Here is a 72089-nt window from a genome sequence, read left to right as displayed (position 1 = left end):
CGAGTGATCGTGAGACGGTAATATCATATAAGTCTTCAAACCTAGAGATATGATTTGTTACTTATGAGTTGGTTATGCATTGATTGTACGTTAACGCATTGGTAACTCGATGTTATAAAACGTGCTTTTGTGTATAATTCAATGAGTGGTAGAACAAACATATGAGTCGAAGTTTATCTGTTCCTTCTTGGATTAGAAGCTGATATCTGGGCCCCTCGATGATTTTGTTTTGACCTATGTACCGGGCCCGGTCAGAACTAAGTTGATGTGTTCAATTAAGTTCTTTGTCAAACAAATCGGAAATCGGGAAACAAACTGCTGGACAATAAGTAAGACATTGTTCCATGTATTTGTCCGGCTGATATCTAGAACAGAGGATTATATGATCATTTATCTTAAATGGCGTATCATCATCTTCTCAGTTCCGAGAGACCTTGAAAGAGCTACGATTGCCGATCGGTTCCTGAAGTATTGCAGTTATAGTTATTAGACTTATCCAAGTGGGAGACTGTTGGATAAGGTGTATAAGTCCATAACTATTTCTGGTATGTACTTGACCCGACCCGGCATGGTCCATTTGGGTTGCATGGCACCATGCAATTGGATAAACTAAAATGAGAGAAATAACACTTATGGTTTATTAATATATTATAAGTTCTAATATATTAATAATATTATTTAATTAGTTTGATCAATAATTAATTTAGAATTAATTAAGTGATCAAAAGATAACTAATTAAATATATGGGTAGATTATGTAAATCTTCCATATCTTATATAGTGGGCTAAGAGGCTCCATGGATTATCAAGTTGGGTTCCACCCATAGGATGCTTCATGGAGGCTCCATGGGAGTTACAAACCCATGGGTCATGGAAATGAAGAGTCATGCCACATTAGGGTTTACATGGTGTAACCCTAGATGTGACACACTATATAAGCAACATGTTCTCCACCAAAATCGGCGACACTAAGAAACAAGAGGGCTAGAGCCGATTTTGCAAGTGTAAGATTCTCTCAAAGTTTACTCCTTTGCATTTGGTGTTGTGTGAAGCATTTGAGGCATCACACTTGGGGTGCTAGGCTCACAAGGTTTCAAGGATCATAATCAACAACAAGGTAAGTTATTCTATCTTTCATTCAAGTTAAAAATGTTCCCCATGTATGCTAGATAGGAATATAACCTTGGAATTCAACTTTCCATGATTATTAGACAAACATAGATCCAAGGTTATTAGGGTTGCATGTACACTTAGGAAGTGTTAGAATACTCAAAAACCCATCATCTTTATCATAAGAATGACATTTCGCCATTCTTTGTGAAGTCCCATGATAAATGTTTGATTGAACTCCATAGTAGACCTTGTAACTCCATATCTGCTACATTTGAATATGAGTTCATTCAGACGGTCATAGTAGAGCTCAATGGATTCTCCTTCTTTCTGCTTAAACTCTCCCAACTCTAACAAACATTGTTTGAATGAGCTAATCTTTGTTTTCTCACTTCCTTGATACTTCTCCTTCAGTGTATCCTGAATCTCCTTTGAAGTTTTACAATTGCGCACATAATTGTATACAACTGTAGGAAGAGCACCACAGAGTTCACGCATACATTTTTTTTCATTTTTCTTTAATTTCTCAGCTTCTTCTGTAACATCTGGATTATTAGCAGCAGTTCCAACACTTTGTACAGCAATAAGAGGACGAACATCACTAATGATGCATTTCCAGAGATCCTCATCTATTCCATTCAAATAGTCCTCCATACGATACCCATTGATCGTAGAACTCAGAAATCAACATAGGAATTTTGGTTGAAGAACCAAGAAGATGAGAGTATGAAGTCATGGTGTTCATGTTAAAGTTCGCCATTGTTGTACGGAAAAAATTTGTGAAAAGCTTCAGAAATTGAAATTTGATTGACAAAACTTCCAGAAAACTGACACACGATACTCGATTTAACAAACCATAAGCAGAATCGAATCAAAACAGATGATTTGTAATGATTTTCAGAATCAAAAGAGCGGAATATTTTGAATCTAGAACGAAACTCAAAACCTTTTGAGAACTTAAGAAAATCAGATCAAAACCGAATGAATCCTGCTCTGATACCATATATAGTTACGATTAAATCGAGTAAGTAATACGAGATCAGAATCAAGAAATAATTAAGAACATAAGATCTAAATATAATCTGGTTGGCTCGATTATGCTTTCTGGAAATACAGAGAAATATCATAGAGTACAAGTCGAATGCAAAAGCTACCCTCTAACTCTAGTATTCATCCCATATATATAGGGATAAAGAAATGCCCTTATAATAAACAAACATACAAAATGCCCTTATAATAAACAAACATACAAACACACATCGATACTAAGAATGACCTAGACAAACTTCGACATCTCACAACATCTTTTGTCCTCAACAGTAACAGGTGGGATAGTTCCGAAGGGATCTGACACGGACGGGGTTGGAATGAGTGGGTTAACATGACTAACCAAGGCAAGAGGACCTCCTGACAGTTCTCTTAACATTTGTGCAACGTTTGATTCGTGGCCTTGTAGTTCGTGAAAGAGTTGGTAAAGCTTCAGCTTCTTCAGAGATCCACTACTCTGCAGACACGATTTGACATTCCCCCCACCTTTTCCGAGGCTATTGATGAACTTCATGTAATACTATCACACCCCCAAACCGAGATGGCGAAAACATTCGGGGGCGGAGGACGTCATGTACAGTATCATAACAATGCATAATAGTAAAACAAGCAACAACATCCATTGCATTAATAGAATAGTTAATACATGTGTGTTCTGAGTATAGTTGTATGACACCAAAAATGTATATAATAAAATAAAAGACGAGTCTTGAACATGCTCCGTCTTCTCAAAAAGTTGGTCCAGTGTACCTGTCTACTGGTTCCCTAAGAATACAAGTTATTTTGAAAGAGAGTATCAACATTTAAGTTGGTGAGCTCATAAGTTTTTAATGTCAAAGGTTTGTATTTATTTTATGAAAATGTTTGTGTTTGTTTAGTAAAATGTTTGTATACTTCCCAGAAAATCCTATACTTTCTTCTAAAAATGAAATGTAGTCTTTTACCCAAGACCCGACTGTTTTGTATGTTTGTTCTCTTGTAAAAATATATGTTTGTACTTGAATTAGTATAAAATGCAAGTTTTCCATATTTATATGATAAGCTACTGATGCATTAACTACCTTGTAACCAAAATGGTTAATTTAGGTTAAATGTGATTAGGTTATAACCATGCTTGATTGACTAGTATAAAACAAGAAGTTCTTCAAGCGTCGAAAATGGAATGACATTGTCACCCGTAGACCTGCAGGTCCCACTGTAGCTAGAAGCAAGGTGTGGGATGGTCAATCCCGTATAGATCTATACACAAACTCACGCTCTCCCTCCAGAAGACTCTGGTTACAAAACGTGACATAACAAGTATATTGCTATATCATGAAATAGTATCTCACATTTTAGTTATCTTGTTCTTGTTATATTATGTATGTTCCTTCTTATTCTTGTAATAGTATATATGTATTGACTCATATATGTTTCTTTGATCTAGAAATAGTATGTAGGTATTGACTCATGTATGTTTCTCTGATCTAGAAATAGTGTGTAGTGATCCTCTAAACTATACCTATTATAGTTTACTAGTACGTTTGTTTGAACTGTTACTGATTTGTAGAAAATAATCAATTGTTCAACATAAGCAACTGAGTTAAGTATGTTCCCAAAAAAATGGGGGTTTAAATATTCATGTATATATTTAGCAAGTATAACTGTGATTTAGCCGACAGTCGGACTAGTGATCCTACCCTAAGCCCACAAACAAACAAGGAACAAGAGTCAAGGTATTTAGCAATAGTCCTAAGTCCGTTAAAGCATACTTATACATAAATAGATACATGAATATGATTTTTATAAAAACAGAAATCTAAGAATAGTTTTAAAATTGTTTTAACAAGTGTTTGAGTATAAGAAATCCTTTTGTTTGACGTTTTCACATGTAAGTGTTTAACACAATTATATTGTGTTCTACTTGTATTCTCCCCCTAAAAAGCATTTAAAAGTATTTAAAACTGTAATTTGTAGGGGTATGAACTCACCTAAAGTGAGTGATTCGTTTGGATGTTCGATTTAGGAAGACAAGTTTCACGGGTGAAGTTCCGAAGCACAAACGAGCCCTATTTAGCATATTAAGACATATATATGTATACATTTAGTGGTCATAATAATAAATATAGCAAGGAAACGGATTGAGTTGCAAGCTTAACTTACAAAAGAGGGTGCTAGAGTCGAAAAGGGAAAGCTGGAAGGAGTTCACGGCCCAAAGATCTTGATGATCTTGGGTTAACGGCTTGATGTTCTTGAAAAATGGTGAGGATGCAAGGGTTCATGGCCCAAGAACACTCGATGTTCTTGATTTTACGGCCCAAAGATCTTGAAGATTTAAGAACACTAGAGGATCCTTAGCAATATATTTAAGAAGATTCAAAGAAAAAGGATGATAGCTGAGAGGAAAGTATTTTCATTTGAAGATCCTTGGGAGAAAAGTTGGAGTTCATGGATAGAAGTGTAGAAGTGAGTCAAAAATCAGTCAACGCTACTATATATAGGGGGAGTTCACGGTCCGAAGGCATGTTCACGGCCCGAAGGCATGTTCACGGCCCGAAGGCTGTTCACGGCCCGAAGGCTTGTTTGCGGTCCTCGGTTCCAAATGACTTTCCTCCATAAATCCTATCACTCATATATACAAGTTTCATTCACTTTTAGCTCCTTAATCTAACTATATTAAGATAATAAAAGAAATACGTTTGACCGTTGATTGATATGTTTGACTTTAGTTAACCAAGTTTGACTTTTACAAGATAGAAATTGCGGGTTGTCACAAATACTCTAGAGGAGTTTTGGTTATTCCGTGTGCAGTCATGTTGTTTACAACAATCCGATACCTATTTGAAGTCGAGGCTACAGATTCACCTGGAGTAGTGGTGAAGGTATCAAAGTCATTGACAACCAAAGTCAGACATTTGTCTTTCGTATTTTCGGACCCTTCAAATGGATCCTGAAGAGTGTCCTAAATATCCTTTGCAGATTTGCACAACTTAATGTGCTCAAAGAGAGATGGAGGAACGTGAACACCATCTTGGAAAATGCAACTTGATTTGCATGCAGTTTCTCGATGTCTATAGCAATAAGAGGTGTTGGGTGATGTTCTTCTTGGCCCATGCGAGTTGCAGCGGCATCTCTCACCGTTTGTCTGACTGGAACATGTGGACCTTCATTCACAGATCTCCATATTTCTTCACCTTTTTCCTTACCAAGTAAAAATCTTTCCATTCTAACTTTCCAGTGATCATCATACTCTTCAACAACTAGCAATGGGCCTGAGAAGGGCAACCCATGCTATTTGTTGAGATGAATTAGGAGCGGCCATTGAAGTTAAGATATTAGAGCAGAAGCGGTATATAGAAGAACTTTTATCCTAAACACATAAATAATTGATATACCAAGGTAATCTCAGATCAACTATAGTATGTTCTTATGGATTCAAAGGGAAACCAGTCAAGCTCCGATACCAATTGTGAGAACAAGAATCAATGCGCAAGGACATGGTTTGAAACCTCAAACCTTGAGTTAATCTTTAAGATCAATGGTTGCTCTTAATATGCAGTTCCAGTCGAATCTGGTAAACCAGTTAAGACTTAAAGATAAATAATCAACAAAGTATTCAAGTAATAAATGAAGTAAAGTTCAGTATAATCAATGAAATTATAATTTAAGAATAAGAAGAATGTTATGAAAGAACTTTGACTCGAAAGAAAGTTGAAAATGATGTGAAGGGAGTCATTGCTATTCTTCGATATCAACTCATGAAACGTTCACTCCTTAAATAGTGAATGAGGAACCTAGTACAAACCGAAATACATTCAGAGGACTGGATAATTGTCAGTGTTTGATAAACTGACATCTAAAAGATACACACGTTTAAGTCCAATGAACTGCTACATTATGAAAAAGGCAAAATGTATTAAATGCGTGTATGGACACTAACTTTGGATCACCATTATCTCGGATTCATCATGAGCTTCAGGAACACCTTCTCTTCTCGAACACTAGCTGACTTTGGATATTGATTGGTTCAGATTGCTAGAGGTTCACTTTTCATGTATTAACAGGAACCGGAACTGGGCTCCAAGATCCTACAAATCGAAGCCCTATTCCAAACCATACCATCACAGGGTTAATGCCCTCGAAGATGAAAGAGAGGAAGAGGAGCCTCCTAAGATCATTGACTATTGTTTTTATGTGGATGTTTCGGGTTTAATCCATGCTATGCAGGATCTCGGAGACAAAGCAATGTGGCCAAAGAAGTATAACAAGTCAACCAGTTGGAAAGACAAGTCCAAATGGTGTGCTTACCACGAAGATTTTGGTCACATGATGGAGGATTGCATGGCCCTAAGAAAGGAGATCAGCTACCTCCTTAGCAAAGGGTATCTTACAGAGATCCTCAAAAGAAAGAAAGAAAAGTCCAAAAAGAACAACCGGGATGGTCACAAGATCCCGGAGAAACCAGGATCTCCACCCCCAAACACCAAGATAATTAACGTTATCTCAGGCGGATCTAACATTTGTGGTACTTCTTATTCTCAGTCTAAAAGACACGCCAAGGTCTCTAAAACAGAAAAGGAGGATAGACCACAGAAGAATACCTCGGTTAGCAATGAAAAGGAAATCACGTTTGACGAAACGGACAGGGAAGAGATCTAGGATCCTCATCATTACAGACTCGTGATAAAACTGTACATTGCCAACTACTTCGTCAAAAGGATCCTTATTGACGGAGGATCCTTGTTCATCATCATACTCTTAGACGCAATGAAGAGGATGAACATCCCGGAATCAGAGATAATCAAAAGATCGTCGGTCCTCATAGGATTTAGCGGAGAAACGAAACACACCATCGGGGAGATAAAGCTACCAATATACATAGAGGGGGTAAACTCTATGCAAAATTTTTGTGTTATTGACACCTTATCTTCTTATAATGTGATATTAGGTAGACCGTGGATCCACGAGATGAAAGTGGTTCCATCAACATATCATTACTGTGTAAAGATGCTTACTCCATGGGGAACAGTGAAGATCATGGGAGATCAACAACAGTCAAAGGAATGTTATAAAACCTCTATGAAGCCTACAACAAAACCCCAACAAGCATGGAAATTAAGGCATGGGGCACGACATGTTCTAAAAACGAAGGAGTAAAACGTGAAGGAAGTGCCCCTGAGCAGCGAGGATTTTGAAGCCAAAGTCCTCATAGGATCCTCAATACTCGAGCAAATTGAGCAAGACCTGTTAAACTTCCTTCGAACCAAAAGCAAGACGGTTGCATGGAAGCACGAAGATATGAAAGGTATAGACAAGAGTATTATCACTCATAAACTTAATATTGATCCTTCTTTCAGACCGATACATCAAGAGAGAATGAAGATTGCACCCAAAAGGAATCAGATCATCCAAGAAGAAGTGGAAAAGCTCCTCAAGACAGGGATGATCAAGGAAGTAAAGTGCCCGAGATGGCTAGCTAATGTAGTTGTCGTACAGAAGAAGAACAGAAAGTGGCGAGTATGTGTAGACTACACAGATATTAACAATGTTTGTCCTAAGGATCCTTTTCCTCTGCCACACATTTACTCCTTGATAGATGCAACGGTTGGCCACGACCTCTTAACCTTCATGGATGCTTCGGCAGGATTCCAACAAATCCAGATGGAACCATCCGATCAAGAAGATACAGCCTGTATAACACCAACAGGTATATATTGTTACACTGTAATGCCTTTTGTTCTTAAAAATGCAAGTGCAACATATCAAAGACTGGTGAACCGGATGTTTAAAGACAAGCTGGGGGACACCATAGAGGTCTACTTTGACGACATGGTGGTGAAGTCCATGAAAGCTAAAGATCATCTCAGGAATCTCAAAGAAGCCTTCGACATTGTAGACGAATACAACATGAAGTTGAATCCGTCTAAATGCCACTTTGGGATGAAGTCGGGCAAGATCCTTGGGTATATGGTAACCAAGAAAGGAATAGAAGCAAGCCCAGAGCATATCAAAGAAATCATAGAGCTGGAATCTCCATCTTCAACAAAACACATCCAAACGCTAACCGGAAGAGTAGCAACACTCAACAGGTTCATTTCAAGATACTCAGAAAGGTGTAAGCCCTTCTATGATATCTTGAAGAAGAATAAGAAGTTTGAATCGACCGAAGAACACGAAGAAGCTTTTCAGGAACTCAAAAGATACTTAAGTTCTGCGCCACTGCTGGTGAAGCCTATAGATGGAGAACCACTTCTCATCTACCTATCGGTATCCTCAAGTGCGGTAAGTGTTGTCCTAGCCAAGGATCTTAACGGAGACCAACATCCTATCTACTATGTAAGTAAAAGTCTTCTGGATCTTGAGACCAGGTATTCTCATCTCGAAAATTAATTCTTGCATTAGTAACTGCTTCTACTAAGTTATGACATTATTTCGATACACATACTATACATGGGAAAAGTAATTATCTTATTAAGAATGTGATGAGAAAACAAGAGATGTCAGTAAGGATGGCAAAATGGTCAATGAAGTTAAGCACTATTGACATCAAATATGAGCCAAGATCTGCCATAAAGTCACAAGCATTAGAAGACTTTGTGGATGACTTTAGTGATGATCTACAAAACGAAGTAGACATTGAAGCTAAACAACTCCTAGAAGAGAAACACTTAGGAAAATGGACACTATTCACGGATGGAGCTTCAAACCAAAAAGGAATCGGGTTAGGGATCACACTAAAACCGCCACAGAGGGACATCCTACCCCAGGATGTTGTTGGATTAGGTTTCTAAGCCCATAACTACAGTTGGTATGTACTTGACCCGAGAGTAGCATGGTCCATTTGGATTGCATATCACCACGACAATTTGATAGGATGGACTTTTCAGAAGAGGTTATTTATGATTTATTAATATATTATAAGTTCTAATATATTAATATGAAATCATATTATTTAATCAGTATTGATCAAGAATTAATTTGGAACTAATTTTGTGATCAAAAGAGACTAATTAAATGTATGGGGATTGATTTGGTAAATCAATGATTCTTATAGTGTGGGCCAATTGTTATTTAGGATGGGCTAAACCATTATGGTAGTCCATAGATAGTCCATGGAGTTTTAACCCATGGATCCTAAGTAATATGAAAGGTCATGGGCATTAGGGTTTACATGGATGTAACCCTAATCTTGCCACACTATATAAGAAGCCCTTGGCATCCAAAATCGGACACTAGTGATCCTTGGAGTTCCATAAGCCGATTTTAGGTGCAAGAATATTCTCTCAAAAAGTCATCCTTTGTCCAAAGGTGTGTTGTGATTCCATTTGACGTGCAACACTTGGGGCACTAAGTTCTTAAAGGACAAACTCAAGAAGTTCTACAAGATACAACTAAGAGGTAATTCTATAACTCTCTTTTATGTTGATTATGTCATTTGTATGCTAGTTGTAAGCTTAATGCTTTGGAAACAATATTGCATGTATAATTAGAGAAAACATAGATCCAAATCATTTAGGGTTGTATGTGCACCATAGGATGTTGTAGTATACTAAAACCCATCAGTGGTATCAGAGCCTAGGGTTGTTATCTATTATACTTGATGTTTTATTGGTTTTCAAAGTGAAAAATCAAATTTTCTGCCTTCTGCCCAGTGAACTCGCCGAGTCCACTGGGTGACTCGCCGAGTTTGTACTCCAGTGGGCAGATTTTCGACTTTTGGCCAGAAATTGGATTATGATCATTACCCCAAACTGTTTTTTGAACCATGAAATGTGTTTTTTCATATAGTAATGATCATGCTTGTCCAATTAAAAGATGATTGTCATAGTTTCAAGATTTGTATTAGTTTATATGATAGACTAATTTCTTGTAAATAGTTGATGTGAATTATCTTGACTTATGAGTTTAATCTAGATCATAGAAAAATTATTTGATTATTGTGTGAATTGAAATATTTGATCTAAATGGCTTTTATGAATTCCATAACTTGTCCTCAAGTTATGGAAAATGAAAAGTTTTTCATAAATGTTTTTTTATGAACTCCATAACTTGTCCTCAAGTTATGGAATTTCAAGAGTCTCATTTTAAAAGTCATCTTAAATGGTTTTAAAAGTCTTCCATAACTTGTCCTCAAGTTATGGAACTTGAAAAGTTTTTCATAAAAATCATCTTAAACTCATAAGTTATGGAAACCAAGAGTTTTGACAAGTTTCAAAACTTTCCCTCAAGTTTTGGAATTTGTAAAGTCTCACTTTTGAATACTTTAGTTCCAAACCCTAGAGTTTTAAAAGTTAAAATTCTACCCTTGTACTTTATATTATTATAAGTTTAATAATTATATATATGTATAAGACAAGTCAGTCTTACCGTTAGTAGGCCTCATTCACGAAGTCGGTCTATAAGGGGGGTATAAGGTTACTGCCTATAAAATGGCAGTTTAATGGGTGTCTACTCTCACCCACCGCTTCCTTGACTGGTGGAGGGTCGTTAGCCGAACGGGTTTGACAGGACAATAATTGTCATTAAAAGTATAATGAAAATTTCTAAAGTATCTAAACTTTTATTAAATTCCTAATCTTAGTTACTTTAGGAAAATGTGAATATGGTGCTAACCCATGAAATTGTACTTTGCACCTTGTTAAGTCGTTAGTGGAGTGTGTGTGGTTAACCGACACACTAATCTGGGACTGACAGTGTGTGGCAAAGGGTAGCTCGATTTTAATCATGGATCAATGGAGCGTGTGTGATTAACCATCACATTGATTAGATGATTTGTAACATTAAGTGTACCAAGCTAATTTGCATGGTTATTCACACCTTGTTTGTGATCCTCAGCATCCCAGTCACAAACTTGAAGGGCACAATCGAGATTTAAACATGCCATTGAAAAGTTCAATGAATCTCAAAGGATCTAGGAATTTCAATCCATTTAAAACCTAATGGTCAATTTCGTTTTTCATGGTGGAAATTGGTAAATCGTCATTTACCTACCTTCAAATATTTTGCAATTGGATTATTGCATCCCTCTTCCGATTTGTAGAATACTGTGTTGGGTCCTAGCCTTAATATTTTGTTTTGGGTGTTATATTAAGGACTTAAATCAACTAAACTTGAATTTCTCCCTTGTAGATGTCTAGTTCAGACAACTATGGTCTTCCCAAATCTTTAGGAACAAGCCTTCCACATGAAGATGATATTCCACAATATCATGCTTCACTTCCTCCACCTCCTCCAATTATTCTCCCTGACCCACAAGTTCGAAGACTTGAAAAGTTCAAGATCACTCAAGCCCTATTGGATAGAAAACACCAATATGGAAGGTCCGTGTGTGCACATGTCTTGGATATGAAGTCACACATTGATAGGCTGAGAATGTTGGGTGTCGTGTTCCCAAGGAAGTTGGCTATTGACAGGGTTCTTCAGTCGCTTCCCAAGTCATATAGTGAGTTTGTTAAAGACTACTATGTGACAGATCACGACATGACCCTTATTGATCTTACCTATTTGCTAATTGTTGCTGAATCAGCAATGATTTGGCGCAATGGTCAAGAAAATTTGACTGGAAGATCTACCTCTCAAGCTGACATGGGAAATGGCATGGATATCCCAGGAATGATTCCTTCTCCTAAAGGAAAGGAACTGGCCATGGTCAAAAGTTTTTATCATAAGGGAAAGGCCAAATCTGAGATTGTTCCATATGCCACTCCCAATGAACCTGGTTGTTTCTATTGCCAAGGAAAGGGACATTGGAAGTAAAGCTGCCCTGACTACCTGAGAACTTTAGTCTGAATGTATGGTTCTGCTTCAGGTAAGTCCACTATCTAACTCTATTAAGTTCCTAATTGTTGATTCATAATACATGATGTGACAAGTTTGTATTTTGATGTTTTGTAGGATCAAGCAAAAGGAAGGAAGCTTAAAAGTAAGATCATGTTGAATCTGATCGCGAAGAGATGGATTTCGATCGCATGGTTCAAAGATCGGATTGTTGAGCTGCTGCGTAGGAGTTATGATAGATTGTTTAGAAATTTATAATAACATAATTTTCATTTGTGATTACATTGTAAGGAAAAGTTTTTTTCGCACTTTCTAAATAAATAAAATTTTGTTTTTTCTTATTTTATTTTATATCTCCTTGCAATGGCATTTGTGAAAATTGATGTTTCTATTATTAGCAATATGGATTTGATTCTTTCGTTTGTGGTAGAGTCAAAATTTACCAAATAATGAAAGATTCTCTTCACCCAAGTTTCAGTTGGATAGAAACTTGGAATCATGCAACTTGTATTGTGTGATGAATGAGAACTTCATCTTTGGGAAATTAAGACTAATTCCTTGTTCACATGTATATGTGAGTCAAGTGAAGGACTAGGAGATCGGGTACACTTGATTGTGCGCTAGTAAGGTCCACCACAAAGAACGATAAGACTATTCGTTATGATTTACTAAAGTTTAGTAAATATGGTTATGCTTACAAGTTTAAGTATAATTCTGAACATTGGAAAATTTTCAATGTATGGTTGAACGAATAAGAAGAATTAAATTTAGCAGAAAGATAAAAGTTTCTCCAATCTGAAAGGATGGGAGAGTACTTGAGTATCGTGTTTTATGATCATCTTAATGATTATGAAAACAATGTCAAAATTGATCATCTAAGGATATCTTAGTGCATTTGTATGGCTAAGAAGAGGAATCGTGAATTGTTGAAATGGTTAAATCTAGAAGATAAGTCATACTTCGTTCCAAAAACAACTCTTAGAGTCATACTTCAAGTTTGTGCCTTGAGTGACACTAAATTATGAAGGTTTATAACACTCATCAAATGTAGAGTAACATGTTTCTTACTCTTGTACATTTGAAATTGGTAAGTTGTGATGTTTTGGATAAAACAAAGACCAACTAAGGCCAATTTTGTGAAGTGTCTTTCTTGATGAGAATCCGCACTAACTCTTGAATATTTGTTTGTCAAGATTGTATCTTAACAAAGATAATCTAATATGTCAAGAGGTCAGTGGGAGTCTTAAGGATCTTGACAAGTTTCAAGAACTAATCAAGAATAAAACCTATTGTTTATCGCTAGCAGACGACTTGAGTTTTGTAACCTATCGTGTTGACATACTCTTGTTTCTGTGCCCATTCCAGTTAAAGTTGACTATGCATGTGAGTTCTATGAGTTCTCAGTTGTTTGCATACCAACTTAGGAAGCAATGGTAGGCCCTTGTGCTGCCAGGTGGCAAGAAATTAAGAATGAACAAGTTCAGTCCATATGAGTTTGGATTTGTCACTAACCTTGTCTTGTGATTATGGTTTTGACAAATTCACATGGATAGGAACACATATACCATAAAATCTAAGTGTCATAAGGTTTCTCTCCAATTCATGAAAATGATTGTGAGGAAACGCTTTCACTAAGTAGATTTTAAAGAGATAGCAATTGTGACATTTGCATTCTCAAATTCGATTATGATTACGGCATCCCTCTTCATAGTTCGAATTGTGAGAAATGGCAAAAGGTATAAACATTTCAGACTTATGGCTGTAAGTTCTAAAATTGTTTAGACACACATGTGAGCTATCTAAGGAAAGGTGTATGAGTTTGAGAAGCCTAGATAAAGTCTTATCGAAGCATCTCGTATCAGAAATCTGAACTTTGGTAAGAAAGTCAATAACTATTGATTTTTAGAAGTCCAACTGGTTTTTGGGTACATGTCAAAGCTAGTGGGAGCATAAGTATTATGCTGATAAGAATGTAATTATTATGCTAGTGGGAGCACAATTATTACGCTAAGTGCTGCGAGTTAGCAATCTTAATCATAGAAAACAAAAGGTTTCAATTTGCAAAGATGTAGGGTTTGAAAAGTTGTTTTTCTATAATTAAGGGAGAGGAATTCATGCTTTATTTCAAATCTAAAAGCTTTGATTGAGATTTTTAATCAAATTTAGTCAAGGATATATATGAATGTTGTGTTGGAATGGTTCAACATAAGGAAATTCTATATATATGGAAATGTTAATTGCGTTCTTAAATTCGATTATGATTACGGCATCCCTCTTCATAGTTCGAATTGTAAGAACATGGCAAATAGAAATTTTATAGCAAAAGACCGATCAAGTATCATGTCTTTATGCAAGACATTATGAATCATGTCCCATATGCTTCGGGTATAGGATCGATTGCATATGCTATAATATTTATGTGTTCTGAAATTTCCAAATGCCTAGGGCATTAAGAGGGAAAAAAGACGAGAACTGGATATGACTAAAATGGTTAAGCAATTGTCGAGGATAATCTGAGGTTTACCAAAGATTGGTTGCTCATGGACAGTTGGAAGTATAGTGTAAATTTTGGAAGGACCATATTGACATATTCTGAAAAGAGGCAACTCTTGTTCAGAAGTGATAGTCAAAATAGGAATATGGAAATGTTTCCATAAGTGGAAGTCATTCCTTAAATCTGTGTAAGATTAGAAAACTTAATGCAAGAAGGATGTTCAAAGGAATGTACTTTGAATGTGAGACTGTTGAGAGAAAAACTTGAGACACACTTGAACAAACGTTAGAACAAGTATAGTTGCGGAATAGTTTATCTCAAAGGATCTAAAAGCTCAACAATAATAATAAGTTAATGAGTTAGATAATTAGAGATTTAGTTGCGGAAATGTAAGGAAATATAAATGGCAGCATGTGTTATATCAAGTATACACATAAGTTGATTCTTAACAAGGAATGCATTCAGACCAAGTTAGTAAGTGAGATCAAACTTAGTGATTAAGTCACGAATGACTTGCTCCGAAGAGAGATAATATTCAGTTATATTCAAGTCAACTTTGAGAGTGAGAAGGAGAGAGTAATAGCACAAGATATGAGATTCAAGATGCGTAATCATATAGATGTAAGAGATGTGTTTTTTATAAGAAAGATTGAGCTCTATATATAGAGACTCAAAGATTACATTGGATTAAATATCTATGTGTAGCCATGCAAGGCATACTGGACAATAGAGAGTATTCTAACAAAAGTAGATAAAGAGTTAAACTAAGTAAACTAGAAAGTAAACTGCGGTTGATGATGGCTTCGGATGAGGTTGCTGAAAAGAGTTGACTGCTGATCTTTGATGACTGCGGTAGACCAAGTTCAAGAGGGTCACTTTTATGATTCAACAGAGACTTAGTTTCATGGAATTGATCTCTATTGGAATACTTTGTAATGCATGTTGCCAAGTCTCTGTGACTTTTGTGCATAGTCATTACAAGAGGATCATTGCATATAAGTTTAGAATCTAACAGATTTCAGTAAATGGCAAGAATTTTGTATTCTTTCATTTTCGATAAGGATTTGGAGTTGTGAAATGAGTGTCATTGACACGCTTTCAATTGATTTATTTCACAAAGGAAGGACCATAGGCAAACATAGTGTGCATGCTTGGAGCATGGGATAACTATTGTTTTAATTCAAGTATTAAGTTGATTATTCGAAACATTATACAATGAATAATGAGTAATCAATATGGCGATTAGATAAAAGGTGTTTTATTTACACTCAAAAGTTGTGGGGCCATATAGGATTAGTATTATTCTTGTGTTTCACTTTGTATGTTTTGACTTCCCGAATAACTAGGTTATTCAAACCATCCACATTCGATCATACTTTGGAAGTAGGTATTGAGGCAAGACTGTCATGAATGGGTATGTAGGATTGTCTAAGGTGTTAGACATAGCACAAGTTTGCTGCAGTATTCATGAGTACTCCTGTAATAAGATTTGAGTATTGGATTCAACCCACGCTCATTTGAATCACTTCATGGATTTTATCACGAGTGATAATGAGACGATAATATCTTATATTCTTGAAACCAAGACATGTGAGTTGTAGTTTACAAGTCGGTTGCACATTGACATATGTAAACACACCAGTAACTTGGTGTTATAAAACATATTGATGTGTGTGATTTGATGAGTAAGTACAAGCAAGCATTTGAGTCGAATTTTATCCATTCCTTTTACCCAATGTGGGATAAAATCGATATCTGTGGGCCCCTCGCTGATTTAGTGATGACAACCCTAAGTACTTGGCCAAGCCTGGACTGATTTCATTTGTTCAATTAGTCGGTCGTGTTAAATCGGAAAATCGGGAAACAACAGATGGACAGAGAGAATGATTATAATCCATGTCTAATTCCATATGACATCTATAATAGAGGAATATATCATCCCTTATCTAATGGACGCGTCATTGACTAGGTCAGAGTTCGACAACGGCTATTAAGAGCTACGATTGCTAGTCGGGATTTTGGAGTCGTACTTGAAATAATAGTTATTAGACTTATACAAGTGGGAGACTGTTGGATTAGGTGTCTAAGCCCATAACTATAATTGGTATGTACTTGACCCGAGAGTAGCATGGTCCATTTGGGTTGCATATCACCACGACAATTTGATAGGATGGACTTTTGAGAAGAGGTTATTTATGATTTATTAATATATTATAAGTTCTAATATATTAATATGAAATCATATTATTTAATTAGTATTGATCAAGAATTAATTTGGAATTAATTTTGTGATCAAAAGAGACTAATTAAATATATGGCGATTGATTTGGTAAATCAATGATTCTTATAGTGTGGGCCAATTGTTATTTAGGATGGGCTAAACCAATATGATAGTCCATGGATAGTCCATGGAGGTTTAACCCATGGATCCTAACTAATATGAAAGGCCATGGGCATTAGAGTTTACATGGATGTAACCCTAATCTTGCCACACTATATAAGAAGCCCTTATCATCCAAAATCGGACACTAGTGATCCTTGGAGTTCCATGAGCCGATTTTAGGTGCAAAAATATTCTCTCAAAAAGTCATCCTTTGTCCAAAGGTGTGTGTGATTCCATTTGAGGTGCAACACTTGGGGCACTAAGTTCTTAAAGGCCAAACTCAAGAAGTTCTACAAGCTACAACAAAGAGGTAATTATATAACTCTCTTTTATGTTGATTATGTCATTTGTATGCTAGTTGTAGGCTTAATGCTTTGGAAACAATATTGCATGTATAATTAGAGAAAACATAGATCCAAAGCATTTAGGGTTGTATGTGCACCATAGGATGTTGTAGTATACTAAAACCCATCAGAAGTTAGTTGCGAATTCAACGCAACCAACAACGAAGCGGAATAGGAAGCACTCATCATGGGACTACAATTGGCTAAGGATCTTCAAATCAAGGACCTTCAGGTATTTGTTGATTCTTTATTATTAACTAATAAATTCAATGGATCTTATGTAATGAAAGGTGAAATATTAGCATTATACCTCGAGATCCTCAAAAAATTAGCCTCTGGTTTTGAAAACTTTAGCCTAACCCAAGTTCCCAGAGAAGAAAATCCAGAAGCAGACGGATTAGCCAACTTAGGATCCTCCCTAAGTATCCCACCAAAAATGAAGATACATATAACCCACATAATAACTCTAGCTATAGAAGCCCTTTCCGACAAACCCAATGATCCTGAACAACCAATAAGTGTAGCAGCCATCGGATATCCTAACCCTCAAATCCATCCTCAAAGGGATCCCGACGAACAGGATCCTCGAAGAAGTCCAAGATCATGGATCCAACCCATTATGGAGTATCTCCAAAATGGCATGATTCAAACAGAAGAAAAAAGCGAAAGAGCATTTAGGACAAGAGTCTCAAGATTCGTAATAATCCAAGGTAAACTCTATAAAAAGTCTATGGCAGGTCCATACCTTAGATGCTTGGAAGATCCTGAAGTTGTAGAAATCTTGAAGGACATACATGAAGGAGACTGTGGCAATCACACTGGGGGCAGATCCTTATGCTCCAAGGTATTGAGAATAGGATACTATTGGCCAACCATGAAGAGAGATTATTTTCTACATGCTCAAAAGTGTGATGCTTGCCAAATACATAGCAACATCCTACATCAATCGGCGGAACCTCTACATCCTATTATCTCTCCATGGCCATTCATGAAATGGGGAATGGATATAGTAGGAAAATTATCAATCGCTCCAGGAGGAAAAGTCTCCATGTTGGTGATGACTGATTACTTCTCAAAGTGGATCAAAGCTGAAGTCGTCATTCAGGTTAGAGACAAAGAGGTAGTCTCATTTATTAGACGTAATATATTGACCAACTTTGGGATCCCTGCTGAAATCATATGCGAAAATGGATCCCAATTCATAAGCAAGAGAGGACAAGAGACTTTTGCACGAGTTGGGGAATCAAAATGATAATGTCCAATTATGTTCATCTCCAAGCTAATGGTCAAGCAGAATCTAACAACAAGATCATAGTAAACAACTTGAAGAAAAGGCTAGATGAAAAGAAAGGAAGATGGAAAGAAGAGCTTCCTTTAGTCCTATGGGTAGATAGGACTACTTTCAAAGTAGCCACAAGTCAGACCCCCTACTACTTGGTGTTTGGAATAGAAGCAGTGATCCCTACCGAAGTAGTAATCCCAACTGCAAGATATCTGTTCCAAAATCAAGAAAACAATGACTGGATCCTAGCCCAAGATCTTGACACTGTTGATGAACTCAGAGATCTTGCCAAGATACGCATTGTTGATCATCAACAAAGGATCACTAAGGCTTACAAGAAGAACATAAAAGTCAGAAGATTCCAAATAGGAGACTTGGTATTAAGCAAAACATTCCAAAACACCAAGGATCCTAGTGCAGGCAAATTAGCTCCTAAGTGGGAAGGACCATATCTCATAGATGTTGACGCAGGAAAATGAGCATATTGGCTAGCAACACTCGAATGAGACATTTTGCCAAGATCCTGGAATGTTATACATCTCAAAGAATACTATATGTAAGTAAGATCAACTGACCTTTAACAAGACCAAGGTGCACACGTTCTTTACCTTAAACTTTTCATCGCTACTTATTTTCTCCTCGAATACATTACTAACTTAAGCATCAGAGGGGCGTTAGCTAGACTAACGCCCACCCCCAGCTAACATTTGCTATGCAGAACAACGTAAAGATCCTAACAGCTAAGGATCTCCATAAGCAATGATCCTAAAACATAAGGATCCTCAAGGTTGAAAATCTCATGAAACATAAGGATCTTAACACACGAAGATCTCAGCATCTTAACACTTGGACAATTCCATTATATCAACGGTATGATCTTTAAACTATCATATACACAAGCTAGAGATTGATCATCTCTCCTACGCTTAAGGGTACTTAATCCCCTCTAAGGTTTAAAGAGCTAATTACCTCTTTCACACGAACTAAGGTTTATACACCTCGCTTGAACGCACGATATCTAACTATGGGATACGAGTAAGGGAGCATTTCACGATGAAATGGCTTGGAAACCCTCTTATCTTTGAACATAAGTTAAGATCCTTAAGGTTTATAACATTTTCATGTTATCTAAAATTGGGATCTTACCCCAGAAATTACATAAGGTTTATAACATTTTCATGTTATCTAAAATTGGGATCTTACCCCACAATTTACATAAGGTTTATAACATCTTCATGTTATCACACGTTGGGATCTTACCCCAGAAAATACACACGAATCATAACATTTTTCATGTTATCATAAGTAGGGATCTTTCCCATGAAATATGTCACAAGTTGGGCTCCTCCCCAGTATATAACATTAACATGTTATCGATTGAACTTATGGTGTTACCCAAGAATTTTGTCAAGGTTCATAACCTAAACAGGTTTTCCTAATAAGGGAATTCCCCCGTATGATCTTATGATTAAGGATCCTCATCATTAAGGATCCTCATCATTAAGGATCCTCATCAGTAAGAATCTTATCATCAGAAGTCAACAGCGATCCTAAGTTCTTTCCTAAGTTGAGATTTATCCTCAGTAAATTCTAAGATTCAAGAACTTATGAAGCTTAAGGAAAAACTCGAAGACAATCAGGTTCCATCTTTCCTTGTTCTTAACTTTGAAATTTTTAAGTAAAATTAATGATCTTAAACTTTTCAGGATCCTAAGCCATTTGTTGATTTATAAACTTTCATCACTTCAAAGTCATTTACTATTTTAAATTGATATCTTTAAAGAACTTTTAAAGCACTTAGATTTACCAAAATTAGTTCTTAACAAATTCTTTTATACTTGTTTTATTATAAAAAAATTATTTGAAACTCTTAAGGATTACAAGTCAGTTATCAAACTTTTAAAGAAACTTTTAACATTTTAAATTGCTGAACAAAGTCAGTTCTTATTATTTTAAGTTATTACTTTTAGTTGTTTAACTAATTCAATCCTTATCAAATCATTTTATCTATTATTTGCCAAAAGAACTTTATCTTGAAAATTATTCACTGTTTTTAGGATCCTAACTACGCAAAGATCTTAGTATCATATTATGCAGGTAAAGGAAGCATAGAAAGATAAAAAGGAGATTAACCATTGTATTCAAAATAAAAGGCTTACAGGAGTCAAATGGTTACATCAAAAAACTACACTACCCTAACCACCTAAAAGGCCTAGACCTTAGCTTGGTCATCATCGGCCTTCTTCTCCTCCTTCTTCACTTCTGGATGCGGTGCAGGATCCTCACCAGTGGTGACAGGCTTGCCAGTTAGTTTGTCTAGTGCCTCGCGCCATCATACTACATTCCAGGATCCTGAATGCTCAATATCCTCTACCAACTTGATCTTAGCCTCCAAGATAGCCACCGCAACACTTGTCTTTGCATTGGTAATCACCTCCTCAAGCTCCGCATAATTCTCTTCCTCCTTCTCAACCTTCTCCTTACTTAAAAGTTCCACTCGATTCAGAAGATCCTCATTAGTCGCCTTCCACATCTTTTCCTGTTCCTGAAGAGCCTGTTCAGCTCTCTCAGCCCGGATCCTCAAATCGGCAGAGATATGGTTGGAAACCTGAAAAAGATCAAATGACAATAAAAAAACAGAAAAAAACAACGAATGAAAGAAAAACTACATCGGAAGAAAAATCCCCCAATGGCTTTCAACGATTCCATACCCTCATCGTCGAAGGAGCAAGCCTCATCATAAGATAAGATTGCTTGATCACTGAAGTCATTCTCTGGAGAAGTAACAACGCTAGCTCGAGAATGACTAGTTTTCTTAACCATGACGAGGAAAATCGGAGGAACAGAAGAAAACAAGTAAGAGGAAAATTTACCTTCGCAATAAGACGATGACGACTGAAGAGAGTAAAGAAGAAATTACTGGAAGCCCACATTTATAGCAAAGAAGAGATAAGAAAGATGAATTGACTGCTTCTCGGTTACCTCGAGATGGATAAAACTTATCCATTAAGGGACAATTTTTAAACTCTTCTATATCTCCTCTTTTTAATTTATTTTTATGTTATCCCTTTAATATTCTCAAAATTAAATCCTATATTTTCAGGAATAACTTGGGGGCAATTGTTAGGGCCAGGATCCTCAAAGCATTCAGGATCCTCAGACGTCATCAGATATTCAGGATCCTCAACTATCTCATGTAACATCCAAAATTATGGTATGTCTTGAAACCCTAAGAAATGATAATTTTTGCATAATTGGTCCCTTAAGTACGCTGGGCGTACTTAAGTGTACGCTTAGCGTACTGCATGGAAGTGGTCGCGGAGGAATCAGGGGACGCCGGGCGTACCTTGAGTTACGCGGGGCGTACACGTCAGGGACGCAAAACCCTAATTTTACGGACTTGAGGCCTATTTAAACAACTTTAAGTCCCTTGGACTAAACCCTAGAGAGCCTCCACAGCCTTAGAACGTCCATATACTCCTGAAAACCTTGTGAGATCATTCTTAAGCCTTAAAGAGTGCATTTGTGGCCTTTTGGTGTGTATTTCAAGAAGAAGGGGGTGGTCAAGCAAGCTTGGATCAAGTGGGTGCTTCAAGATCCTGCACCAAAAGCATCTTTTAAAGCTTCTGGAGGTAAAAAGCTTGCATCTTTCCTTTCTAATCTTTAGATCTAGCTAGGGTTTTGGTGGTTTGTCCCTTTTATGAACTTTGGACCTCTTTTGTTGAGTTAAGCCTTCCCTTTTTATATGAAAGACAGATCTGAGGTCCCCTAGTCATTTAGAAGTATAAAAATGGAAGCTTGATGAGAGATTTGACCTCATGCTTGGGTAAAAGACCTTGGAAAGGTCTTAATGGAGTGGTTGGGTGTGTATGAGACATGCAAGGGCATAAAGTTGCCAACTTTATGCCTTGGGACATCTTTTCATACTTGGATCTAGCTTGTGGACGTGAGGGATTTGAGCATTAAGCACTTAATGGGAAAACTGCTTAATACAGTTGTACGCTGGGCGTAACTGTCTGTACGCAGCGCGTAGTCGCTAGACCTTAAGTACACTGCACGTACCAGGGAGGTACGTTTGGCGTACGCAGCTCAGTTGGGCCCTAAGTTGTTTTAGGCCTTTGGGCCTTTGGGCCTCATTTGGCTGATAAGCCTGATTGGATTCTGTAAGATTGAGGCCTTTTCATCTGTTTGGGCCGAGGACTTATTGGTTGGGCCTTATTGGGCCAAGGGGCCCATTAAGGATATTGGACTTGGATTTTGGGGCCCAATTTGCAAAAAAAGGGTAATTGGGCCTTGGGGGTAGAGTTTGAAGGTTGGGCCTTTCCTTGGGTAATTTAAGGTCTTATCATTGATTGTATATTATTGTTATTATTCAGCTTGGGAGGTTGCGGATTATTGGGAGGGCAGTATTTGTATTCATCGGACGGAGGTGAGTCTTCTCACCATACCTATGGGTCTACGACACCAAGGTCGGCCCATTATGTGATCATGTTATGTGTGTGTTATTCATTTATGAATTTATATCTTATGTGATATTATGTTGGTATGGAAGACCCCGGGGGGAGCCCGTGGCATTGGATATAAGACCATGTGGGGTAGCCCATGGCAGTCCTAGGTAAAGACCATGTGGGGTAGCCCATGGCATTAGATGTAAGGCCATGTGGGGTAGCCCATGGCGGTCCTAGGTAAAGACCATGTGGGGTAGCCCATGGCATTCTTGCTGAATCATATTGCATAGTTTCTGTGGCATGTTTATAGCTTATTTAGCTATCAGGATATGTGTATGTGAATGTGTGTGGTATGCTCTGGGAAACTCACTAAGCATTTCGCTTACAGGTTGTTGATTTGTTTCAGGTACTTCTGAGCCTAAGGGCAAGAGCAAGGCGTGATGACATGGCGTGCACTCTATCTCTCTTTTGATGTGTTTGGGACCCTCTGATGTTTTAAAAAGGAAAAACAATGATGTAATGAATGTTGGTTTGAAAACAAATGTTTTGGGATTTTATGGTTTATGAGATTGGTTTTGGTTAACTAAAAATGAAAATTTTTCTTGATAAAATTGGGTCGTTACAAGTTGGTATCAGAGCCTGGGTTTGAGGGATTCGGGCACATCCTCGGGTGTGTCAGGACTCAAACTAAGAAGGTGATAAAATGTTTTCAAAAGTAACCAAAAAGGAATTAAAAGAAACCCAAAAGATGAGAGTGCGACGCGCGTGATCAGCCGAGCCAAGTAAGTAGTTTCCCAATTTGAATAGCCATGTTATACTGATATTTGAGTCTTGTTGCTTATATGGAACTTTCTATGTGTATGCTTTTAAAATTATATACGGTTAGGAGCTTATAGCCTCAGAATGATTAATTTGGCCTTATTTTCTTTTCCTTGTCTGGATGTGGTCTTAGGGTAGAATCTCTTATTCGAAAGTCTATTTGATCCTTTCTGTGTATAATTTGCATGCATAAAAGCAGCCTGTTGTGATGGGTTTGATTGTCATGGGTAGGACAAATCATAGGGCAGCCCAGGATTTGTTTCGGGTGTTAGTTGTGGATTATGGTATTGTATTGGGTTGTATTGGAGTCATTAGGTAGAGTAGTGGGGGAAAGGTACAGGTAGGTGTGGAAGGTAGTATTGGGCCCGTACTACTGGAAGCATAAGACCTGTACCCAAAGCCATGTTTTACCTGGGGCTCCAAAGGGGAGGGAAACTAGTGTGAAAGAACCCTCGTTATAGGTATCCTGATCATTATGTTTTGGTATTTCAGTTCAGCATGGTGATGACACGGTTTGGAGCAGGGGGATCAGGATCGGGATCTGGGTCCGGGGCTGGGTCAGGCGGCCCTACTGATGGTATTGATGAGAGGCTGCGTGAATTGATTGCGGCCGAGGTTACGAGGGGCATCCTTGACGCTACCCCAGTCATCTTTGGGACGGTCAAGGAGGGCATGATGGAGATCATGGAGGAGAGACTTAGGGCATTCAGGGCTGATGTTTCTGCGGGTCAGGGTGGAGCCCGAACTCCCTCGTTTTGGGAGTTCAAGGCATGTGGAGCTCCAGAGTTCTCGGGGGTCAGGGACCCCATTGTGAGCAGACGCTGGGTAGCGGACATTGAGAATGCCCAGTGCACGAGTTCTTGCCCGGAGGAGGCAAAGGTTGGATTTGCTTCCTGTATGCTGAGGGACAGGGCCCGAGATTGGTGGGGCGAGGTTACTAGCCAGGTGGGAGCAGCCGATGTGGCTGAGATGTCGTGGACTAAGTTTGTTCGACGTTTTGATATAGAGTTTGCGCCACCTATTGAGGTGCAACGGTTGGTGAGGGAGTTTCATGGGTTGCAGCAGACCACCGAGACGGTGGCGGAGATCACCGCCAAGTTTCGAGAGTGAGCTTTGTTGATTCCGCAGTATGCTACGGATGAGGAGATGAGGCGGACCCGATATCATGCTATGTTGAGGGATGATATTCGGGAGTTTGTGAGCTTTACAGGGTGCAAAAACCTGAACGAGATGGTGGAGAAGGCCCGTGAGAGGGAGATGGAGTTGGAGTCCCGCACGAAGCGGAAGACTGAGCAGGTACAGGCAGCAGGGGCTCAGGCTAAGAAGCCTAAGACCTCTAATTCTTCGGGTAGGGGCCAGCAGGGCCGGGCCAGTGTGCCAAGTGTGGGAGGTTTCATAGTGGGGCTTGTCGGACAGCCAGGATATCAGGATGTTACTCTTGTGGCCAGCAGGGCCACATGAGTAAGGATTGCCCCAAGAAGGGCTTGATATGTTTTCACTGCAACCAGACAGGCCATAAAAAGGCCGATTGTCCGAAGTTGCAGGGAGGAGGAGGAGGAGGATCGGTGGCGCGCCCGCGCCCGCCACTATGAGGATTACTGACGGCCGCCCTGTCAGGGCGGAAGCTCCAGCGGTGAAAAGCCTCGCTTTTCAGCTGACTACCGAGGAGGCTCGGGCAGCGCCAGACGTTGTGGCTGGTATGTGTCTATTCTTCTCTACCTTGTGTTGTTAAATGCTTATATGTATGTATTATGTTTTGTATAGGGACCTTTTTGGTCAATGGTATGTCGGCTCATGTTTTATTTGATTCGGGTGCTACCTGATCGTTCGTGTCTCTTGCGCTTAGCAAGAAGTTCCGAGACGCGCCGGGGACTCTGGATACCCCACTCGAGGTGGAGATTGCAGATGACCGCACTGTGAGTGTTACGAGAGTATATCAGGACTGTTTCCTGAATGTGCATGGCGAGAGGTTTCGCGTTGATTTAGTTCCCATACCGCTGCGAGAATTGAAGGTGATCATGGGGATGGACTGGTTGGGGGCCAACGGGGCCATGATCGATTGTGAGCGGCAGTTGGTCCGGGTTCGAACCCCAAGGGGGGTAGAACTGGTCATTCAGGGCGAGAGGGCCTCGCAGGGTCCGACCCTCTGTTCAGCCGCGAGGGCCAGGAGGTTTTTGCAGCAGGGCTGAACGGGATTTTTGGCTTATGTTTCGGACACGCGAATAGAGGCGGTAGCGGATATTGACAGTGTGCCGATAGTGCAGGACTTTCGGGACGTTTTTCCCGAAGAGTTGCCTGGGGTGCCTCCGAAGAGGCAGGTGGAGTTTCGCATCGATTTGGTGTCGGGTGCCGCTCCGATAGCCAAGGCACAGTATCGGTTGGCACCACCTGAGATGCAGGAGTTATCTACGCAACTTCGAGAGCTGCTAGACCGAGGGTTCATCCGTCCGAGCAGTTCTCCGTGGGGAGCACCGATTCTTTTCGTGAAAAAGAAGGACGGATCGCACAGGATGTGCATTGATTATAGGGAACTGAACAAGCTGACGGTGAAGAACCGCTATCCTTTGCCAAGGATCGACGATTTATTTGATCAGCTTCAGGGTGCATCTTGGTTTTCCAAGATTGATCTTCGGTCCGGGTATCATCAGATGAGGATTAGGGATGAGGATATACCGAAGACAGCTTTCAGGACTCGTTATGGGCATTACGAGTTTGTGGTGATGCCATTTGGGCTCACCAATGCCCCGGCAGCATTCATGGATCTCATGAACCGGGTGTGCAGACCGATGTTGGATCAGTCAGTGATCGTTTTCATTGATGATATCCTGGTTTACTCCAAAACCAGGGAGCAGCACGAGCAGCACTTGAGAGAGGTGCTGGAGATTTTGAGAGCGGAGAAGCTTTACGCAAAGTTCTCCAAATGTGATTTCTGGCTGCGGGAAGTGCAATTTTTGGGGCATGTCATCAACCAAGAGGGTATTTCGGTGGGCCCAGCCAAGGTGGAGGCTGTGATGTGATGGGAGGTACCGAGGAATGCCTCGGAGATTCGTAGCTTCTTGGGTTTAGCGGGTTACTATCGGAGGTTTATCTAGGATTGCTCCAAGATTGTCGTGCCATTGACCCGTTTGACCAAGAAGAATGTGACTTTCCGGTGGGGTGAGGATCAACAGAGGGCTTTTGAGACCCTGAGGCGGAGGTTATGCGAGGCCCCAGTCCTGGTACTGCCTGAGGGGTTGGATGATTTAGTCGTATACTGTGATGCATCGATATCAGGGTTGGGTGCAGTGTTGATGCAGAGGGGGCATGTGATTGCTTATGCCTCGAGGCAGTTGAAGCCTCACGAGGCAAATTACCCCACGCATGACTTGGAGCTGGGGGCGGTGGTGTTTGCCCTCAAGATTTGGAGACACTATTTGTATGGAGTGCGGTTCATTATTTATACCGATCACAAGAGTCTAAAGTATTTGATGGATCAGCAAAACCTCAATATGCGGCAGAGGAGATGGTTGGATGTACTGAAGGATTATGATTGCGAGATCCTATACCATCCAGGGAAGGCCAACGTGGTGGCCGATGCTTTGAGTCGCAAGGCGACGGGGTCCCCGATTAGGGACATTTGTATGAGGATGACCGTGATTTCTCCTTTGTTGGAAATGATCAAGGGGGCTCAGGTTGAGGGGGTGAAGAAGGAGAACTGGAAAACAGAGAAAATTCGTGGTCAGTATCCTTTGTTTGTCAAGGATAGACGCGGCCTTTTGACTCAGTGTGGCCGAGTGTGGGTACCATTAGCAGGGGGAGTGAGGCAGAGACTGTTAGAGGAGGCGCATAAGTCCAAGTTTTCTATACATCCAGGTGCAACAAAATGTATAGGGACTTGAGGCTGAGTTATTGGTGGCCCTGCATGAAGCAGGAGATCGCCTGGTTTGTGGAGTGGTGTTTGACCTGCAGGAAGGTCAAGGCCGAGCACCAGCGACCTCATGGCAAGGTTCAGCCGTTACCCATTCCCATGTGGAAGTGGGAAGAGATCACTATGGACTTCATTACGAAGCTACCAAGGACAGCGAGGGGAGTGAATGCCATATGGGTCATCGTGGACAGACTGACGAAGAGTGCCCACTTCATTCCGATCCCCGAGAGTATATCTGTAGAAAATTTGGCGGACATCTATGTTCGAGAAGTGGTGGCTAGGCACGGGGTGCCGGTGTCAGTGGTTTCGGATAGGGATGTTCGGTTTACATCCAGATTTTGGAAAAAGTTCCACGAGGAACTGGGTACTCAGCTACACTTCAGTACAGCATATCACCCTCAGACTGACGGTCAGAGTGAGAGGACGATCCAGACATTGGAGGACATGCTGCGTGCATGCGTGCTGGACTTTGGAGGAAGTTGGGATACGTACCTCCCACTGGCAGAGTTCTCATACAATAACAGTTATCATGCCAGTATCGATCGAGCTCCATTCGAGATGTTATATGGTCGGAGGTGCTGGACCCCAGTGTGTTGGGACGAGGTTGGTCGTCGTGTGATGGGAAGCACGAAGGTGGTACTTAAGACCACCGGGTTGATTCAGCAGGTGCGCGACCGGTTGCGGGTCGCGCAGAGTCGTCAAAAGAGTTATGCTAATCGACGGCGATCAGATCTGGAGTTTCAGGTGGGGGATTTTGTTTTGCTGAAGGTGTCACCCTGGAAGAGGATTATCAGGTTTCGTAAGAGAGGCAAGTTGTGGCCTCGATTTATAGGCCCGTTCAGGATCATAGCCAGAGTGGGCAAGGTAGCCTATCGTTTAGAGCTTCCAGAGGAGCTTAGTCAGATTCACAACACCTTCCACGTGTCTCAGCTTCGGAAGTGTGTTGCTGACGAGTCCACGGTTATATCCTTGGACGATATTCATGTGGATGGGGGCCTGAATTATGTCGAGAGGCCGGTTGCCATTCTAGACAGGAGGACGAAGGGACTTCGGAACAAGGAAGTAAAGTTAGTAAAGGTGCAATGGCAGCACCGAATGGGCTCCGAATAGACTTGGGAGCCAGAAGAGGAAATGCGGGAGCATTACCCCGAACTGTTTTTAGCTGCAGACTTCGAGGACGAAGTCTAGTTCAAGTGGGGGAGAGATGTAACATCCAAAATTCTGGTATGTCTTTAAACCCTAAGAAATGATAATTTTTGCATAATTGGTCCCTTAAGTACGTTGGGCGTACTTAAGTGTACGCTTAGCGTACTGCATGGAAGTGGTCGCGGAGGAATCATGGTACGCCGGGTGTACCTTGAGTTACGCGGGGCGTACGCGCCAGGGACGCAAAACCCTAATTATACGGACTTGAGGCCTATTTAATCAACTTTAAGTCCCTTGGACTAAACCCTAGAGAGCCTCCACAGCCTTAGAACGTCCATATACTCCTGAAAACCTTGTGAGATCATTCTTAAGCCTTAAAGAGTGCATTTGTGGCCTTTTGGTGTGTATTTCAAGAAGAAGGGGGTGGTCAAGCAAGCTTGGATCAAGTGGGTGCTTCAAGATCCTGCACCAAAAGCATCTTGCAAAGCTTCTGGAGGTAAAAAGCTTGCATCTTTCCTTTCTAATCTTTAGATCTAGCTAGGGTTTTGGTGGTTTGTCCCTTTTATGAACTTTGGACCTCTTTTGTTGAGTTAAGCCTTCCCTTTTGATATGAAAGACAGATCTGAGGTCCCCTAGTCATTTAGAAGTATAAAAATGGAAGCTTGATGAGAGATTTGCCTCATGCTTGGGTAAAAGACCTTGGAAAGGTCTTAATGGAGTGGTTGTGTGTGTATGAGACATGCAAGGGCATAAAGTTGCCAACTTTATGCCTTGGGACATCTTTTCAGACTTGGATCTAGCTTTTGGACGTGAGGGATTCGAGCATTAAGCACTTAATGGGAAAAGTGCTTAATACGGTTGTACGCTGGGCGTAACTGTCTGTACGCAGCGCGTAGTCGCTAGACCTTAAGTACGCTGCGCGTACCAGGGAGGTACGCTGGGCGTACGCAGCTCAGTTGGGCCCTAAGCTGTTTTTGGCCTTTGGGCCTCATTTGGCTGATAAGCCTGATTGGATTCTGTAAGATTGAGGCCTTTTCATCAGTTTGGGCCGAGGACTTATTGGTTGGGCCTTATTGGGCCAAAGGGCCCATTAAGGATATTGGACTTAGATTTTCGGGCCCAATTTGCAAGAAAAGGGTAATTGGGCCTTGGGGGTAGAGTTTGAAGGTTAGGCCTTTCCTTAGGTAATTTAAGGTCTTATCATTGATTATATATTATTGTTATTATTCAGCTTGGGAGGTTGCGGATTTTTGGGAGGGCAGTATTTGTATTCATCGGACGGAGGTGAGTCTTCTCACCATACCTATGGGTCTATGGCACCAAGGCCGGCCCATTATGTGATCATGTTATGTGTGTGTTATTCATTTATGAATTGATATGTTATGTGATATTATGTTGGTATGGAAGACCCTAGGGGGGAGCCCGTGGCATTGGATATAAGACCATGTGGGGTAGCCCATGGCAGTCCTAGGTAAAGACCATGTGGGGTAACCCATGGCATTGGATGTAAGGCAATGTGGGGTAGCCCATGGCGGTCCTAGGTAAAGACCATGTGGGGTAGCCCATGGCATTCTTGCTTAATCATATTGTATAGTTTCTGTGGCATGTTTATAGCTTATTTAGCTATCAGGATATGTGTATGTGAATGTGTGTGGTATGCTCTGGGAAACTCACTAAGCATTTCGCTTACAGGTTGTTGATTTGTTTCAGGTACTTCTGAGCCTAAGGGCAAGGGCAAGGCGTGATGACGTGGCGTGCACTCTATCTTTCTTTTGATGTGTTTGGGACCCTCTGATGTTTTAAAAAGGAAAAAAATGATGTAATGAATGTTGGTTTGAAAACAAATGTTTTGGGATTTTATGGTTTATGAGATTGGTTTTGGTTAACTAAAAATGAAAATTTTTCTTGATAAAATTGGGTCGTTACATCTCAGGATCCCGACTATTACCGTTATTATTATTTACTAACATTTATAACGGTTATGTTTTGTTCTTAATTAACACATGTGCAGAAATAGTCAAGAGAAAACTTATTCTTAACAGAGAGTCGTCTCAACTACGCTAAAGACCCGGAATACCAAGTCAAACATCGTTCATAAAGCTGGTCATAGAGGATCCCGGGAATATCGGACATCTTGTTAGCTAGTTTAGACTATAAATTGACACATGTACCTCGCACACGACACACTCTACTTACTCTTAGCTTACTCTACGAACTTCTTCACTTATTGTTACTGAAATACTATCTGTAATCATCATCTTATATGAATAAAATCATCAAGGCAGGTGATCATTATCACCTCCCAAGGTTTTGTGGCGGAGATCCTAGCAAGGATCAAGGGTTTTCCTTGTAAACAATCGTGTCATTCTTTTTACCTTTCTCTATTGCACAATTCGAACATCAGAGCCTCTCATTCAATTTGGTTTATTTATACTTGTGTAATTTTTGACCAAAACTAATGTGTTACACATTCCATCATCCTCTCAATAGGTTGATATTTTCACTAAATGATTGTCTTCTACATCCTCTCAATAGGTTATTATTTTCACTAAATGATTGTCGTCTACCTTGTTTTTGGGTTTTTGATCCAATCTGAATGTTCACAACAATCGTCAAAATCAAGATGCACCAGGGGTAGCTCTAAGTATATCATTATATTAAGATTATATTAATTTTGTATTCATCCCATTGTACATATATAATATTTTCATTGTATCATCTATTTAAATTACCTATATATTTCTTGTACATATATAATCTTTTCATTGTATCGTCTATTTAAATTACCTATATATTTCTAATTAATGAGATTATTATTATGCGAAAAGATTTTATTTATGATTGAACTTTGTAAAGTTTAGTGGATGAGGGATTTAAATGAATAAATTATATTATATAAAAAAATAGTGATTTTACACTCCATTTTAGATTGCAAATTAAATTGGTTAATAAATGTGTGAGTTTTAAATAGAGAAAAGGGCATATGTACGACATAGACGTTTTTCTTTCTCATGAGAAAATGGACAAAGCTAAACGAAATACGGATGAAAGTCGTATAATGTCTCTTTCCAATTACTGGGTTTAGTTTTTCTAGTTCGCTGAACTTAGTTTGTGAAATTAGCATTAGCAGACACAATCGAGCCAATGCCCACTTTATCTTTGCTGAGCACAAGCTAAAATCTTGTATTCATTATGCTCTCAATGATATCTCTTGGTTGCCAAACCCGCATGCTCCTCCACTCTCTCCCCCACCCTTTCTCTCTCCATAACTACACCCCTATATAACCGTTCATAACCCAAACTACTCTATTCTACTTCCACCCATCACAAACACAATTAATATTGCAACAACTATTATACTCCATCACCTTCATCCATGGCTGTTTCTGGTTTCGAAGGCTTTGAAAAACGACTGGAGCTTCAGTTCTCCAGTCATGATCCTGATATCGGCATTGGCCTCAGAGAACTCGAATTCAAGTTTCTTGAACAAGTTCTCCATCAAGTACAATGTACGGTTGTCTCAGCAATTGGCAATCTACACTTTGATTCATACGTCTTGTCTGAATCCTCACTCTTTGTTTACCCTACCAAGATTATCATCAAAACCTGTGGCACCACCCAGCTCTTGAAATCGGTTCAACCATTCATTCATCACGCTAGAACCCTCAACCTTCACATAACGGCTCTTCGTTACACCCGTGGAAGCTTCATCTTCCCACAAGCTCAACCACACCCTCACACCAGTTTCCAAGAAGAAGTAGCGTACTTGGAGGATAACATCCCCGCAAGCCTATGTTACAGAAAAGCTTCTGTAATTCCCTCTAAACTCAAGTCTCACTTATGGCATGTGTTTTCTGCGGGAGCTGTTGAATACTCCGATAACGTACCACTAGACTTATACACGGTCGAGGTGTGCATGACGGATCTTGATCAAACCCTAGCTCGCAAGTTTTTCCGCCATCCAAACGATGGAAAAAACGGTGACTCTGCTGGAAGAGAGATGACGGAGATAACAGGCATCAACCGTATTAACCAGAATGCGCACATATGTGATTTCGCTTTCGACCCATGTGGGTACTCAATGAATGGCATTGACGGCGACCGTTATTCCACTATTCACGTGACGCCGGAGGATGGTTTTAGCTACGCAAGCTTCGAGTGCGTTGCGTCTATTTACAATGACGACATGGCGGATATGGTGAAAAAAGCCGTGAGAGTTTTTGGTCCAGGGACAGTTTCCGTTGCCACCACCAGCGCCAGTCAGGACATGTGTACACGTATAAAGGGTGCGGTGGAACAGCTTGGGATGAAGTGCCGGAGTTTCAGTATGGATGAGTTCCCAGCTGCAGGCACGGTGGTGTTTCAAACGTTCACAAATCGCCGGAATAGAATATAAATGAAAACGATAAAAGGGGGACAATGGGTGCATGCATGATGACTATGAGGATGATGTGATTATGTTGCATGAGTGATACCAATGTGCATGTCATAGGATGGTGGGGTTGACTTGTGTAGAAAGATATATTAATTAGAGAGGTTGAGGGAGATGATCTTGAAATGGCAAATCTTGAGGGGGATGGTGTGTGTGTTCATCTACATCATGATAATGTACCCCACTATGGTGTGTCACGCCTAAGATTTTGAGGAATGTGTTTTCAAGTGGATTAAATTTGGTTCATTGTCATATTCTTTTAGTAAAATAGTTTTGTTTTTATGGAATATCATAAGATGTTACATATTTCTATCTTATTTTTGGATTTTAACAAATCTTTCTGATTTTAGTTATAGCATAAATGGTTCACCAAGCGGACAAGTGAAAGAACAAGCAAAACTACCAATAGTCATTAAGCGGAATTTGATCAATATCAACCGGAATGATATAAATGAAGGAGCTATGTAATTTAAAAATATATATATTGAAAGTTGACATGTGTCAAAATTTTAATAGTTATGAATATTTATAGATAGAAAACAATTTAATTTGTTTTAATCAAAATATATATTACATTTAATTTCATACAAATCAATCGGATAAGACAGCATAGCGGGTCAAAAACTACAAAAGCTTTGACTTAGAAAAGTATTGTGTCCCCGTTATGTCAAATTACAAAGCTTTTAAGTAGAGATGTTTATAATATTTATAGTGTTTCATTTCGGAGAGTCCTTTAAATTACAGTCCCAATTTACCCATGTTGAATCTTGATTATTACAAAATTAGTCACATTAGTTTAATCACGTATGTCGGGTCCTTTTAATTTATCTCATTAACAATGGAATACTTATTCAATTATTAATTGACACGTAGACGAAAATAATTGCATTACATAAAAGCTCATTATACAATTAAGTTCAGCTAATTACGCATGCATATGCACGAGGGTGACAACACAAGGCGGCATATATATATATATATATATATATATATATATATATATATATATATATATATATATATATATATATATATATATATATATATATATAGAATGACGCAAGCAATGACATAAAAAGCCATTATTTTTGAAGACATGTGTCCTTTTCAATGTGGAAGGGATTGTTATTATTATCTATGTTTATATAATTAAATAAAAGTGTCGGTAGAATAATAGAATAATTATTAGGTGTATTATTTGATGTAACATAAAGTATGTAAGTTCCTTAATAGTCTAGGGGGCTATAATGTAAATATGTTTGTCTAGGGGGCTATAATGTAAATATGTTTGTCATATTGCAATCAAATTATTGCAATTCAATTATGTACTTGGCTCCTTTGAGCCTATAAATAGGCATTTGCCCATATGGAATAAACAAGCTAAATTTAAGTGTTTAAGACTTGAGTTGATCTCAATCTTCTTCTGTTGAAATAGTTTTCTATTTCTGAATAGCAGAGCCCTATCCAAACATATTCATATAATCATATAATCATATCCAAACAATCCATCATCAATCCATCCCGACGCATCATTCAGGTACAATTTTATCCTAATCATATTAATTCTGTCATGTCTTTAATAATGTAAATATGTTTGTCATATTGCAATCAAACGATTGCAATTCAATTATGTACTCGGCTCCTTTGAGCCTATAAATAAGGTCTTTGCCCATATGGAATAAACAAGCTAAATTTGAGTGTTTAAGACTTGAGTTGATCTCAATCTTCTTCTGTTGAAATAGTTTTCTATTTCTGAATAGCAGAGCCCTATCCAAACATATTCATATAATCATATAATCATATCCAAACAATCCATCATCAATTCTATCATAATCATATTAATTCCGTCATGTCGTTAAATTTGGTATCAGAGCTAAGTAACGTTATTATTATTTTGAATATTCAATCTTTCGTTAATAAGAATATATGCATACGCAGCATCATAAACATGATAATGAATATTTTACATATCTCTTCATAAAAACTCATATTCAAAAATCATCGTTATTAAAAATCAATAATAATTGTCGTAAGAAGGTTTTAATATCATTATAAATATGTCTCAAGAAATAGAAAATTCAGCAATCATTATTAACAACGAAGAAAATGAATCTGGATATATTTTTGATGTTTTAATTAACAAAAATAACATTAATAAAGATGCTATAAAAAAATCAAATTTTACACTATCAGAAAAACATAATTTTAAAAATAACTCATTAAAAAAAATTTCTAGAAAAAATATTATATATTATGGAAAAATTATAGGAGAATAAGCAATACCTATAGAATCAACTCAAGGAAATATTATTATACCCATAATAAATAAACAACAAATTAGAAATATATTATCTAATATTAAAGAAGCAGATAGAATAAAAATTGCTTATATTCATATATCAACTATTCAAGTAATTTTAAAAAGTACTTTTAGCGATTTAGATACGCCAATAGAATTAGAAATCAGAGATGATCGTATAATTAATAACCAAGAAAGTATTATTGCAAAAGGAAAAGATAATTTAATCGAAGGAAAAATAAAATTTGATATTAATATTCAACTACGATTAAGTCTTAAAGATAAAAATCTAAGTAATAGTATTACTGTACGATATAAATTATTAAGACAAAATTTTATGATAAAAGACAATCATCCGTTTACTATTACATATCAAATAAATTATGCATTAACAAATTCTCATCATAGTATTACGTTTAAAACAGAAGATAGAATTTATATAGATAAATTATTTACTCCTTTATTATCACTTGAATCACCAAATATGACTAATAATAGAATATTCAATGAAACTAATTTTCAACCAATAATAACTACTCCGTTAATAAAAAGAAGTCCAATTATAAAACCTCCATTTTCAACTATAATGGGTAGATCTTCTATCTCGGAATGTCAACCTACAACATCTAATGAAAACAACGATGAAAAATTAGAAGATATTAAAGAAATGATTAGATCATTAAGTTTAAGAATATGACAGAATCATCTAGTAATTCCCTAAAATATTTTAAAACACTTGAAGGATCATATCAAAATACAAAACCATGTATACCAGATAAAGAAATGATTATAGAAATACCACAAAATTTACCGCAAGGAACAATATATAATATTGGTCTTAATTCTGAAGAAGATAAATCAGTAGGAGATAAATTAAATATAATTAGTCAAAAATTAAATAATATTATAGAAGTAGAAAGTTTAATTGTATTAAAACAAATTCCTGAACTATTACAAAGTTTAACTCAACAGAAGATATTATCTGAAAAATATTTAAAAATAAAAACTATTAAAGAAGAACCACTTAATGAAATATCACTATTTAAAGAAAAACCACTTACTATCAAACGACCCTTCACATGGTAAAATAAAAATTATGAGTAATAAAACTCAAGTATATTGTATTTACGATAATAAATATAAAGTTGATCTACTTAAAAAATTATGGAAAGATTTAGAAAAATCCACAAAACATTTAAAAGAAAAAGAATCTGAAGTACACGAACTAATTTCTAAAAACAAAAATTATACTGCATATCAATTAGTTAAAATTGGAAGATTAAAAATTGAAATTAATCATTTAAAAATAGTAATAAAAAATATTAACAATTCAATTAATTTTCTTTCAGACGCTTTAATAATTTGTTAAAATGAATTCGAAAGTACAAATTAATTCTTCAAAAGATAACATGCTTTGGACTAATATATTAAAAAACCATTGGAAAATAAACTCTAATATCTCTAATACCATTCAACATTTAAAAAATGCTTTACTATATGAAGAAAACTATTTGTTAAAATTACAACCAAAGAAATAAGAATATAATAAACAACTAAAAAAGATATCTCAATTAAAAGAAGGAATTAAGAAATATAAAAAATCACAAAACCGTAATTTAGAAACAATACATAATGTTTCAACTATACTAACAAACACAACTTGTTAATATGAAAATTTCGCAAGAAAAAACATTAATTAATAGAAATTTATAAACTAACCCCAATGAGTAAAAGAAAAACAAATATTAACTCAAACAGTACCTTTATTACAACCAAAATACAAGATAAAGAATTAGTTTCATATATAGATACATGAGCTACTTTATGTTTTGGAAGAAGAAAGATATTAAAAAATTGGGTAAAATTAAAAAAAAACCATTAAAACTTACAATTGCTGATAAATCAATTCACAAAATTTGGTTCGTAGAAAGAGATATAGATATAGTAATTGAAAAGGCACCATTTAAAACTCCAACTATATATCAACATGATTCAGGAATAGATTTAGTAATAGGAAATAATTTCCTTAAATTATATCAGTCATTTATACAAACAAATGATCATATAAGTCTCAATCATCCGACAAACGGTATTATAAAAACTGCAATTATCAAACATTATGATCTTATTAAAATAATCAAACAAGAAGTTGGTTTTCAACTACGCATATTACTAACATTTGCTAAAGAAATTGCTGAAAAACAACTTGAAGAAGTATGTAGCGAAAATCCGCTAGATCATTTAAAAAATAGAAATAATCAAGAAATAATAATATTATTAAAAAACCCTAATGATGAAATTAATGTTCCAAATAAAATTCCATACAGTATAAAAGATGTTTCTGAATTCAAACAGGAATGCAGTGAACTATTAGAAAAAGGAATCATTCGACCTAGCACGAGTCCTCATTCTGCACCTGCATTCTATGTAGAAAATAATAATGAAATAAAACGAGGCAAACGAAGAATGGTAATTAATTATAAAAAGATGAATGATGCTATTATAGGAGATTCATATAAATTACCACGAAAAGAATATATTTTAGAAAAAATAAAAGGAAATACACATTTTAGTACATTTGATGCAAAATCCGGATATTGGCAATTACGCTTACATGAAAATACGAAACCACTAACCGCTTTTTCATGTCCTCCTCAGAAGCATTATGAATGGAATGTCCTTCCATTCGGCTTAAAACAGGCACCAGCAATATATCAGCGATTCATGGATGAACTCTAAATGGTTTAGATCATATTTGTCTTGCATATATTGATGATATAATTGTTTTTACAAAAGGAAATGAACAAACACACATTGATGCAGTCATCAAGGTTTTACAAAGAATTAAAGAAAAGGGTTTAGTTTTATCAAAAAAGAAATCAAAATTTTTTCAATCTACAGTTGAATATCTCGGTTTAAAAATTAGAGAAAATGGTCAATTATCATTAACAGACAATATACGAGAAAAATTAAATATGTTTCCTGATAAACTTGAAAATAGAAAACAAATACAACGATTTCTTGGTTGTTTAAATTATATTGCAGAACAAGGATTTTTGAAAAATTTAGCAAAAGAAAGAAAGGTATACAAAAGAAAATATCAGAAAAAATACCTTGGTCCTTGACCAATACAGATACTATTTTGGTACAAAATATAAAACAAAAAATTCAAGTTCTTCCTACTTTATATAATGCAAAAATCGACGATTTTCTAATTGTGGAGACAGATGCATCACAAGACACTTGGGCAGGACGCCTAAAAGCAATTATATATGGAAAGGTATTATTGGGATTAGATAGTGAGGGAAACCTCATATCTAACTCATCAAAAGTATACAATGATAAAGCATACACTGGTATGAAAATACCATCCGAAGTAAACAATGATAAAGTATACAGTGATATGAAAATATCACCAAAAGCACACACTGATACAGATGTATCATCTGAAGTATTAAAAACAGATAAATATGAGCAAAAACTATGCAAATATATATCGGGAACATTTTCCCAAACGGAGCAAAATTACAGCACACATGAACGAGAAACACTAGCATGTCTCAGAACATTGAAAAAATGGAAAGTCAAACTACTTCAAACCAGATTCGAATTACGCACAGATTCCAAGTATCTACTTGGCTTTTGGAGGTATAAGTTACAAGAAGATTATTGTCGAGGACGATTGATTCGTTGGCAATTACAATTACATCAATTTCACCCATACCTCAAGTATATCAAAAGTGCCAACAATCATATAGCAGACACATTAACAAGAGAATGGAAGCCATCATAGAGAAACAACTAAAAACATTCCTACTCAATTATGGAAGAAACACCGTTCATGAAAAACTAACGTCAGCAATAATCAAAGCACACATCATTCAAGATTTTTCTGTCCTTTCGGTGGCGGGAGGAATGACGCAAGCAATGACATAAAAAGCCATTATTTTTGAAGACATGTGTCCTTTTCAATGTGGAAGGGATTGTTATTATTATCTATGTTTATATAATTAAATAAAAGTGTCGGTAGAATAATAGAATAATTATTAGGTGTATTATTTGATGTAACATAAAGTATGTAAGTTCCTCAATAGTCTAGGGGGCTATAATGTAAATATGTTTGTCATATTGCAATCAAACGATTGCAATTCAATTATGTACTCGGCTCCTTTGAGCCTATAAATAAGGCTTTTGCCCATATGAAATAAACAAGCTAAATTTGAGTGTTTAAGACTTGAGTTGATCTCAATCTTCTTCTGTTGAAATAGTTTTCTATTTCTGAATAGCAGAGCCCTATCCAAACATATTCATATAATCATATAATCATATCCAAACAATCCATCATCAATCCATCCCGACGCATCATTCAGGTACAATTCTATCCTAATCATATTAATTCCGTCATGTCGTTAAATTTATATATATATATATATATATATATATATATATATATATATATATATATATATATATTGGGTGTAAATTAAAAAAAATTAAATATAAATGTCTAAATGTTTAAAAACTTTAGATTTATAAGAAAAAATAAGAAAAATAATGAATTATTAAAATTGATTTTTTTTATCTTTTAAATTTAAATTAACAAACAAAATAAATTAATGAGCTTTAATTTGGAAATTTGAAAATAAGAAGGTAAGTGCATTAATGAAATTGATATTAATTGATTACAACATTTATTATAATTACTACATTAAAGTATTATATGTAATTTATTAAAATAAAAAAACCTATAAAATGACATGTGGAAAAGAAATTAATTCAAAATAACCACAAAATGACATTTGGCAAATTGAATGAGAGTGTAACATCTGGCAAAAAAAACCTTCATTTATTAGAGTATATATATATATATATATATATATATATATATATATATATATATATATATAGGGGAGCGTTCAATCAATAATATTAATTATTGCGAAAACATTTGAGAACAAATTTGGACCACATAATTTTTTTAATTAAAACTATAAAATAATATTCATAAAAATCAATCAATTGTTACAAACAATTAAAAACCCATAAACCAAAACCACTCACCACCCAACACCACTACCTACCAACCACCACCGCCTCCACCACCACACCCACCACCTACCACCACTCATCACTACCGACCATCACCACTCATCACCACCACCACCCCACCCATCACCCACGAAAACCACCACCCGCCACAACCATCACCACCCATCACCACCACCCCCACCCACCTCAATCACCCATTACCATCACCCGCCACCACCCTCCACCACCACCCACCACCACCACCACCTATCACCACCACCGAAACCACCACCCGCCACGACTAGCACCCGCCATCACCATCACCACCCACTAACACCACCTTCACACATCACCCACCAAAACCACCACCCACCACCACCATCAACACCTACCTCCACCACCCATCACTACCACCCCCACCTACATCAATCACCATCACCACCACCTATCACCACCCATCACCACCATCCGTCACTACCAGCTCCACCCACCACCCACCAAAACCACCACCCGACACAACTAGCACCCGCCGCCTCCATCACCACCCACCACCATCACCATCTACCATCCAACCACCATCACCCGTCACATCCACCCACCACCACTACCTACCACCCACCACCACCAACCACCACACCCACCACCATGCAACACCACTTATCACTACCGACCGCCACCACTCATCACCACCACTCACCTCCACCACCACCCGCTACCACCACCCCCACCCATTACCCACAAAAACCACCACCCGTCACCACCATTACCACCTACCTCCACCACCCATCACCACCTTCCCCACCCACCTCAAACACCCATCACCACCAACCACCATCACCTACCACCATCACCACCTATCACCACCCATCAGCACCATTCGTCACCACCACCTCCACCCACCACCCACCAAAACTAGCACCCGTCACCACTCATCACCACCACCCATCACCACCACCCACCACCACCACCACCACCATCCATCACCACCGACCACCACCATCTATCACCACCACCTGCCCCCATCACCCCCACCCATCACCCACCCACCTCCGCCACTCATCACTACCACCCACCCACTACCCACCATTATGACCACCACCTGTCATTACCACCAACCACCACCACCACCCACCACCTATCACCACCACCCGCCTCCACCACCCATCACCACCACTCACCTCCACTACCTCCCACCACCTCCACCCATCACCACCGACCACCACCACCACCCGCCATTACCACCAACCACCACCCACCACCACCTCCACCACCCCCAACAACCACCACCCATCACCACCGACCACTACCACATATCACCACCACCACCACCTACCACCTACCACCACCAAACATCACTACACACCACCACCGCCCATCACGACCACCTATGATTATGTGTATATAATCACATGTGATTATTTGTATTTAATCACATATGATTTATATGGACAATATTCTTTTTTGTCCATATAAATCATGTGATTAGATACATATAATCACATGTGATTAGTTATATTTAATCAAATGTGGTTATATATATTTAATCACATATGTCATTATTGCGTTCTAGATTTAATAATTATTTTTTGTCAACTTTAATCATATGTGATTGGTATAATCACATGTGATTATATGTATCCAATCACATATGATTTACATGAACAATATTCATTTTTGATTTTTCGTTTCAATAATTTTCTCATATATTTAATCACATGTGATTATAAGTATTTAATCACTTATGATTAATGTGGACATAAATTTGTTTTAATGTTCTTGATTCAATAGTTGTTCTCGTTGTATATAATTACATGTGATTATATATTGAATCAAGAGCGCGAAAACAAATCTTTTTCACATAAATCGTATGTGATTAAATACACGAGACCAACTATTGAATTAAAAACGCAAAAATGAATATTGTCCACAAAAATCATATGTGATTAAATACATATAATCACATGTGATTATATGTACCTAATTACATGTGATTTATGTGGACAAGATTCATTATTTCTTTCTCAATTCAATAGTTGTACTCATGTACTTAATCACATGTGATTATATGTATCAGATCACATATGATTTGTATTGATAATATTCGTTTTTGCATTTTTGATTCAATATTTTTTCTTATGTATTTAATCGTATGTGATTATATGTATTTAATCACATATGATTAATGCGGAAAAAGAAAAACTATTGAATCAAAAACTCGAAAATGAATCTTGTTTACATAAATTATATGTGACTAAATGTACAAGAACAATTATTGAACGAGAATGCGAAAATGAATATTTTCCATATAAATCATATCTTATTAGATACATATAATCTCATGTAATTAAATACACAAGAACAATTGAATCGAGAACGGGAAAATGAATATTTTCCACATAAATTCTATGTGATTAGATACATATAATCACATATGATTATATGCGTTAATCACATATGATATATGTGGACAATATTTATCTTTGTGTTCTTGATTCAATAGTTGTTCTTGTGTATATCATCATATGTGATTATATGTATCTAATCACATATGATTTATATAGCCATCATTATTTTTTGTCCATATAAATCATATGTGAATAGATACATATAATCACATATGATTATATGTATTTAATCACATATGATTACAGTGGACAAAGAACAATTATTGAATCGAGAACGTGACAATGAATCTCATCCACATAAATAATATATGATTGGATACATATAATCACATGTGATTATATGTATTTAATCAGATATGATTTATGTAGACAATATTTATTTTTGCGGTTTCGACTGAATAATTTAGTTTGTGTAATTAATCACATGTGATTATATGTATATAATGACATATGATTTGAGGTGGACAAGATTCATTTTTGCCTTCTCGATTCAATACTTGTGCTCATGTACTTAATCATATACGATTATACATATAATCACATGTGATAAAATACATGAGAACAACTATTGAATCGACAAAGCAAAAGATGAATTATCTCCACATAAATCATATGTGATTAGATTCATATAATCACATGTGATTATATGTATTTAATCACATATGATTAATTTGGATAAAGATTTGTTTTCGTGTTCTTAGTTCAATATTTGTTATCATGTATATAATTACATGTGATTGTATGTATCTAATCACATATGATTTAAATAGACAAGATTTGTTTTTTCCAAATAAAATCAAATGTGATTACAAACATATAATCACATCTGATTAAATGTATTTAATCACATATGATTGAAGTGGAAAAAAAACAATTATTGAATCGAGAACGCGAAAATGAATCTTAACCACATAAATCATATGTGATTAGATACACATAATCACATGTTATTAGGGTATCCGTGAACAATAACATAAAACAAGTAATGCCTACATAATAGGAGAGTTGGTATAACTCACCTCCTTGACCTTGAAAATTAGCTAGAATGAGCAAGATGGATCATTTCCTTTCCGAGAACCTACACAAAAATTATAACATTATTTAGCTTGCGTTTGTTGTATTAATCTTATAAAACTTATGTACATATTTCCTTATTTCCTTATTTTCTCTTCGATTGTAGTCCTTTGTTTGGGATATGTTTTCTTACCTTTAAACCCATTATTAAATTTTGATAAAATTATATTGGTAAAGTTTCCCCTTTTATCTTTGCAGAAATATAAATATCTCGTTCTAATGATTTTTGGTTTATCTTTTTCCATAGGATCAATGCTGATCCATATGATTTGCGAGCGATTGCAGGTGGTGCAATTTACAGCACAACCGCAAAGGATTCTCCCGTGTCTAGAAACGAAATTGAACGAATGAAATCAGCCACACCTAGATCTGAAGTTGTTGACGTGTCGTCTGAATCTCTGAAGCCGGTGGTGCTCGTGGATTCTCAGGAGGTTGGGATACGATTGGCTCACATGTTGATGTGTGGGGCCAGTGCAAGACAATGAAAATTACCTAACAACCACTGATGAAACAAGATAAGATGCAAAATTACTACCTAGCCTGAACGAATAAAAATTAGACGCCCATTCTTTAATGAGTTTTATTGGCTGAAATTTGTTCTCATTTGTTCTCAATTTAAAAAAGTTCTCGTTTGAACATATATATATATATATATATATATATATATATATATATATATATATATATATATGTTTAGGTTCTATGGAAAACCAAAAACCCTAAAAATCAAAAAAATGTATAAAAAAAATACTTAGATATCACAAATCTTTTTTTTTTTGATTTTATATTATGAAAAATCGCAACTTTTTATAGATTTTCGTTGAAATTGTTTTTGAAAATAAACCAAAAAAAAATCGATTTTTTTTAAGCGAAAATTTTATAAAACCTGCGATTTTTTTATGTATAAAATCAAAAAAAAAAGTTTTATGATATCTAAGTATTTTTTATGTATTTTTATGATTTTTGGGGTTTTTTTAGGGTTATTTTGTTTTTTCTCTCTCTCTCTCTCTCTCTCTCTCTCTCTCTCTATATATATATATATATATATATATATATATATATATATATATATATATATATATATATATATATATATATAGAGAGAGAGAGAGAGAGAGAGAGGTAGGTTCAAATGTTTCTCACATCTATTGTATGCTACAATGCACCAATAGGAATTTAGTATTAATTATATGTATATTAAATGTTATCCATACTTATAACTCATTTTTATGGAAACTAATTAAATTCGTCATTAATGTCAACAATAATATTTTTTCAAAATGAATTCATATCTAGAAGAATGAGAGTGTATTCCAGCAGAATAAGAGTGTATTCTAGTAGAATACACTATCGTTCTTCATATTCAATGCAACTTTATTGTATTTTAAATGAGTGAGTCCTAAAACAAAATATGAACTCATATATAAAAACCTAGATGCGAATTCATTCTGAAAGAATGTCATTGCTGACATTAATGACAGATTTAATTAATTTCCATAAAAAGAGAATTATAATTATGGATATCATTTAATATACATATAATTATGGAAATCATTTAATATCTATATTTATTTAATTAAATAATTATTTAATTACTAAATTCCTATTGGTGCATTCTAGCACACAATAAATGTAAGAAACAAAATAACCTAGCCCTATATTTATTTAATTAAATAATTATTTAATTTACTAACTAATTATTGTGTGGATGTAAGAATGATTGTAGGCCAATCATTTTACTTATTTTTAAAAAGTGATTAATACATATTATTAAATTAAAAATAAATAAAAAATACCATCTAATTTCATTCTAAGGGTATTTTAGTCAATTAACATAAATTTAAAAAAGGAAATTTGCATATTTTAAGAAATAATTAGTTCTCTAAACTTTTAAAATTTGATTTTTTTTTATAATAAATATATTAATTTGTACATTCTAAAAGAACGTGTTTATGATTATCTTGAAAAAATATATATATTAAATTCTGAAAGAATACTACAAACATATATTATCAAGATTAATAATTTTTAATGAATACAAAAAAAAGAATTTTAATATCTTAAAATCCGTAATTACATTCATTCTTAACAAATACAACTATGAATATACACAAATGACATTCATTCTGAAAGAATATAAATAGTAATGGTTAACAATTATATTTATTCTTTAATAATAAAACTAAGAATAATTAAAAATCAAATAAAAACATTGAAATCTAAGTAAAACACTAATACATTCTGATAGAATATTCTTGCTAATCATTCTGACAGAAAAAAAATGTTAATCCATTCTGAACGAATATTGTTGCCTTACTTTCCATTCTTCAACGAATCTTGTTGCATTACTTTCTATTCTTCACCACATGGTCAGAACCAAGTAACACAAATAACAAAGTCATAATTCTTTTTGTGTTCTTCAAGAATTTAACCATCAAATTATTTTTTAGACATTTCTACCAACACCTGTCATGTAATATATATCGACAATATAAACATCATTTTTTTGTCAAAATCATTTACAACATTAAAAGAATTGTAAAATTTAAGAATTTTAGAAAGTCCATTTCCAGATCTTGATCCAAAGATCAAACTTACATTTGGCAGCATAAACAGTAGCAGCTACTGATGAAGATGATGAATTTCTTGAATTCCCACTGCCAGCCTTTGGAATTAAGCTATGAATTCCTTCGCATTTTATACGAATCCCAATCTTTATGCTTCTTATGGATTCAATCTTGACTCGAACTTTAGTATCAAGCAGCAACTTTAATGGCAGCCGTGATTTCTTTTTCAGATCCGATCTCATTCGATTCACTATTTCTATTTCTAGAAGCAGGGAGTTGATAGACAATGATGAGAGGATAATGGTGATGTTATTCGGCTTACTCGCTAAGAAAATGGTGTTAGAATTATACATAATGTATTTGCAAGGAAGTAGAAAACGTAGATAACAATGAGGTCGTGAACAACATAGCTAAAAGAACATATTACAAATCGTTTGAAGCAATAGGCAGGGATCGGTTTTTTCAAATCACTTAATGAAAACAGCGAATCAACAGGGACTCGTTCCAGAATACTTTTACCATCTAATGGATCTGACATTCGGCCACCTGCACCCATGTTGTTGAAAGAAGATTAACCTAAAAATGTCAAAAGTTTTGTGAGATTTGTGTCTTTGCATCTCAATTTAATACCTATTTTCAAAGCCATATACCTATATTGCCATCTGTTCTTAGACTCGAAAATTTTTAGAGATAGAGAATTCCAATCATGCATACACTCAAGATCCTCGAATCCAATTTCAAGATCATATACGAATTTCATTAATATTAGAAGCATCCATATGAATATAATTAGTATCAAATATAGAAAGATCGCGGAAAAAACGCAAATTAGATGTTAACGGCGAATTATCATGAAATGGAGGAACCCTAATCATACCTGAAAGCATATTCGATCGAGAGGGGTTTATAAACCCTTTCCGGTGAAGATTGGTCCAACGATATTGTAGGAGGAGACGAAAAAGATTGGTTTTCCAGTTAGCGAAATATCCGTTTGCGACTTGGGTTCCTTCGGATAAACACGTAATTGCGATTGAATCATAGTAAAATGTGATTTTCTTGTTTGGGTTTCTGGTAGAGATCGTATGTTCTCATGATGGTGAAGAAGGCAATCTTTAGTTGTGGCCGAACGAGATTTAGGGTTAATGATATGAAACCGATTCCTATTTAAAGGAAAATTAATTGATTTAAATTTACCAAAATTAATTAATAGCTAAGATTACAATTTTACTTTTATCTAGATTTTTGAAATGATTGGTCCACTATCATCTTTACATCCACACAATAATTTGTTAGAATATTTGAATATATATATATATATATATATATATATATATATATATATATATATATATATATATATATATATATATATATATATAGAAACACAAATAGAAAACCTAAAAAAAGTTTTATATATATATATATATATATATATATATATATATATATATATATTATTTAAAATAATCATAATCATAATCATGAAAATTTAAAACATATATATAGAAAACCAAAAAAAATGTTATCTAAATCTCATAAAAATTTAAAGTATACTTCTACTCAGTGACTTTCTAAAAATAAGTTTTTAAAAATGAGCTTTTAAGGTGTTTATTTTTTTAATTTTAATAAAAAAAATTATAAAATATAATGAAATTTTTTTATCCAAATTTCAAAAAGAAAATGATAGAGTTCTTCGTAATACTATTTTGATGACTTTGTAAATAAATTTTTTTAAAAAAAATACATTGTTAAGGATATAAACGTTTTGTTTAAATGATTTTAAATTTTTTATAAAAGAAGACATGAAAATTTTTGTTTTCGAATAAAAAATCTTTTTTAAGTTTTATCATATTTCATATATAGTGAAATTTTTGAAAAGAAATTTTTATAAATAAGGTTGTTTAGAAACAAAACTTTATTCTAAAAGATTATATTTTTTTAAATATTAAATATAATATGATCCAAAATAACATGATTCAAAATATTTATGATTCAAAAAAAGTTATGACTTGACATGTTTATAATTCTTAATTTATTATAATCTAAAAATATTTTTTATTCAACATTTTATGATCATTATTATATCTTTTATGATTCAAAATATATAATGATCCAAAATTTATATTTTAAACAAATACTTTATTTAATTGAATATATTATTGATCCAAAATCATATGATTCAAAAATAATACGATCCAAAATACTATGATTCAAAATATTTTTCTCCAAAAATAATATGAATCAAATATAGTATGAACGGAAAATATTATGATCCTTAATAATTTATTCTTTAAATCTTTCATAATTGTTAAAAATTAAAAGCTCGAACCGATATTTAGTTTAAAAAATAAAGAAAATAAAAAAAATAAAAGAAAAAATAAACAAAAACACTAGAATCTTTAAGTATGTAGTAAAGACATTTTAAAAAATAAAAAATGAAAAAAGAAGATATTTTAAACATCTCAAAAAATATTTAGAAAAAAACCGAAAAAATAACAAAAAAATGAAAAAATAAAAAAAAATAAAAACCTAAAAACCGAGTATATATATATATATATATATATATATATATATATATATATATATATATATATATATATATATATTCATTTTTTTGAATAATTAAAAAAAATGAAAATAAATAATAAAACTTAATTAAATAACGTTCTATGGACGTTCGTCGCATATTATTAAATCGTCGAGTCCTTATTAATTACCATCGACGTCCGTCGCATTCGAATGCGTCACGCCTAAATATTGGGTTTGATGTTTGTGCCATTGATGAAGTGGGTAGTGGAGAATTATACACACAATCGTCATCGTTTTTTGAGTCCTCATCGTAGTCGGACCCTATATATATATATATATATATATATATATATATATATATATATATATATATATATATATATATATATATGGGTCGAGATCCAAAAATATGTTAGGATCCTGATGATTACCAATGTTATTTTCTATCAAGATTAACGAATATATTTCATGTTTGTAATTCACATGTGTAGAAATAGTCAACACAAGTCACACCTATACTGAAGAATCGCTCCAATCAAAACCTAAAGTGCGGAGTCACCAATTCAAGGCAACGTGCAGGGGCTTGTTCAAAAAATCCCAAGAATATCAAACATCTGGTTAGTCAACTTAGGCTATAAATACACTTGTGTAAATCCCGAGTATATATATATATATATATATATATATATATATATATATATATATATATATGTGTGTGTGTGTGTGTGTGTGTGTGTTTGTGTGTGTGTGTGTTCAATTTTTTTTAATTTTTTTTTTGAATAATTAAAAAAAATGAAAATAAATAATAAAACTCACTTATATGACGTTCCATGGACGTTCGTCGCACATGATTAAATCGTTGAGTCCGTAATAATTATCATCGACGTGCGTCGCATTTGAACGCGTTATGCCTAAATATTGGGTTTGATAGTGGAGAATTGTACATGCAGTCCTCATCGTTTTTTGAGTCCTCATCGGGGTCGGACTATATATATATATATATATATATATATATATATATGGGTCGAGATCCTGAAATATGTCAGAATCCTGATTATTACCAATGTTATTTCCTATCAAGATTAATGAATATATTTGATGTTTATAATTCACATGTGTAGAAAGAGTCAACACAAGTCACACCTATACTGAAGAATCACTCCAGTCAAAACCCAAAATGCGGAGTTACCCACTCAAGGCAACGTGCAGGGGCTTGTTCAAAAAATCCCAAGAATATCAAACCAACTAAGGCTATAAGTACACTTGTGTAAATCACACAACAAACACCTAGAGAAAATGAATCACTTGTACTCATACTCTCAAACACATTTCTATAATTTGCATTTTTGATTAATAAGATTAAACAAGACGGCTGATCATTATCACCACCCAGGGTTTTGTGTTGGAGATCCTACCAAGGATCAAGGGCATTCCTTGTAAGATCATCAATGTCACTTTCATTTAATCTTTTATAGTCATATTGATTGCAACACCACAACATCTCATACAATTGTTGATACTTCCTTGATTATTTTTCAACCAAAACAATTTAACGGCCACCGTGGGCCATGGTGTTCGTAATTCTCTGTAAACCATGTCTACACAACAAATTCTATCTTCTTCTTCTATTCCTCCTATTTCTTCTAAAAATATTCTACCACCTCCAAGCGGACCTCTTAATCAGAAGAAAACTTTCAGTACCTCCAAGAAAAGCACCTCTCTGATCACTAGCAATGGAAGTCTAGGATCCAGGGAATTCCAGGATCCTCCCGTTTTAATGTCCAACAATGAACTCTTCCCCATGGTGAAAATGTTGAGGCAGCAAGTGAGTCAACAACAGGAGGATAACATGACAATGCTCAAAGAAATGGAAAGAATAAGAGCCGAGATCTGCAAACCTCATGAAGCAACACCCTCAATCCTACAACCCAAGATCCTTGTCACACCCCCTGCCGGGGCGGCGAAACATGTTGGGCTATGAAACTAAGTTCATGGATCATATATAAGTTGAATATACAGCACAAGTAAAACAATAAACAAAATAGCATTTGTATTCCATCATTATGTTTGAATATAGGGTTCTTACAAATAATAATAATAACAACAACAACAACAACAACAACAACAACAATAATAATAATAATAATAATAATAATAATAATAATAATAATAATAATAATAATAATACCTGAATTTCCATAACAGTTAGGCTTAACAAAACAAAAAGTAAAAATTTAAAGTGCCTGCAATCCATGTTTTCCAACGTCTGAATGTGCTTGAGATTCATTGATTTCCTAAGAATACATGTATTTTGAAAGTCAACACAAGTTTGGTGAGAGTCACAGGTTTTCTGCTTAACCGCAGTATAATACTTTTAAAAAGTTCAAAAAGTATTTTTTTTTGTTTTTGTAAGTATAACCATACTCAAAAATAGTTTGAAAATAACCAAGTCCATGATTTGTGAAAAGTGAGAGTTTTTAGTTAATGTTTTTAGTGAGTCCTATAACCGAGCTATATGACTGAAAGTACCCCCCCTACAACGCTACATTGGACATTGCAGTAATGATTGTAGACACTTATCACCCGCTTCGATTGATCAGTCGAGGCTGTAGCTAGCAGCCGCACGTGGGGATGTCAACCCCGTATAGATCTATACATATGTTTCTCGCTCCGAAGATTAACAGTTATACTAGTGTGGGTATGCTAAGTGATTAAACTTAGCTAATGAATAATGTCTCACTAAAAAGCCCTTAACTAAGGTAGTTGAAAAAGCTCTCAGCCTAAAACTATTAGGCAATATGAATTTGTATAGAAGTTAAGCATGTACAACATAAGGCACTTAACTAAGTATTTTCCTTGTATAAATTTCATAATAGAAGGCATATGTTATTTCAATGGATGTATTCACATAGTATACTTGAAATCTACGAGCAATATTGTTTTACTTTTATTATATAAATGTTAAACAATACATTTCGACTACTATATACAGACAGGGGCTAGACATGAAACACCGGAGGGCAGGTCAATTTTGGCATTTAAGCTGTTTTGAAATCCAACAACCTTATGCGGCCCTTCAAACCAGATTCCCCATAGCGTGAGCAGTTAAAAGTTATGATAATAACATTTTGTATACTTTATAATACTTGGCACATGTATTCTCCCCCAAAATAATAAATACAAAAGGGGGGTCGTAACACTCACCTTATCGAGTGGTTAACGAGTAGTTCTATCGTGTGGTTAACAAGTAGTTCTGAAAACCAGGAAGTATTGTCGAGTGGTCGTGATCTCCGGGATTAATCCATTTTCCTAGAAATTTCGATATATATTAATATTTGGACGTGATTTAACATTTTTGCTAAGTATAATGATTTATAAATTTTCCAAGTTTTTATTATTCCAAAATTTATTTAAATAACCAATTTAAATAAATTTTATTTAAAAAATTAAAATTTTAATTTATTATTTTCCAAAATATTTAAATAAAATCCAAAATTTTATCTAAATTGAAATCTAATTAATAGCTTCTAAAAATTTATTATTCTAAAATTTATTTAATAAAATCAATATAAAAAATTATTTATTTAATTTTGTATTAAAAATTGGATTTGTTTTGAAGGGTTTTTGCAGCATAGGGTAAGTTTTGCCATTTTTGGATTGAAGTTTTAATGGATTGAAATACATTTGTAAATATTTTAAAAATTGTGTAGATTGTGTTTAATTGAAATGGGAGTTTGAACAGTTCTCATACTCATGTACACAGGAGGGTATCCTCATGTGTCTTCGTCTTCGCAAACCACCAAAAGAAAAAACGATGGTTCTGGGATCGTTCGTTTAATCGAATGATAAACATTACAAGGGTAAGGAGGGTGTTTGGAGATTACCTACAACCGTATGGTTGGCTGGAGGTGGCGGAAATTGATGGCGCAAGGTGGCAGTGACGTGATGTTGTGAAGATGGAGAAAGCCCAACAGTGGAGGTCTCACGGTAGAGAGGTGGCAGCTTCACTGTCTTCACTGTTTCTTCTGTTTGGCTTTAAATGATGAGAGGAGGAGGAAGGGAGGGATGATGGCTGCTTACCATGAGGCCCCATAATCGACGTTGTTTGACTAATAATTTCCCCGCCACGACGCTTCATCGGACGTTGAATAGTGAATAATAAGAAAGTTATCATGTCGGGATTGTTGCTAGCAATAACATATGATGAGAGGAGGAGGAAGGGGGTGTCAATCCTCGTATAGATCTATATATATCTTTCTAGTTCTCGCAAGATTAACGATTATAGGTACCTGGGAAGCCGAATTTAATCAAGGCCTTTGGATGGATATTAACATATCACTAACTCATTAACCTTTGATATGTATCTTTTATATTTTATCTTTCCTATAACTATCACAATATAAACCCTTTAAACTTTATATTTGATAATTATATCTTTTGATCTCATAACTAGTTTGTATATATATATATATATATATATATATATATATATATATATATATATATATATATATATATATATAGTGTGTGTGTGTGTGTGTATGTATATATATATATATATATATATATATATGTGTGTGTGTGTGTGTGTGCATCCTAATTATGGTTATTTGAAAATACAATATTTGGGAATAGTAACGATTAGATACAGTGCATATCCCTATATTTGACCATCATAACTTCTAGGTACTACGTTATCCTAGGGATTTGCCCATTATAACATCTAGGTATTATCTCTTCCTAGACTATCAGGTATCATAACTCTTAGGCATAATACCATAGCTCACACCTAGGTATAGCATCTATAGCTACATTATCCTATGGCTTTAAGCTTTATAAAACGGTTAATATTTATAGATATATATATTTTGATAAAACCATTTGATAATCATGTATTCCCCCCCCCCCCCCCCCCCATAAAACATTTAAAATAGTGAAAATAGGGGTCACGAACTCACTCTAGTAGCATATTTCTAAGCATCCAAGCCATTGGATCCGAAGCTTCGTGCCATTGAGAGGGCTTCTGAAATAGCTAGAGAGGTATATATATATATATATATATATATATATATATATATATATATAGAGAGAGAGAGAGAGAGTTTGGGAGAGTGTTTGGAATGGGAAAATCAGAAAGCGAGCATCTCTATTTATAGTGGTTGTGCGCGCGGCACACTTCATGCACTCGCTTCGTGTCTCCATCCATATTTGCCACGTGTCACACTTCTGATGGTCCACGTCTCCCGAATCTCGGCAAATCTAGGTGTTAGACGTGCATGACGAGAATGGCACGCACTTGGCGCGCACCCCTAAATCTTTTATAAAAATTCATATATTCATTATATGAATCTTGTTTCTTACCCTTTTTATATATTTGTGTAGCTATCTACTAGTACTACAACTTTCCTTAAGGTTGTGTTGCCAAATTTGAACTTTTATTTTTAACCCGTATTTTTTATTTTATTTTTAAATCGTATCTCTTTCATACGAACTCCGTTTTTGACCTTTTACTTTTCACGGTCCTTATGTCTCCGAGTACTACGATTTTACTTTTAGTGACGTTAACCAAAACTCATTTGATTTTTTATGCCATTTTGACGTTAATAGCGTAATTAACGCGGTTGTTTTTTTATCTTTTATAAAATCATAACTACTCCAATCGGACTCGGATTTTCACAACGCTTATATCATTGGGATCACTTTCTTGTGTACTTTCCAAATACACTAACCATAAAAAAAAGTGATATAACTTTTTGGTCACTCATTTTTGAACCTATTATTATCAATTAACTGATCAAACTTTCCTTAAATATGAAAAGTTCTATCATTATCCTCGACTGATGTTAGTCTCTAGTGACGATTGGTAACGGGAAATTTCTAATTGTCACATTCTCCCCATATTTTAGGAATTTCATCCTCGAAATTTCGATCATATGGTAATCTTAAGTGTGGAGACTGGTTTCTTAATTAGGAAATCGATTCTTTTTTTCTATTTGTTGGGACAACTAAATTTCCTTTTTAGTTTTCTACTTTTACTTCTTCAACTTTGCCATTAGCATCTAATATTTGTCTTTTGAAATCTTATTTGATTTATTCTTATTTTACACCAATAGGAAACCTAAATCTTTTTTCTTAATATTGGTGTGGATTTCAAGAAGGATTTTTATTTTTAATTGTCTATCACTAAACATACTCAAAATAGACCTTTATATAAAATAATGTTGAATACAACTTCAAGGGTTCCCAATTCCCTTGTTAAAACATTACATAATTATTCCTATGGAACTTTTTCCTAAACCTCTTTAATCTAACATCCAGTATTTCCTTCTATTGGCCTAGTTCACTCTTGCAGATGTTTGGAATGTGCCCTGGCCTTCCACAGTTGTTACACCTAAACTTCTCACATGTGCCCAAATGATCAAGTCCACAGTTACTGCACGAGGGGATTCTTCCTAAGTAACCCCTAGGTAAAGTGGGTGATCTCTCATGAGGCTTCCTTTCCTCTTTTTCCTGCTACAAGGGTCGACTAGATTTACCCTTGATGATTCTTGCCCACTTGTTCTTAAGCTCTTTGGACATATTCTTACTCCTTCTTGGGTTCTGGGGCACATGATCCTTGAAATTGAAGGCTAAATATTTAGCTTCCTCATAGGTATTAGGATGGTGTGACTGCACTTCGACTCTGATATGGAGAGCTAACCCTTGGAGATATGCATTAATCTTTTGGATCTTCGAGTTAACCAATTTAGGGAATATGGTGACCATGTAATCAAAGCGTACCATATATAAAGCCAATCCGGACTCTTTGGTGCTCAGATGAATGAATTCCTGCTCGGCTCGTGTAATGTCTTTGATAGAACGGAATTCCTCTATCATCTACTACTTCTACTCTTCCCAGGGAGTTACATACGCTTCGTCTACGCCTAAAGCCTTGACCTAAATACTCCACCAAATTAGAGCTCTTCTTATAAACATGCAAGTTGCGAACTTAACTCTATGTTCATTAGCACACTTGTTCTCTATCTCTTTTGTCCAATGGATCAAACTATCTACTCCCCTGTCTCTATAGAATGATCTCGGCTTACTGTTGAGAAAATATTGATAGGTTCTTGTTAATTGACTACCTTCCTTATTGCTTTCCTCATCCTTCCTAGCTCTGAGATTCCCTAATGCATCAGAGACTTGATGATGAATCATGGTTTGAATGGTGGTTGGGTCAATCAAGGTTAACATTGCATGGTTGTTGTCTTGAAATAACGGCAGGAAGGTTATTTGTTGTTCCTAATGGGGTTAACACTATTTTTCCATTTGTATGGTACTATAGTTGCTTTCCTAGCAACCTATCTCCTTATCAATTTTTTTAAACAGAAACTTTACTTGTATCTTTTCTTTTATTGTCGTTTTCTTTCTTATCACGAGATGCTATTGTTGCTTCCTTAGCAACTCTTATTATGAAATCTCCTATTACTGTTGCTTTCCTAGTAGCTCTTATTATGAAAGAAATTTCTTATTACTTTTTCTTTCCTAGCAACTCATGGAAATTTCTTATTACTTTTTCTTTCCTAGCGGCTCTTATAATGAGCGAGGTTCCTGTATTACTATCGCTTTCCTAGCAACTCTTATTATGAAAATATCTTTTATGAAATCTCTCTTCCTTGCTCTAGGGTATCTAATGGTTTTTGGGGATGAAAAGTGTCTATTTTAAAAATCTTGAACATGCACACGGGCATACGATGAGCGCGCTGCACACTTGCACATCAACATTAAGTCGAATTTTGGCTTCATTCGACAATTTTCCAACATTCCTTTTGGTCTCCATCTGATTTTCCTCGACTCGCTCCCACACGCATGACGTACACTTTGAACGCCTGCCTCCAAACTTTGATTTCTTCATCTCGTTCGATCACTATACTTCCATGTAACTTCTATGCATAATCGTAGCTTGAATTTTGGGCTAAATTTCGAGTTTTTAGGGTTTTTGAGGTTTTTATCAATTGATGGATTTGGGTTAGTTTTTGTGAAATAGATGATCACTTAAGCATCGTATACTACCGATTTTACTTCCTATATACTAAATTCTGGGTTTAATTAATCCATTGATCCTCATTTTGAATTTTTAGATTTTCAAATTTTTTTAACTAAATCTGAAAATTTGTGATGTGTTAGATGAAATCATGAAATAGGTTACCTACTCATGTTCTAGAAGCTTAGTCGAACATCCCTATAAAGTTTTTGCGTTAAAAATTAGACAAAATAGCATGTTGACATTCCTGTTATTCTTCGTGTTCTTGGAGTGTGTCGCACAGATGCATGTGTGCCACGTGCACTCGCATGCAGTGCGCATCTGGCGCATCTAACCCATTTCAACATTTATCATTGTTACCTTATTCAACTCCCGGTAATCCATACACATCCGATGTGACCCGTCCTTCTTCTTCACAAACAGGATCGGGGATCCCCATGGCGAACTGCTCGGCCTGATAAATCCTTTGTCCAACAGCTCCTTTAGCTGTGTAGACAACTCCAGCATCTCGGGAGGAGCCAACCGATATGGTGTCTTGGCTATCGGAGCCGCACCAGGAACTAGGTCAATCCTGAACTCTACCTACCTCTCTGGAGGTACCCCAGTCTGGGAAAACATCCGGGTACCCCCGTACGATCGGTACATTAGACACACCCAAGAGTGTGCACGAATCCCTCAAACCAAGGCTCTGATACCAACTTGTAACACTCATAAAATATGGTCCCAAAAATTTCATTTTTAAATTATATGTAAACCATAGTTATTAAAATCATCTCATCAAAACATAAGTCATAGTATCTAAAAACATTATAACTGGTATATCCATATCAAAACATATGTCAAATATATCAGATTAAACATCCTAGGCTAAAACATCATGGTGTGTGCAATGCAGTCATCTCGAGCTCTTCCCTTTGCTACCGGAAGTACCTAAAACAAAAACTAAAAACTGTAAGCACGAAGCTTAGTGAGTTTCGCCAAACTACCACATACCATACACATAATCATATATAAACATATCGTGAGCCCCGCCCCTTCATTGGGCCCCGTCCGGCATCGAGCAAAGCTCGGTATACATATAAACATATCAACAAATACACATAGAATAATCACATAACATAAGAATATAAACATTCCTAGGGCCCCGCCCGACATCGTACCGTAATCAGGAAAGCATACAAACATTCCTCGGGAATTTCCCGGCATCCGACCGTAATCCGGAAACATACAAATACAGACACATGCAAGAATCACAAAGACATCAACTATACAAACATTCCTCGGGCACTGCCCGACATCAGATCGTAATCCGGAAACATATAAACATACATCGGGCACCGCCTGGAATTGGACCTTAGTCTGGAATACATGCAGTCATAAATATGAGCCGGCATTGGTGCCTTCGACCCTCTCAAAGAAGAGGGAAACTCACCTGAATGCTGAATCTCACGGTAAGAAATCTCTAACGGCTGCTACGACGACTCCCCGAGCTATCAGTACAAAATAACATTTAGTCAAAACCCAATAATCCTTCTTAGGGTAAAATGACCATTTTACCCCTGATCTAATTATGTCCATGCCTAAAGCCCAAAACCATAACATGAAAGGCCCAATACTATGTAGACTTCCCACGCCCACTAATGGCCCACCATTGGCCTAATTTTCTAAATTGGGCCCAACCCCTCTACTGGGCCTTACCCTAGACCCAAAATAAGAAATAGTCTAATAAAGCCCAAAATGATGATCCACTAAGGCCCATAGTAGTAAAGTCCAAGAAAATGGCCCAAGGAAGCCCAGTGTCGTAACGAACGCAGGGCATTCCCTTGTGGAACGTTGAGCGTTCCTCACCAGTCCAGATCGCGAACCCCAACGGGAACGCAGGTTTTTCCCAGACCTTACGCGACGCGTTCATGTCCAGAATCCAAAATCGGCCATTAAGCACTTAATGCTTAAGCCATGCTACCCAAAACGTAGATCCAAGCCACTTGGGACCTCTAGAACTATAAAGTCACGAACTTGGTGACTTTGCATGCCCCCAAAAGCTCCAAACTCCAAAAATGGCATTCTTCTTCCATGAAAATGGCCTTATCTCATGCATGAACACATCAAGACCTTCAAGATGGCAACTTTCTGTCTTAGGGACTCAAATAGCACCAAGGGTGGCAACCCTAAGCCTAGGAAATGGATTTGAACCATAAAGCTTCATCCTTGGGACCAAAAAGGTCTATAAAACCCAACACTAGAGATCTAAGAAAATAAACACCAAGTTCAAAGCTTTATACCTTATATGAGTGCCAAATGTTGATAAGGTTCTAGATCTATAAGCCTTTGCTCATTTGATGATGCTTCAACAATGTCCACCTTCCTTCAAAACACCAAGATGCACTTCGAAATGGTCTTCTATGCTCAAAACACACAAAAAAGGGATTAGGGTTTCGTGGGATCTGCTTAAGGGATGAGAGGGTGGCTGGACTTTAGGGCATAATGTGCTTTATATTGGGGTTAACCCTAAATTTTAGGGTTTACACTTTTCACGTGAACGCAGTGTGTTCCCCAGGGGAACGCCCCGCATTCGGGCTCTGCCGCCAAAAATCCAAAATTTACAGAAACGGTCCCTCATTCCCTCAAACTTGCAAACATAAGGTCCAAAAGTAGTAATGCAACATATAAGGGACCAAAATATAAATAATACATGGACTGAGCGTTACAGTGCCACCATAAGAGCACAATTACATGCAGCTTTGGGGTCACGCTCGGGGGACTTATGTTTATAGGACGGCCAAGGAGAGCTCCTTCCATTCTCATATTTATCGGTTGATCCACCGATTGATCGTTTGTACCATTTTTCACCGAAAGGAATGTGACAAGGTTCCCTCTGGCGACCTCTTTTATATGTGGTGTCTTACTCAGACGGTGGTTTGCTTTCATCTTCCGTTTGCCCTTGCTCTTTATTTATCTAGCATGGCTCTAGGTTCTACACCTTCGAGCACGATCTGCAGGGGTTACTGGGTTAATAAGATGGCCTTATCTTATAAGGTTGACACTAGTGGGATGGTTCCTATGCCTATCTGGGAGATAGGTACTACCACTCTTGGGAAGATGCGGGTGTTGGTTCGAGGAGTGGGGCAGTAGTGGCGGATTTCGGATGACAATATCGTTGAGCCGCTTCGACAGGTGGATCCGGAGGACATCCCTGAGCCTGGATTCGTAAGGCATTAGAGGCCTAGGCATGCGAAGTCTGACCAGCCGGATCCAAATCTAATTGATGTGGTGCAGTTTCTGGTTGTTGCACAGGAGGAGCTTCGCTGGATCATGGCTTCGATCATTGGTCTGATGCAGCATCTGGGGATGGACCAACCACCTTTTCCTAGGGCGGGTCCTACCGTTCCACCTCCTTCTTAGCCACGGAAGCCATTCATGATGGTACATGCACTTCAGGCACACATCCCGAAGATACTGATGATAATAGCAATGAGGGCACGAAGGACGAGGACGATCAGTATGAGAGCAGTGATGAGCAGGTTCAAGTTTTTGGGTTTGATACTTTGTATGCTTTTGATACACTTTATGTATGCTTTTGTGTAACACTAGTCAAAATAGGTCAATAGACAATCACATGTGATTATACCAATCATGTAATGTGATTTTGTTAAACTAGTAATATGATAAGAGTGATATGTAGTTCATGATAAATTCTAACATAAATATGAACTTTCTTTATGATGCAACTCAAAGTATACGTCCATACGATTCCAAAAATATAGAGAATGTCTGAATCTGACTTCGCATGAAGAAGTTATGATAAACCGAACACTATAAATCTCTATAATAAGAGGAATTTAAAATAAGCTTAGAATTAGCTATTGGAGTCTAAAAGAGAGTTGTAGTAGTTGTAAATACCTACACGTGCATATAAAGAACGTCAAAAACGGAGTTCGTATGTGAAAGTTATGACCTTCCGAAGATTCAGCTGTCAGAAACCCTAATCTGACTGAGTTCACGACGTGAGCACAGAACTCACGATGTGAGGAGTCATTTATCCACATCTCGGAATCTAGAAGGTGTGTGACGAGGCTGCGAGGGGATAAGATCCAAACTCACGACGTGAGCAAAGATATCCCACGACGTGATGAGTCACATGGCCACCTTCCGAAGCTAGGGACGCAAATGGCAAGTCTACGGGGATAAGATCTTAAGTCACGACGTGGGCCTTATAAAACCCACGACGTGGGGGTCCAAAATCCCTACTATAAATAGCAGGTCCGACTTCAGCCATTCTTACACCTAAACTTCTTTCTCCTCTCTCCTTTGCTGAGGCCATCTTGCATCCCGAGCCCCGACGACCTTGTACGCTGACCGTTTCTGCTTAGATTACATAAAATCACGCTACTAGGGTGAGTTTCACAGCCCCACTTTCTAATATTTCGGGGGGAAACGCATGCTAAATATTATATATACGTTATTATTATGTCTATATGATAGTATATAGTTATATTAGCCGGGTATAGTTGTTCTAAATATAATATTTTGAATATATACAACTATTATCAACCTGTCGGCATGTTAATTTACTAATGTAGATCTTGAGTTATACTTAGGATTCTATATATATGTTGTGTGTGATATAGTTCCGAAGTTATATTCGGAAGTTCTATATGTTAAGTTATAAAGTATGTTGCTATTATTGGTTTTATGTCAAGATAAAACTTGGTATGTTATATGTTGTTATTGTTAGTTTTATGTCAAGATAAAACTTAGTATGTTATATATTGTTATTGATAGTTTTATGTCAAGATAAAACTAGGAACGTTATATGTTGTTATTATTGGTTTTAGGTCAAGATAAAACCTGGTTTTACTTCAAGATATAGCTGTTATACTGCCTAAATGTTATGAAGTTAGGAGTAATGTTTAAAAGCATAATCTAGTAACTTAGGGTTTTAGACATGAAAATGCTTTTGTTGTTAGAGCTATAGGAAGCCGTCGAAGTCTACATGAGTAATTGTATTCATCAACTAAGATTGGGGATCTTAGCGGAAATCCTCTGAACTGTAACCGTTAATCCCGTGTGAGTGAGGAAGTCGAGTATAATTAGTATACGGGTTGACCACCCCACTTGTGACTGTTAGCTACAGTCAACCAAAAGCGAGTGATGAACTATCCTTTTACTTGTTATTGTTCCGGCGTCGATGAAGCGTACGGTGTGTTCTCATGGTAAATCATGAGTGTGTTTGTTTCTCATGGTAAATGATGAGTGTGTTTTATCAGAGTATTATGTCATAGCAGCGGTTACAGGCTCATGGTAGCAAATTGTTAGAAGCATTATACTTTGTCGTATACAAGTATTAATGTTAAGTATAAGTTTCCCCCTACTTATACCTTAGGTTTAAGGAATGTTTAGGTATAACACTTAATTGATAAGTAAACTATTATACCTAATATACCTACTAAATGTTGGAGAGTCAAAATGATACTTTCAAACTATACTTTTGAACGTGGAAAAATGTATTATTTTATGGAGTCAAAACCTGTGGACTCACCAACTTTATGTTGACGTATTTTAAAATGCATGTGTTTTCAGGAACTTGAAAAGCAGGTATGTATTCGAATAGAAGAAGTTTTACTATTACCTTTCTGTTCATTAAGAAGTATGCCATAGTCGGATATTATGTAATAGGTTCAAGAAAAACAGTTATGTAACTTTCAATTATCAATAAAGGTATGTATTTTCTTAGTACTGTTCAATGTATGTTATATAACTGTGATACGAAGAATGACGTTACACTACCCGGTGTTTCCGCCGATGGCTGGGGGTGTGACAGAAATTGGTATCAGAGCTATTAACTATAGTGAACTAGTACTTTCTTAGGAAAGCACAACTATAGTTTAGGGCTTACTATATTAGGTTTAGGTATATCCCTTAGCCTACAGTAAAAAGTATTATTAACTATTCTACTGAAGGACTACTTATGGGAGCGGTGTCAAGGATAGACATGTCGATTTGGGTTGCTGGATTCCAGAACGGCTATATGCTAAAATGATCCTGCCCTTTCGACTGTCCTGACTGGCCGGAGCCTTATCAGATAGACTTGAAGTAACAAACAATAGTTAAAACGTGAATACAATAAATAAGAATATAGAGTCATATATAAAGACTCAGACCCGCGATGAGAATACACCTTAATAGTCGGAATGTTTTTGATCTCAAGGATTTAGATCAAATATTCCAACTAAAGTTTATATGTGCGTATATCCTATCACAATTAGGTGTAGGTGCGCAACTACATTTTATTATGATCAGATCATATGAACTATTTAATTCGGGAGTAATATTTGATAGACTAAAACTCTTGGTGATCCAAAACGTATAGGAATTCGACATGGCACATTCACGAGAATGGATACTCATCGAGGATACGGATGAAGAAGAGGAAGTTTCATTCTCCATGATGGTAGGCGATCCTTACTACCCTATAAATCCAACCACCTTTCATCCAATACCTTCTGAAGATGGAGCACGTTTACCCTCCAACGAATGGGAAGAGAGTGAACCAATGGAAGAAAGCGAATCCATGGAGGAGACAGAGTCGGTGGCATCATCTTTACCACCACTGAACACTCTTTACCGTAAAGTTCCAGGAGGAGTAAAAATGAAACGCACGGCACGTAAATCCATACCGATATGGCAAAAGATTAAGAAGAGTCAGAAGGCGACATCTTCAGGAAGTCATAGAGTTCAAGATGAACCTGCACGGATCGCACAAACTGTTGATAGGTGGGTGGCAGAAGAAAGAGCTGCTAAGATGTATGAGACTGGTCAATCATCTCGACCGGAGCAATTTGATAGGATGGATATTTGAGAAAGAGGTTATTTGTGATTTATTAATATATTATATGAATAATATATTAATTGAGAAATCATATTATTTAATTGGTATTGATCAAGAATTAATTTGGAATTAATTTAGTGATCAAAAGAGACTGATTAAATTTACATGGATTGATTTGGTAAATCAGTGATACTTATAGTTTGGGCTAATCAAATATTAAGAGTCATGGTGAATTAGGGTTTACATGTATGAAACCCTAGGAATTCTACACTATAAAAGTAACCCTAAGCACCCTAAAATCGGCCACAAGAACTCTAAGGTGAAACCCTAGCCGATTTGTGCTTCCTAACCTCTCTCTCCTAAGCCTCATTTTTCATTTGGTGTTTGTGACTCATTTGAGGCATCACATTTGAGGTGCTAAGCTCTTGAAAGGCAAGGTTCTACAAGCTACAACACGAGGTATTAATCTAACTAGTTTTTATATTGTATATCTCAAATTGCATGCTAGCTAGGGTGTATGCTTTGGATGAAATGATATTGTATGTATAACTTGAGAAAACTTAGATCCAAAGCATCTAGGGTTGTATATGCACCATAGGATTGTTATAGTGCTCAAAACCCTTCAGTGGTATCAGAGCCTAGGATGTTTTATGTTATATTGATGCAATTGTTTGATTTTCAAAGCTGGAAAATTGTCATTTTTGGCCACTGACTGCTGGACTCGTCGAGTCCCACAAGGGAACTCGACGAGTTGGATCATATGTGATGAACTCATCGAGTCCATGCCATGAACTCAACGAGTAGGATCCTCTGTTTGCAGATTTTCGAGTTTTTTGGCCTGTTTTGGATTAGGATCATTACCACAAACTGTTTTGATTGATAAATTTTGATTTTTCTGATAAGGTAATGATTATCCTCATCCAATTGAATGATGATTGTCAAATGTTAAGATAATTATTTGATTTTGTGAAAAAAGTAATTATTTGTAGAATTCGATTTGAATCATCTTGATATGTAAAATTAGATTAGATCAATTTTGTGATATAGTTAATTGTATGATTAATTTAATTGTTATCAAATTGATCCAAGAGTTTTGAAAAGTTTCAAAAACTTGCCCTCAAGTTTTGGAATTTAAAAAGTTTATTAAAGGTTTTAATTTTGAAATATTTAAATTCTAAACCCTAGAGTTTTAAAAGTGTAAAATTCAACCCTATACTATTATAAAATTAAAAGCTTAATACTTATATATATGTATAAGACAGTCAGTCTTACCGTTAGTAAGCCTCATTCACAAAGCTAGCACCTCAAGTGTGATGCCTGAAATGGTTCACAAACACCATGAACAAAGGTGGACTTTGAGAGAGAGTATGGAGCACACTAAAACCGATTATAGCTCTTAGAATACTTTGTACAACCGATTTTGGCTAAGGGATAACTCATATATAGTGTAGGATTCCAAGAGTCATGGGTAAACCATAATCCATACACTTAAGTTATGATCCATATCTCATGTGGGCTAACTCTTCATGGATACTTACATAAAACTTAACCCAACATGGATCAATAGCCCAAACACTATATATATCACCGATTTACATAATCAGTCCCCGTTAATTTAATTAGTCTCTTTTTATCACTAAATTAATTCCAAATTAATTTTTGATCAATACTAATTAAATAATATGATTTCACAATTAATATATTATACTTGTAAAATATTAATAAATCATAAATAAACTCTTTCTCAAATATCCATCCTATCATATTGTTCTGGTGAAGGCAACCCAAATGGACCATGCTACTCTTGGGTCGAGTACATACCAATCATAGTTATGGACTTAGACACCTAATCCAACAGTCTCCCACTTGGATAAGTCTAATAACTATTATTGCAAGTACGACTCCAAAATCCCGACTAGCAATCGTAGCTCTCAAAAGCCGCTGCCGAACTCTGACCTAGTCAATGACGCGTCCATTAGATAAGGGATCATATATTCCTCAATTCTAGATATTGTATGAACTGAGACATGGATTATAATCATTCTCTCTGTTCATGTGTTGTTTCCCGATTTCCGATTTATGACGACCGACTAATTGAACAAATCAAATCAGTCCAGGCTTGGCCAAGCACTTAGGGTTGTCATCACTAAATCATCGAGGGGCCCACAGATATCATTTTTATCCACATTGGGTAAAAGGAATTGATCAATTTTCACAAATGCCATTGCAAGGAAATATAAATAAGATAAAATCAAAATTCTTTATTTATTTATAAAACGCGGAAAATATTTTCCTTACAATGCAATTACAAATGAAAATTATGTTCCAAAATATTTCTAAGCAATCTATCATAACTCTTAAGCATCAGCTCAAAAATCTGATCATCGAACCATGCGATCGAAATCTATTTCTTCACGATCAGACTCAACCTGCTCTTTCTTTAAGCTTCCTTTCTCTTCTTCGATCCTACAAAACATCAAAATGTAATCTTATCACATCATGTATTAAGAATCTCCAAATAGAAACTTAATAGAGTTAGATAGTGGACTTACCTGAACCAGAGTCATAAACTCTGACTTTACCATCCTTATGATCCTTCAGGTAGATAAGGCAGCTTCACAACCAATGCCCCTTCTCTTGGCAATAGAAACAAACTGACACTTTTGGAATGGTACACGGGACAATCACAGACTTAGCCTTTCAATTTGATTCTTTCCTATTGGGATGAGAATACTTTTCTGGACTTCTAATGTTGCCATTGTCAATGTCCATGGAAGTTTGGGAAGTAGATCTTCCAATCAAATTTGCATTACCAGTGCGCTAAATCATTGCTGATTCAGCAAAAATTAGCAAATATGTAAGATCAATAAGGGCCACGTCGTGGTCTGTCATATAGTAGTCTTTAACAAACTGACTATACGACTCAGGAAGTGACTGAAGAACCAAGTCAACAGCCAACTTCCTTGACACAACGACTCCTAACATTCCCATCATGTCAATGTGTGACTTCATCTCCAAGACATGTGCACACATAGACCTTCCATCTTGGTGTTGGCTTGCCAATAGGGCTTGAGTGACCTAGAATTTTTCAAGTCTTTGAACTTGTGGGTTAGGGAGAATTATTGGAGGAGGTGGAGGAAGTGAAGTATGATTTTTGGGAACATCATCTTCTTGAGGAAAGCTTTTTCCATAAGATTCGGGAAGACCATAGTTGTCTGACCTAGACATCTATAATGGGAGAAATTCAATTTAGTTGACTTAAGTCCTTAATATAACACCCAAATTAAATATTAAGGCTAGGACCCAACACAATAATTTACAATTCGGAAGAGGGATGTCGTAATCCAATTGCAAATTATTTGAAGGTAGGTAAATGACGATTTACCAATTTCCACCATGAAAAACGAAAATGAACCTTAGGTTTTAAATGAATTGAAATTCCTAGATTCTTTGAGATTCATTGAACTTTTCAATGGCATGTTTAAATCTCGATTTTTCCCTTCAAGTTTGTGACTGGGATGCCGATGATCACAAACAAGGTGTGAATAACCACGCAAATTAGCTTGGTACACTTAATGTTACAAATCACCTAATCAATGTGCCGGTTAACCACACACGCTCCATTGATCCATGATTAACATCGAGCTACCCATTTCCATCCTTCATTAGTCCCATATTAGTGTGTCGGTTAACCACACACGCTCCACTAACGACTAATAAGGTGTTATGTGCAATTTCATGGGTTAGCATCAAATTCATATTTTTCCTAAGTAACTAAGATTAGGAATTTATAAAAGTATTTAGTTGCTTGGTATTTCATTATACTTTTAATGAGAATTAATGTCCTATCATACCCGTTCGGCTAACGACCCTCCACCAGTCAAGGAAGCGGTGGGTGAGAGTGGACACCCATTAAACCACCATTTTCTAGGCAGTAACCTTATACCCCCATTATAGACCGGCTTCATGAATGAGGCCTACTAACGGTAAGACTGACCTTTTACTTATATATATATAATATATTAAACTTTTAATTTTATATAGTATAAGGGTGTATTTTAAACATTTAAAATACTAGATGGTTTAATCTTTTAATAAATTATACTCTTAATTTAATTAAACTTAATCCATGTTGTTATGGATTTATTAAACTTCACATTTAATTAAACACTTTAATTAATTTAATAAAGTCCGTAAGGTGTAATTGAACTATTCAAAGCATCTAGGTTATTAAAAATTCAAAATTAAAACTATTTAATTAATTTTTAAGTTATGAACCCAAGAGTTGCATCTTTTGAAACCTTTCAATTACTAGAGTTAATGTTTTCAAAATTTGAGACTTTTCAAATACCAAAACCTAAGGGAAATTTTGTAACTCTTGAAAACCTTTTCATTTCCATAACTTATGAAAACTTATGAGTTTTAATGTTCATGAATGAGACTCTTCATATAAATTGAGGACAAGTTACAAAACTCACTTCAAGAACAACTTAGATCAATTTTAACTAACAACATTATCATATAATTTCACTATTGATCTAATCAAACTCATAGCAAGGCAATTCATATCAAATAATACAAATAATTATCTTATTATCTTAAAATTTGACAGTTGTCCTTTAATTGGATGAGGATCATCATCATCAAATCAGAAAATACGATTTTTATGATTACAAAACAGTTTGTGGTAATGATCCTAATCCAATTCTGGCCAAAAACTCGAAATTCTGCAACCAGAAGCTTCTACTCGACGAGTGCATGATCATGACTCGTCGAGTTGCCCTTTTAATGAGTGGACTCGTCGAGTCAGCTAGTGGACTCGGCGAGAAAATCAATTTTTTCAGCTTTGAAAATTAACAAGCATCAAATATAACAGAAAACAATCCTAGGCTCTGATACCACTGTTGGGTTTTAAGCACTATAACACTCCTATGGTGCACATGCAACCCTAGATGCTTTGGATCTATGTTTTCTCTAATTATACATGCAATTTCAATTTTCAAAGCATACATCCTAACTAACATACAATAGAGGATATACAATATAAAAATCATAGTTTGATGAATACCTCTTGATGTAGTTGTAGTTCTTCGTCTTTCAAGAGCTTAACACCTCAAGTGTGATGCCTCAAATGGTTCACAAACACCATGAACAAAGGAGGACTTTGAGAGAGAGTATGGAGCACACTAAAATCGATTATAGCTCTTAGAATACTTTGTATAATCCAAGAGTCATGGGTAAACCCTAATCCATACACTTAGGTTATGATCCATATCTCATGTGGGCTAACTCATCATGGATACTTACATAAAACTTAGCCCAACATGGATCAATAGCCCAAACACTATATATATCACTGATTTACATAATCAGCTCCTGTTAATTTAATTAGTCTCTTTTGATCACTAAATTAATTCTTGATCAATACTAATTAAATAATATGATTTCACAATTAATATATTATACTTGTAAAATATTAATAAATCATAAATACACACTCAAATATTCATCCTATCAGATTATTCTGGTGAAGGCAACCCAAATGGACCATGCTACTCTTGGTTCGAGTACATACCAATTATAGTTATGGGCTTAGACACCTAATCCAACAGTTAGGTTCATCCAAATTTACCAGTGTGCTATCACTGATAAATGTATCACCATCTATAGTAATATGGAAACCATATAACACAGGTGGGACACTAACTCTACTGGAACGCCTCGGAGGTAAGTACTCGTCAACTGGTTCAACAAGAGTTTCCTCCTCAGGTTGAGCGCTAGTGTTTGAGGTTCCTTCATCACTTAACTCTTGACGCTCTTCAAGGTCAATTTGTCTCCCACTGTCCTCTTGGCATATGAGTTCTCTCTCTCGGAAAACCCCTCTCCTCACGACGAAGACAACATTGTCACTCCGTCTGTAGAAGAGATATCCAAAAGACTTTTGTGGGTAGCCGATGAAAATACAACGCTCACAACGAGGTTCGAGCTTGTCGTGAGTCTCATGCCTCACGAAAGCCTTGCAACCCCAAACCTTGATGTGTGCTAACGAGGGAACATTCCATGTCCACATCTCATGAGGTGTTTTGGAAACCTTTTTAGTTGGGACTAGATTAAGGATATGGGCGGTAGTCTCTAACGCATACCCCCAGAATGAGATAGGTAATGAAGCTCGACTCATTATGGAACGAACCATGTCCAACAAGGTTCGATTGCGCCTTTCAGCCATGTCATTAAGCTGTGGTGTCCTGGGTGGCGTCAATTGTGAAATAATTCCACATTCCTTAAGATAGTCGTGAAACTCGATACTAAGATACTCACCACCCCGATTGTATCGGAGCATCTTTATCTTCCTGCCCAATTGATTCTCAACTTCTTGTTTAAACTCTTTGAACTTTTCAAAAGTTTCTGACTTATGCTTGATTAAGTAGATATAGCCATATCTGCTGTAATCATCAGTAAAAGTCACATAGAAGCAGTTAGCATCCCTTGTGGTGGATCTGAAGGGTCCACATACATTGGTGTGTATGAGATACAACAAACCCTCACCCCTTTCACAAGTACCAGTGAAAGGTGACTTGGTCATCTTTCCAAGCAAACAAGATTCACAAGTCTCATCCGACTTTAAGTTGAATGACTCCAACACACCATCCTTTTGGAGTTGGCCGTTGCGCTTCTTGTTGACAGGTCCAAGACGAGAATGCCACAAGCATGCCTTGTCCAAATTATTGGACGAATCAATATGCAATACATTATTTCCTAAGTTGTCTACATCCATCACAGTTTCATATACACAATTACAAGGCAATGCTTTAAAATAAAATACACCATTATTAAAAGCATTAACAGAACCAACTTCATTATCAAATGAAAATCTAAAACTTTGTTTGTACAAACCATGAAAGGAAATAATGTTTCTCGCCATATCGGACGAGTAGCAACAATTATTCAAATCTAATTCTAACCCATTACCAAGCAATAAAGAATAAACTCCAATCTTGGTGACAGGCGACATTTTCCTATTCCCCAAGATCAAGTTCATCTTCCCGTGCTCCACATCCCTACTTCTTTTTAGTTCCTGCATATCAAAACAAATATGAAAACCACAACCTGTGTCAAAGACCCAAGAATTAGCATGTGATGAGTTATTAGACATAATAGTGTAAATACCTGCATGGGTGGGCTTTATCTTCCTATCCTTAACATCCTGCAAGTATTTGGGGTAGCTTCGCTTCTAGTGCCCTATCATGACAGTAGAAGCATTCTGCTTCTTTTGGATTGGTAGAAGGATTAGCAGAACCAGCTTTGGTCCCACTAGAAGAGGATCCATCATGAGACTTTCCCTTGTGGCTCTTTGAAGGAGCCTTCCTCTTCTTCCCTTTCCTATGTCCAATTGCCAGGACTGGGGCAACAGCAGTAGGAGCAGGAGTAGATACAACAGATTTTCCTTTTAGACTACTTTCAGCAGTTCTCAAAAGGCCTTGAAGCTTTCTTAGAGTAACCTCCTCCTTGTTCATATGATAGGTCATACGGAAGTGATCATAACAAGGAGGCAAAGAGTGTAGGATAATATCAATGGCCAATTCTTCATCGAAGTTAACATTCAACTTCAGCAAGCAGTCCACAAACCTTTGCATTTTCTGCATGTGGACCGTGATGGACTCTCTATCCTTCATTTTTTTTGTTAGCATGGAGGCAATGATTTCATACCTTTCCTGACGAGCACTTTGATGGTATCTTTCCATCAAGTCTTGGTGCATCTCGAAAGGGTAGTAGTCCTCATAGGACTTTTGAAGTTCAACTGACATAGTGGCAAGCATGAGGCATGACACCTTTGTGGCGCCCTTCTCATGTGTCCTAAATTCAGCAACCTCTTCAGGAGTAGCAGTGGCTTCCTCAACCTCGTTAAGCTCTTTGTCAAGGACATATTCCTTGTCCTCGTAACGATTAACCAACCTAATGTTTCGAATCCAATCATTGAAATTCAAACCATCAAAGATGACCCTCCCACACAAGTTCATGAAGGAGAAAGAACCAGAAGGGTTGGAGCCAGAAGCGGTGTTGGAAGACATCTGAAAAAGAAAGACAAAGTTTAGATTAGATAAGAATCCTTAATATAACACCCAAATGAAATATTAAGGCTAGGATCCAACACAATATTCTACAATTC

At 36.2% G+C, this 72089-nt stretch overlaps 2 protein-coding genes and 1 pseudogene across 2 annotated transcripts; 2 read left to right on the top strand and 1 right to left on the bottom strand.

The window, feature by feature from the left end:
- The first annotated feature begins 18388 nt into the window (after positions 1-18388).
- On the top strand, positions 18389-20149 carry LOC145121402 (uncharacterized). The gene is made up of 2 exons (XM_079057154.1): positions 18389-18793; positions 20123-20149. Exons 1-2 carry the CDS (start codon positions 18389-18391, stop codon positions 20147-20149), a joined length of 432 nt encoding a protein of 143 aa, XP_078913280.1.
- An 11889-nt stretch (positions 20150-32038) lies between these two features.
- LOC145118959 (S-adenosylmethionine decarboxylase proenzyme 4 pseudogene) lies at positions 32039-33457 on the top strand (annotated as a pseudogene).
- Positions 33458-46528: 13071 nt separating this feature from the next.
- Positions 46529-49361, bottom strand: LOC145121401 (uncharacterized). Its single transcript, XM_079057153.1, has 3 exons — positions 49259-49361; positions 47497-47628; positions 46529-46866 (listed from the first exon to the last, which is right to left on the bottom strand). Exons 1-3 carry the CDS (start codon positions 49359-49361, stop codon positions 46529-46531), a joined length of 573 nt encoding a protein of 190 aa, XP_078913279.1.
- Positions 49362-72089: the final 22728 nt, after the last annotated feature.

The sequence above is a fragment of the Lactuca virosa genome, chromosome 6 (assembly GCF_052849685.1).
Source record: "Lactuca virosa cultivar CGN04683 chromosome 6, Lactuca_virosa_CGN04683_v6, whole genome shotgun sequence".
Lineage (NCBI taxonomy): Eukaryota > Viridiplantae > Streptophyta > Magnoliopsida > Asterales > Asteraceae > Lactuca > Lactuca virosa.
The sequence above is the reverse complement of the archived record's forward strand: the minus strand, read 5'-3'. Positions and strand labels throughout refer to the sequence as shown.

Bases quoted from the DNA above. Each gene is read 5' to 3' on its own strand.
- LOC145121402 (XM_079057154.1), top strand. From the start codon at position 18,389: ATGTCCAATTATGTTCATCTCCAAGCTAATGGTCAAGCAGAATCTAAC. The intron at 18,794-20,122 runs GTATTAAGCAAA...TAAACTTTTCAG, and splicing joins GATTCCAAATAGGAGACTTG to GATCCTAAGCCATTTGTTGA.
- LOC145121401 (XM_079057153.1), bottom strand. From the start codon at position 49,361: ATGACGATTGTGTGTATAATTCTCCACTACCCACTTCATCAATGGCAC. The intron at 47,629-49,258 runs GTAATTAATAAG...CACCATCATGAG, and splicing joins GAATGCGACGGACGTCGATG to AACATACGATCTCTACCAGA. The intron at 46,867-47,496 runs GTCTCCTCCTAC...CCATTTTCTTAG, and splicing joins CTGGAAAACCAATCTTTTTC to CGAGTAAGCCGAATAACATC.